The sequence below is a fragment of the Lagopus muta genome, chromosome Z (genome assembly GCF_023343835.1).
Source record: "Lagopus muta isolate bLagMut1 chromosome Z, bLagMut1 primary, whole genome shotgun sequence".
NCBI lineage: Eukaryota > Metazoa > Chordata > Aves > Galliformes > Phasianidae > Lagopus > Lagopus muta.
In genome coordinates, this window is record NC_064472.1 from 14,929,850 (window position 1) to 15,001,938 (window position 72,089).

General features: G+C 37.3%; 1 protein-coding gene across 1 annotated transcript; it reads right to left on the bottom strand.

Moving 5' to 3' along the window:
- Positions 1-3,225: 3,225 nt before the first annotated feature.
- Positions 3,226-60,052, bottom strand: FGF10 (fibroblast growth factor 10). The gene is made up of 3 exons (XM_048931182.1): positions 59,489-60,052; positions 8,235-8,338; positions 3,226-4,672 (listed from the first exon to the last, which is right to left on the bottom strand). The coding sequence occupies exons 1-3, from the start codon at positions 59,823-59,825 to the stop codon at positions 4,475-4,477; spliced, it is 639 nt and encodes a 212-aa protein (XP_048787139.1). The 5' UTR covers positions 59,826-60,052; the 3' UTR covers positions 3,226-4,474.
- Between the last annotated feature and the right edge of the window lie 12,037 nt (positions 60,053-72,089).

Below are 72,089 nucleotides of genomic sequence, written 5' to 3' on the forward strand. Positions count from 1 at the left end.
CATTGTTTCTTTATTTTTTCTTTCACAGTGGCATGTTTTCTTTACATTACTGGTTTGAGCAAAGGACACAGCATGTGTTTTTTCTGTGATTAGTGAGTGAAAAGACATCAGCCAGATATGTGAGATTCACTGTGCTTCATTGGAAAATGCCAGTATTAGATAGTTAATCCCTAAACAAAACATAGTCTGAGAAGGCTTCCATATAGTTAAAAATGAGGTTCAAATATTTTGAGTGGGTAGACATAGCTGTAAATCTTAATCTGATAGGTGCAAAACAAAATAATTTTTCATATTCCATTTCTTGCTCATACTGTGATGGGAAAATAACTTTGCATGTGTTTTTGTGTTATTTGTGGTTGCACTGAAATGGTTCAGTCAGTTAGGGCAACAAAGCTGGTGAGGGGTCTGGAGCACAAGTTTTATGAAGAACAGCTGAAGGAACTGAGATTGCTTAGTCTGGAGAAGAGGAGGCTCACCTTATACTCTCTACAATGATTTGAAAGGAGGTTGTAGTGTGATGGGGGTCAGCCTCTTCTCCCAGATAATTAGTGACAAGATGAGGGGGAATGGCCTGAAGTTGTACCAGTAGAGGCTCAGGTTGGATATCAGGAAAAATTTATTCTGTGAAAGAGTGGTGAAGCATTGGAATGGGCTACCCGGGGAGGTAGTGAAGTCACTGATGCTGGAGGTGTTCTAGAAATGCATTCATGCACCACTTAGGGACAAAGTTTAGTGGGCAATATTGGTGCTGCTGGGTTGATGGATGAGCTAGATGATTTCAGACATCTTTTCCAACTTTAATTATTCTATAACAATCATACATGGACTAACTGTAGCAGAACAGTTACACGTTTTTGTGTTAACGTATTCTCACTCCAAGTGAATAGGAAATTAGGAGTATGGATCCTGCCACACAATCTAATTTAAGAGAGTAAAAAATGACGCTTCAAAATAGTGTCTTCCTGCATTATTTTCAAGGTCAAGTCCTTGAAGCAGCTATGACTGACTGTGTGAACGCAGATACTCAGTTTCAGCAGAGGCATGGATTACAAATGTTGACTCACCAACTTGTATTAGTTAAGTTTACTAATCTCTAAAGAACTTTATAACCTGGAATGCCTTGAATGAAATCTTACATAAAGTACAACTATTTTTCCTTCTCCGAAGTTTATTTTAAAAGTGTAAGTACTCCTTCTTCTTCCTAAAATCCACCATTCTTTCATCAAAAGTCCTTGCTTTAAATTCATTATTTTTTCCACTGTATAAACTAGGTGAATTTGAATACTTATGGGAAGAATTTAAAGCATTTGGTTGTTATTAGTGTGGAGATAGCTGACTTACACATGCAAAGAATTAAAGAAACTTTATAAATGTCCTAGTGATTTTTGTTTTGTTTCAGTGCTATATAGCAGCAAACCACATCCTGCAGTACAACGTATCTTTTCCCTTTCTATATGTATTTTGCAGTATCAATTCAGGTTAATAAAACAAAGACAATAGTCTTATTCTCTATTCCCCATATTTTATTACTTTTATTTAAATATAACATGCTATACATTGTTGCTCAGTGATTTTTGTTTTTCTTTTCTTTTTTAAATCTCTCCTCCTCAAGAGTCTGTCTGACAGAGAACAGAGGATATGGTTGAGGAACTGTGAAACTCTAGAAAAAAGGCCTGCAGTTTGTTCCCCTCCCACCACCAGTGGGTATTACAGATGTTAATCATGCAGGAATCATTGTTTCCTTCAAGGACATTTTATTTTGGTTCATTCTAAGAAATTCATGTTAGAAATGTCTCCTGACTCACTTTGGAAAAGTGATATTTTTCCCGATTTTGGCCTCTGAGCAGCATAGTGTTTTGAGTACTATGATAATATTTATGCAAAACCCTCCCCTGATCATATAAACTAGGTAATTCTGTCAAGAGAACCTCATTTGTACCCTAAATGTTCTTTAAGTAGTAATCCAATACTGCATTTGCCCAGGCTAACATTGAATGTTCATTGTGGGTGGTCCACTATGTCTTGTCAGTTCTAATTATCAATTACAAATTTTTAACAGCAGAAATTCACATTTATTATGGTCATTAAATTTTGCTGATCACCTAAAATTACATTTAAAATCTTAAGTTCTTATTTCCATTTTTAGAAAACCTCATTTGTGAAGAAGCAAGCTAAAGAACCATGAAATGTAATGTTAGCTATCAGTTAGAATGTTGTGTCTCGAATTACTTTCTGGTTTTAAAAGAGTTAACTTTATTTAAAGACAGGAAATACAGTCTGACCACTTTGTATTTTCATGGGAAAGCTATTTTTTTTTTTTTAACAGCTAATACTTAAATAACAGATTAAGATTGAAGTGCTGGTTAAACATTGACTTAAATAACTTAGAGAAGATTCCAACAACACCAGCCTTTATAGAGATTAAACATTCTCAAAAAGAAACATTAAGCAAGGCTCTCCTTTGTACCAAAATACAGTTTCCAAACAATAAAAATAAAAATGACTTTTTCACAACAAGAAATATTGAAGATAAAACTGCATCATCAATATAATCTCATAGTTATCACTTAAAAGTATTTAGAACAAAATAATATTATACTACTTCTGTTTGTTACTACAGACACTGCAAAGGCTTAATTATTTATTTAGTGGAATACAATGTGAAGACAGTGGTACAAATTATTTGTTGTACTGTTTTCTATTTATCTGCTCTAACAAAATGAATCTCAATATGGTTACATTGGTGAGCTATCCAGAGCTCTATAAAATTACAGAGTAAAGCAAAACATAAAACAAACCTTATGTACCTTTAATTGAACAGACTTCATATTATGCTTAATTTTGTTATACTGCAGTTGCTCAAGTTAAGCCATGGGAATAGTAACACTTAATGAAAATGTGCTGGATATTATGCATTTGGAGCCTTCAGTGACTAAGGTGGATATGAAAGGCATGCTAAAGCTGGATACCAGCACAGCTTTTTTGTTGGCTCTCATATATAATATACATGTGAGTAATAATCTCTGATAAATGCACGAGCATGATTTTGGATTCCCTGTCCCTCAGTCCTTATTTAGGTATTATTCCCATTCTTTTTCTGTGACTCTTCAAGCTGTTAACAAGGACAAATGTGCTGAATGGCCATATTAATTGAATAGGGAGTGCAGGACTGTGTTTCTATCTCATCTTTCAGAGACTAAATTTAACTCCTACTTGGACGCCTACTTGTGTGACCTGCTGTAGGGAACCTGCTTTGGCAGGGGGTTAGACTCGATGATCTCTGGAGGTCCCTTCCAACCCCTACAATTCTGTGATTCTGTCACTCTTGGAAATTTCATATTGTTTAATTTTAACAATGGAATTATCAGCGATTTTAACAGGACTGTCCACATCTAGGTTCTAGCCCAGTGCTTGCTGCAAAATTTCTTACTGATTGCAATGCATTTGTTCTTAATTCCACACTGAAGTCAAAGTCAGATGAATATACACACAGATACATCGATACCCAAGTACAGAGGTGGCCCCTGCTCTCAGTTTAAAAATAGCAGAAAGTCCCTTTGAAGCAAGTATTTCTTGAAGTTTGTTTTTGAGTGCTAATAAGTAAGAAAACCTCTCAAACATAAAGACACACAATACCATTAATCCAAGCACTGCATGTTTGGTCTTTTGCTTAAGTGCAAGAGAGTTAGAAAAAAAAAACAAAACGGATTATACACACTAAATTCTGCCTTTAAAGCCTTGTCCATTACCTATTCTCACAGTACTTACAAGGTTCTGATATTTTAACTTATCAATCCTGTGTGAAGTACTGAGAAAAAGGGAAAACAACAAAGAAGCAAATGAGGAAAACATTTCAAATTAAAAAAAAAAAAAAAAGATATTTAACATCCTATTAAATAAATAATTTAGAGAGAAATAAAAAGGAGTGAAGTTAGAACATACAAGCAAACCATACTATTCGTTTTGTTAGAACAGTTTGATACTGCTTTGATTATATTTCTTAATCCTATCCATTCTTCCACAAGGCTTCTCCAGAAGCATCTTTATTTGTGCATATGACCCAAGTGCTTCCAGTAAATGCTTGCATGTCTAACTGTTCATAGGCTTGAATGAGCAATTAAGGTCTTTGATATGAGTTAGTATTCCATAAATAACTTTCCCCACGAAGATCATTCATTAGATTGTCTCACATTCCTTAAGTTCTGTTGCAGAGAGAAAAAAAAATGTTCACACTGGCAATGACTTATATCCCCTTTGATTCAGCTTCTATCTTGCTCTTAAGATAGAACACTGAATTAAATAAAAGTATTTCATTTGCCAGTAATTAGTACAAAAACTTCAGAGGATTCCCCTGCTCTTTTCAAACAAGCAGATGTCTGCACTATTTCTTTGCAATTATTCTTCAAGAAGATTACCAATTATTATTGACATAAGAGCCTTTGGTTCAACTGCACTGATAGAATAGTTCCTCCATCTATGACACTACTACCATTGGAAGAAAGTGAGCTGAAGTGTTTTTTCTTCTTGTTTTCTGTCCCCTCTTTGTGGCTCCCCTTCCATTCAGAGCAACAAACATTTGCCTTCCATTGTGCTTCCAATTTAAGGATGCGTATGTATTGTATCCATTTTCTTCTATTCTTTCCTTCAATTTGCAATCACTATTAAACTCCTTCTGTTGAAAGAATAAAACCAATACACCATTTCAGAACAGACGTAACATTTCACTGTGTACATACCATTGACATCAACAGCACTTAGATTGCAAAAAGTGGAAAAAAGATCAGTTTTGCATAATTAAGCAATGAAATGACATAATTCACTTAGAAATGCAACTTCTCTGTAGTGGAATATAACAGTATTAAATCAAATTCTCAGTCATAAAGTATAAGGTAGCAATCTTGGAATTGTTCATCATACCCCAGTTCTAATAAATACATCCCTTAAATATCTTGAATCAGATTATTGATACCATGTGTTAAACAAGCATGCATGGCTTAGACTTATTTCTTATTGAAAGTGAGATCCTTTACACCACACTGGCAATGAAAAAGGACTTTTTTGATGAGTATAAATCACTGTTACACTGCTGTTACAGTGGATGTGAGGCCCATATACTTTGCTGAATTGATGGGCTTAGCCTAAAAAAGATTCATCTACTAGCCTTTACAATTCATATGTAGTCCTATGTCTTATTGAGAAGATAATCAAGTAAACTTGAGAGTAATTCTGGGTAGAATATTAGGAATTAATGTTTTCCATTTTTAAAGGAGATCTACTTGCTGTTTAACTAGAAAGGATAAAAAATACAAGCACAATTTTTTTTTTTCCTAGAATATTAAATGAACTTTTATCTGCTTCTCCATAGAAAAGAGAAAAATGCTTTGTTTTCACAAATGAGCAATTACTACATATAAATAAGTTAGAACACATAATTACTGATGTTCTCTACAGAAATCTTTTGAAAATGGAATATTCACAACATAGTTAAACTGCAACCAAAAACTGGCCTTTTATTTCTTCTACATTTCAGATAACGAGATGCCATTTCACAGCTGAAGTAGAAACACATCAGAATCTCAGAGTATGATATATTAATTATATGTGATATTAGGTTACTTATGAACCAGATGAGAAATATATCTGAATAATGAAACATTTTTTATGGTACAAATACCATAGAAATACCATACAAATACCCCATTCAGGGGTTTTTTAATTATGATGAAAATCCTTAGTTATTGAGCTAAAAATATAGAAAGTATCTGCATTAATAAAAAGGACATTGCTTGACTGACTTACATTGTTTAAAGTGAAATAGGGTAGGTAATAAGAATAATTAAAAATACACATTTTCATTTCTATTAATTTAAATCAAAAAAAGTTAAACTAGCTAGTGTTCAGTGCTTTGATATAGTAGGCATTTTCTGGTCTATCATTAATGTCTTCCTTAGTTGCTGTTCAGACCACAGAGCACACATATTTTCTTAACAGAAGTGAGCACACTCAAATCCAATTGGTCTCTCAAAACGTTTTCCCGTTTTTGCATGAGTAATTATTTAAACAACCATTAATACTGATTGTATTAATACAGACAGATGTTTTACATACAGATTGTTTAACTTTTACTTGCAGTAATAATATGTCACCTCCCATGTCAAGATATTAAGAAAGCAGGTGACTATCAATCACATTTCAAATCCACAATAATTTCTCTGATCTGCCAGAATGTTATTTTGTTAAATAAATCAAATAATTCATCTTCCTTGTCTCCCTTGTTCTAACCAGTCAGTCAGATGCCAACGTATCTGAGAAACAGAGAAAACTGATAAAACAGAGAGACAGAGTCCTGATTTGTTTTCTCAGATGCAGAACCACACTGTAATCCAAACTTTTGTTTCTATTCTTAGACAATACAGAGAGAGGAGATGATGTTGAGAAGTGGCTAAGAATTATTATTGGCAGGGGTCTGAGTGTCAGCCCAGAATTGCTTTGCTCATTTCAAACGAATTTCAGTATATCCCTGCACCAGTGTCTATTGTGCACATGCTTAAGAGTGTTTTTAAAATTTTTATTAGTTCTGCTTTTCATATCCATCTGCAAGCTGCCACACTGTAGTAATATAAGTCTATCTGCAAGTCTTGGGAGGATGGGAAAAATAATAACAGAAGCATTCTTGAAATCTCTGAAGTATTATGGAATACGTTTTGATAAGTCATTATGTTGTGATTTTATTATGTGAATATTGAAAAATTATCTCAGTTGGAATTAAAAAAAAAGGCTCTCCACATTCGTATCCTCCTGTCAGCACTATTTCTAATACACTGTGAATTACTGAATCTTTTGGCAGCAGTTTCCACCTATGGTACATGAAAGCTGCTCCATTTTCTTTTTGTGCGTGTGTATGGTTGGCATGAATTCTCACACCAGCAGTGGCTAACAACTTGAGTAGGAAAACTTATTGCGGGTTTTGGGGTAGATCATCATAGATGACTGTGTTAAACGGAGACATACAAATTTATGATGGTGATTTAAGCTAGCACCTTTTTGTAGGTCCAGAAGCATACTTGTGATTAGTGTAGCACTGGAGCTTAACTGACAAAAGCTAACTTTGTCAGATGCTCAGTGTACCTTTACACCTATCAACGGTCAAGGACTGACCACTGATCATCTAGTTCTTCTGACTAGTGTAATTTTTCAAATTAAAATCTGCATTTATAGGAGCTAAAGAATAATTTCTCTGTTCAGGCCTTTCTATTCTTAACACAGTTCTTCAACGCTAGGGGTCAAAGGTAACTTTGTGAACCAGGATCGACTAGAAACAGTGTGGATGAAGAAAGACAGTTTGCATTGTTTGTATGAACTAAAGCCACATACATAAAAGAGTTGCTTCTTTACACAGTGGACAGATGTTTAGGTCTCCCTGAGCTTAGCTGATGTTCTTGCTAGTCTCAGGCTACCATTACTTTGCAATTTTCAGCAGGGACAGACTTAGCTACATTGTTCTCTTTAAAGCCTGAAAACTGGCTCATTACCTTTGTAGCTGACTTGTACAAAGAAAACAATATGTAACAACACAACAATTTGGTGTCTGTGCCATTGTGTGGATCTGTGAGTATAAACTGGAGTTTGTTAGAATTATAGGTCATACTGCTTCCTGCTAAAAATATTTGGGTAGTAATTTTTTTTTTTTTCTAATGGAAAGACCAGTTAACACAGACTTACATAAATGCAAATTTATGGACAATTTTCAAATGATAGCCAAATTCTTCTCAGTCAAAATCTGTCTCCTTGTACTGTCTACAAATTTGCATATCAATTGGTATAGTCAATCTATAGCTGGCTGCTCTAGAAATTTTCTCAGCATTCATAGTTAGACAATCTGGTTAGACATCAGCTGAAGTTTTACAAGATTTTGGGTACAAGTTATCATTTCAGAATAATACAGTCTAATAAATGTGGTAGTACTACAGAAAAACAAGGAAATCTAATCTTAATGATTACATTTTGTAGATCCTTCTCAATCAGCTATTAGTTAGTAAGAAATGTGACTGAAGCAGTGCGCACAATAAATGCCTGGAACTCGGAGCATATGGATGTGATACTGCCAGAGGATGAAATTTTGATGAAGGGCTTTATTTAGAAGTAATACATGGGCAAGTAGGGTTTTCAGTAGGTAACAGGGGGAGGAATGATGACTACTGCCATCTGTTGAGAAGGTAAAAGAAAGTACTTACGGAGCCGTAGACTTTTCCTTTTTTGTTCATAGCTAAGTAATAGTTGCTTTTGATGGACTTAACTGCCACAACTCCAATTTCTACAGATGTTATCTCCAATATGCCTAAAAATAGAAATTAAAATATTTAATTGCTTCATTAAAGGATTTTCTCACTACAGAAAAACAGCAAAAAACTTCAACAATATTCCACCTCTAGTATTCAGCACCAACTGACCAATAGACTTCAGCAATAGTCTTTTCCAAACCACTGCAAAAACATACACAAATATTGTTTCAATTAACATGTTTCCTTTGCTAACCCCGCATTTTAAATCCCATAAATACTGAAACAGCTCCATTCTTCTTAGCATAGATTTTCCTAAGATTTATCAGAAGAGACATCTGAACCACAGCATTAAATTAAATCTATAGCATATGTCAATAGAATGTTAGATTTATCCCAATCTACAAAACCAGTGGTAAACTATTTATTCCTTGTAGGACATTTAGATAAACTAAATCTCTTTGCTATGCTGAGCTGATAAATTCATTTTTTGGCAAGCGTGTTGACATCTTGGGATATAGTAAGACTAACCCTAATGGCCACATTATCTTCTTTGCCCTTCAGATATCAGAAACATTTTACTCTGTTTGTAATAAATATGATTAAGCCTTGTTTCTTTAAAACAAACTATTTCTGGGATACTGGATGGCTCAAGGGGCCAGTGATGGGAGACAGAGTTTTTCATCTCTGTATTTTCTGTCTGTATTTTATGCATACTGAGTTGGGACCGGTAGAAGATAGTAGCACTTAGATAGTGAGTGACTTCAGAAGTTTGTTTTCAGCTATTATTAAAGCAATTGGATAGCTACATTGTTTTAGCACATATACTTTCACATAGAACAAATACAGGTCCAACCAAATGACTTCTAAATGTTTGGGTTTTTTCTTCAGGTAGCATTGAGGCTCCAGAGTTTCTACTGATGTTGAAGTACTAATACTCAAAATACAAGACCATTTAACTCAGTGCTCACAAAGGGGCTACCACTGAGGAAACTGCAAGAAGTGCAAAAGTAATGAGAAATCTTAGAGGAAAATATCCTATATGGAGCCAACAAACAGTATTGGGTCACCTGAAACAACACTGATGAGTTAGCTCACTTAAAAAAATGAACCTGCAACAATTTCCTCCTAACTATATCCATTGAATTTTATCTGAAAGAACTAGGAAATTCATGTTTTTTCATTTACTTAAAAATTCCTTATGCCAACAACACATCAACAGTATAGCTGGCTATTCAGTGCTTTTATCAGGAAATGCCCTGAAAACTATGCTGCTTACGCACTGTGAAAGCATGTGGACTTTAGTACGCAGCAAAAACTCTTTCACTGTTTTTTTTTTTTTTTTATTAAATGAGAAATCATCATGAAAAATCAGCTCTGCTAAGGATAGAGTTTATACATATATACCAAAATGTCTTCACCTATGCTGTGATAGTGCTGAATATCCACTAACTTTCTTACAGTTATATGAGAATAGATCAGCACAAATCCCCTCTCAAGCTTGAAATTCAGGGGATTTGATCTAACAGTGAAGACACAGTTACACATGACACTGCAATTCTGCTACCTGTGAGGGAGCAGGAAAAACAATTTCCAAACTCAGAGATATCCAATTCAGTAGCAGCAAAAGCCTCTCTGATATCTGGAACTGCCTCAGTACTGCCAAGTGGAAAAAGATATGGTCAGTTAGATAAATGAAAAATCTAAACAGAACTTCCATATGTTATTTCTGAGTAACGTTAGGTTGGAATTAGCACAAGGTCCTTCGATGAAAATAAGATGACTTTAGTGGAATAATCTAGAAAGATCCAGAAAATGTGCAGGTAGAGTCAGTTAAGATCCATATCCTACTTTTAAGGCTGACTTTACACTTGCAAAGGAGCTCTATGAAGAGAAAATGAAGAGAGTTGCACTCTCTAATCTCAAGAAAGGTTGGGAGGTCTCCTTAAGGTCTGGATAGCTAGCTCATGACAAACAGATCTGTGAGCCCATACTGGCCAAAGGCTATTTTGATTTTTCTACTTAATAATGTTATGCATTTTCACAACAATGAAAAAACGAAGTTTCTTTCTTGATTTTCTGCTAGAGAATTAACACAGAGCAGCGGTCCTCAATACTTCTCTCCTGTTGGTTATCCCCTAAAGTAGTTGTGCTCTGAAGTCTCTAAAGCAGTGTTAAATAGAACGCTTTAGGTTATGTGGGTGACAAGCCATTAAAGAGTAAGAAAGTGTGATACAACACTGTCTTCTTTTCATCTAAGTAAAATATTTTTAGGACTTTTCCATGCCAAAAAAAGATTAGAAGAATTTAGATTCTTAGTCAGAAGAATGTTAGTGCAGAAATTAATGTCTGTGTGCCCAAACTGTCTCATCAGTAAAACTAGGCTGGTTCCATCTCTAACAACACTAGTAACAATAAAAAGAGAATCTGATAGCGGAAAAATGTGCCATTGTTATTTGTTATATGTTGAAATGGATTAAACTAAATTACAGTTCGTCACATTATCCTTTAACAATCATACCATATTGGATTAACAGACTACTACACATGTGAAACTTCTGAGAGCGGCTGGAGAAAAACAGTGTTTAAATATGAAACTCGTATTGAATTACTTAATTTTAACAATTTTGCACTTGAATAACAATGATATATTACTCTGCAATACAACACCCAAGATAAAGTAACAGAAGTATTCACAGAATATATAAAAATATATTAATATGCTTCTGGTAAAATTTGGTCACAATATCCTATGCTATTACATCTTAAATGAGGCAGCCAAAAGAAAGTCATGAGCAATCCTATGACATTAAAATTATAAAGCACAGTAACTGACTTGTTTCCACCACATTATGCTATTAACTGCAGCTAAATGTAGCTGAATTCTTCAAAACTACTATCAATTTGTTCTCATAACTACTGACCCGGGATATATTCTCACTATATTTTGTGTATTTGGAAGTTAAAAAATGTTATGTGATTTTCTACTCTTGACGTTTTGCCTCTTGGGCAGCAGGGATCTGGCTTGGTATGTATCTACCTTGCTGCTAAGTGCACATCCTGGAGAATTTATGGAATTATGCACTCATTATAAGCATTCAATTATCTATTTTCTAAATTGGAAATTATTCATCAACATTTACAGATTTTCATTGAGGAATTTCTTTCATGAGTTTCATAGAAATCTACTCAAGGCAATGGGAATCCTTTCATAGGTGTCAGTGATGTAGACACAAATTCCAGAGGTCAATATGAGAGCATCAACTCATCTGACACAGATCTCCACACAAAAGTGATAAGGAATTTCCAGAACGTTGAAACAGACTGGATTTAAATCAAGCCTCTTTGATGTAAGGGTGAAAATATGTATTTCATTATTCTTGAGTCATTATTAAATTCAACAGGAATGTGTAAAGAAAAGCAATTGAGACATACAGTATGAAGCATAAAACTGTAGTGTATTGACCATCTAATAAAACTGACTTTTCTGAGAGTGCACAATTTTCTATATTTTCCTCATAGTTTCTGTGATAGTCATGCAGCATGACTAGGCTTCTATAGCACTGAAATAAAAAATATAGATAATTTCCATTGTCTTTCAAGAATAAACACTTTAAAGTTTAATATTCTTCACCTGCTACAGTTTGGAAGTAAGAATTTATACATAGTCATAGACAATATAGCTGAAAGAATGTCGTGGCAAGTGCAATCCTAGGCCTTAAATAGGAAAACTATTGTTGATAGATGAATTGTCCTTAGACACTTCTGTAAAATTAGAGGTGATTTATCTACAGTATTCACATTGGAATGTTTTTCTGGTATCTGACATGATCTTTTGACGTGATCAATTTGAGTCCATTATTTCTCGTTTAAACAGTAAATTGGCAGGAAAAAAGATTTTTTTTTTCCTGACAGAAATCTTTTACACATTCAGAAGTTATCGCATCTACTTTTCGACCTACTATCTTCAGTATTCCAGGCTAGTCCAGTTTTTCCGTGTGTTCCTTAAAGGTTTTAGATTTTCTAGACCTTTAAACATTCTGATTCATGTCCTCACAGCACAGCTGTAGTGCTCTTACTAATGTCTTACCAGTGTTGAAACAGGAAGAAATATTTCACATTTCCTGCAATGGATATATGCGTTTTCATACATTTATGCATATTTCTTTCTTCTTCACAGGAACATGATTCATCTCAATTTGTAATTTACCACTCTTAAATATTTGAAAGGAATGCAAACTTAACATATAATTGTGAATTTGTTTACTCCTAATTAAGTTTCATACTCTGCATATGCTTCAGGTAAGTGGTCTTTTCTTTATTCTATCACTTTTCTAATACATCGTGCTTATTCAGACCTCCAAAATACTTGCAAACTATTCCATATTTAATAGAATCAACAACATTTATGATGGTATTTTCAATTCTTTCATTTAAGTTGTTCATAAATTTTAGGTTCTTCGAAGAGAATCTTGAAGAACCTGATGGCCCTGTTCAGACCAACACTGAAAAAACTGTTAGCTCCTTATACTGGTTTTCTATATAAGACTTTCACCTAGATTTTACTGGCAGATCTTGTTTAAGAGAATAGCCTTAGAAACATTAATTTCAAAAATCATTTGCAAATGTATGACGTCTAACACTTCTCTCTTAAAATGGAGATTTTAGCCCATCACTCATGAAAACTGAGTAGATTTGGTATGAGTATTAATTCATTTAGTTAATCATTTCTTAGGTACTTATAATTTAAAAACTACGTTTCCCATCCTTCTTCTCAGTAGAGGTCTTGTCTTCAGACCTTTTGTTTTTCTCATTATAAAGATAGCTGTTTTATGTTTAGTTCATCTTCAGTCATCTCAGAAGTCATCTTCCTTCTCATTTTCAGAATCAATCTTTAGAAATCTGGTCAAACCACTGAATAGAGAGTAAATTTTTTCAAGTAAAAACCAAGTAAATCACCCAAATTAACTTGAACTTGCTGTTTTTGTATTCTAGCCTATGTCATTTCATATTTGGAATTCATGTTAGTTTTCTGTAAAGACAGAATCAGAAACAGTATTTCAAATACTAATACATTTTTTGTATCTGATTTTGTTCTCAGCATCATCAGATAGTAAATTAATAAAGTAAATAATTTCTATTGAATAATTTCATTTGTAATGAGATTTGATAATGAGCAATAAAAAAAATATTATTTTCAGGGGGAAAAATCTAGTCAGTAGTTACTAATTTCTAGTTTTGTGTTCTTTAGGAGTGTGGAAAGAAAAATAGAATTACAAGTTAAAAAAAGAGGACAGAAAAACATTGTGGATTCCGTTATGGTTTTAAAACAGATAGTACACTACTATTTTACAGCCATTACTCTGTAAACTTTAACAATTGTAACTAATCCCCTTTGACCACATCCACTGTAAAAGCATGGCTTTCAATATCCAAACCATTTCCATCTCAACATAATTAGAAACATTTTAAATATCAAGAGATGTGCCCTGTAGCTATGCATGTGCTGTATTTACAGGTCCCAAGGGCTAGGAATACTCCCAGTGGAACCCAAATATATTTAACTTAAATAAACTGTATTTTTACGGTTTATAAAAGTGATCATTATATAAATGAGAAAGTAAAAGAAAGCTGTCTTGCTGCACACAGAGGGACTGTTTAAAACAAAACAACAACAACAAAAAAAAACCCAACTCTTTCATAATTCTGAACTCTAATTCAAAATTTCTTATGCTTTTATAAAAATGTCAGTGATATGAAGCAAAAAATGTACATAACATCCTACAACATCCTGAAATTATGTCAGGCAATTTCTTCATAGAATCATGGAATGGTTTGGGTTTGAAGGGACCTTTAGGACCATCTAGTTCCAGCCCCCTGCTGTAGGCAGGGACACCTCCCATTAGAGCCCCATCCAGTCTGGCCTGAAATGCTTCCAGGGAGAGAGCATTTGCAACCTCACTGGGCAACCTGTTCCGGTGTCTCAACACTCTCACAGTAAATAATTTCTTACTGATATCTAGTCTAAATCTACCCTCTTTTAGTTTAAAACCATTTTCCTTCATCCTATCACTAACTACCCTTATAAAAAGTTGCTCCCCAGCTTTTCTGTAGGCCCCCTTCAGGTAATGGAAGTCTGCAATAAGGTTTTTCCTTTGTTAGAAAACAGTAAACTTGACATGGTACAAGATACATTATCGATACTCAATCACGTCATGTAATAAGAACCACATGATTCTGGGGCCAAATTGAACCTTGCATTGCAAAGCAGTGGCCATTTTTCTTTGTCCTGTGTAAAGTAAGTTCTTAAAATGCACTATATGTTTGCCATGCTAGTTTTAAAGTAGAGGAAAAGAGATATCTTGCATCCTCCCCTGTTCAGAGTCTTGCCATCTCAGACAAGATGCCACATATATGGAAATCCACAGCCAGTCCCTCCTGTTCATTTTAGTTCTTGTGAATAAATATTGCAGATGAAGAGTGATTTCAGTTGGATGGTATGTGATGATAACTGAGAGTATCTGAAAGTTTTCCATTTCCTAAATGATGGCAAGAAACTGCTGGGCCTGTGAGGGCAGCTGCTGCTCTTGGCAGGTAACTGGGTAACTAGAGAGAAAGAGACTTGGCAACACACTTCTAACCTGAGTTGTGAGATGTTTGGCTTGGTCTACATCCATGGATAGTCTCTGGGAGGGCTCTTTTGACTGATGGTGGCTTGGATCACGCAAAGCAGGTGATAAAGCATCATGTTGAAGATTTCACTGTTCAAAAACCTGTTCTTAACAGGTGATTTGAAAACAAATTTTTTAAAGAAGTGAGAAGATTGATTGGATGAGGTCATACAGGAAAAGAGTGAAATGCTAAGGAATGAGAGGCTGCTGAGTCTGTTTCCTTCCTCTTCCACCATTTACATCTGTGGAGGGCATGTTGAAAACATGTCCAAATCAGAACACATTCCTATTTCTTATTTGTTTTGCTAAATAATTGTTGACTTCAGAAAGAAGAAGATTATGGAGCAGAAAATAAACCTACGAAAAATAAAATGGCATATACAAGGGCTGCCTTTGGAAGCACTTTCAATCAAGCAAAGTAGTTCCACTAAAATGTAATGTTCTGGATTTTGTGGCTGCATGTGAAGTATAGCTTCAGGTGTAAATCTGCAACACAAAAGTTACAGACAGAAATCTGAAATAAGCAACAACTTGAACTATAACCTAAGCTTCAACGTAAAACCAAAATTTTATTTGAAGTTAAAATCAGTTTGGTGCTTTTTATTATTATTTAATATTTGTTGAGACCTCAACCCTTCCTTCTCTAAATCAGATGTTCAAACATTGAAATACCACAAAGAAAGTTTCTGATATGTCATAGTTAGATCAAATGTAACCAAAATGTGAATGTCCCATGAGGTTTTTGACATCTGATGCATGTTGATAAGCCTGAGATAAATGTCCAAACTTCTGAAAGACTGTGGGAACAGGACTTCAGAGCCCTCCTGCATGAGAACAGTATTGGCATAAATCACGAAACATCCATTGTGCACAAGGACCATAAAAAAGACTAATTATTAGAGCTCTTTATCAGATCCACAGAGGGATTAAAGGAAAATAATCTTCTCCTCCTTTCCTATCTACTCCTTTTATGAGTTTGATTCCAGAACAGAACAAGGACCACTCAACCAAAGCTGCTCTGTACACTTAAGTAAAGGGAAAGATGGAAACACTATCGTACATACGAAGAGAAAATCTTGATACAATAGTAAGATCTGTTAGCCAGCAAAAGAGGAGCTTAAATTTAGCTACTTCATGTAGCTGAATGTCAGGAAGCAATCCTGACATGCATGTGAAATACATTCTGACATGTAATTAAAAATGAATTCTATCCACTAGTCAGTGAAGAAATAGGCAGTTCTGAATACCAGCGCTTTCTCTGCTAGATGTCAAAAGTCAGATGTGAAACTTCACCAAAGTGAATGCAAGAGAACACATCTATGCTTTCATTTGAGCTCAGATTAGTTTTTAGGGACACCTTGTCCCTCACTTTCATCACTTATGTGCAATCATGTCATCTTTTCTCCACAGTACTGCTGGAGTTATTTAAAGAGAGAGAAGATGACAAAGGCTCTTTCTTCCTTCTTTAAATTTAATTTATGCTATGGAGATGGAGTGGCTATAAAGCCAAACATATGTATCTATACCAATCATAGTTTAGATTTCTTGAGCTACATGCTTTGAGCCAAGACAAGAATAGGTACTGCTAGCTCTATGAATGTTGATGGAAAATGTAAGAATCTGAAGACTTCAGGCTGCCAAATGTCAGAGTTAATTGTCTGAACTGTTTCTGGGATAGAGGAGTTACAACTGATAACTCAAACTGACCAAGTTATTGTAGTAATTCACAGACCAAGAGAAAAAAAAAAAAAGAGGAAAACAGAACACCCCAAACTGATATATATGGTTAGATGCATTGTTGTGCTTACCTGGTTTGTTAGCTCTGTTGACAGAGGCAAGTTAAGGATTTCCAGCCCTCCCTTCCCCCTAATATTTTTCTCTGCCTCTGCGCTGAAGTTCACCAACCCTCCAAATATAACTGTGGAGAAGCACTGTAAACAAAATCATTGGAATGGTCTGGCTTGGAAATAAGCTTTCAATATGAAACAAACCAACGATAAGGAATAAACAATCCAAGTTCTTGCAGTCATTCCTGTTTTCTAGACCTCCTATTGCTTGCTTTCTGGTCTCTTTCCAACAGCTAATTTTTTTTAAAGTGAGGTGCCCAAGACTGACCAGTATTCTGACTAAGGTCTGATGGGTACTGAATAGAGCAGAAAGATTACTTCATGTCTTTATAAGGAAACTTGGATACCAATCCAAATCCTAATCGAAACTTGGCAGACTGTTTATGTTTCCATTTAGTAGACAGGACCAGGCATTCAGGAGTTCTTCCAAGACTTAAATTTTTATGTCTCCATCAAAATACATAAGATGGTGCAAATCTTCTAAGATACCAATACTGCTCAATACATTTCCTCAAAGGTGTATGGAGCTGCTCATTTGTAACCTATGCAGGATCCCATTTTATCTTTCACATTCATGAATATTATATTCACCTCCTGCATTTTACCATTTGTACTAATTTCAATTTCAATAAGAGAGCGAATTGGAAGAAACTTTCCATTTATTGCCCAGCCTAACACACAAGGAAAGGATAAGATACAGCCAATGTCATGGTGAATGAAACATTCAAAATGAATGGTGATTGACTAGAGAAATAATTATCCTTCAGTTACAGTCTCAAGAAAGGCAGGTCTTTACTTCTCAGGCAGTCAGCTAATGCTCAGCTATAAGCTCTTAGCAAACACACTATATTAAAACTTTGGGCACAAATTATATATAATGAGGCACTTAGGCACTAGCAGATAAGAGCAGATGGAAATGAGCCTGGGTGCTAATTAAGTCAGATAAATAAAAGGTATTCCAATGAGATGTTGTATCTGTGCTGTATGATGTATGAAACAGTGTGCTGCAGGTGGCCTCTGATGCTCCTCTCTCAACAGTCTTTATCCAAGAGACAGGTCTGTTGCCTCCTACTGAGACTGTTTTAGCTATTCTAGTCAAGAGGGCTGAGCAGCGCACGATGAACATGAAAGAACAACGAGAGAACATTTCTCTCATTATTTTTAATTATTATTTTTAATAGAATTATTTAGGAATCTTATAATAAAGAATTATTTTTAATTTGTTGTGATAGATCTCAACTCAACTCCTTGTTATACAGTACAGTGAGATTGGAAAATATCTCTCAATTGCTATTCTCAAATACTTATCTTCTTGTGTAAGGTGGGAGACAAAGAGAAACTTACTGCATAACCGTAGCACCAAAGCTGGGAATTTACACTGCACTGCCAGAAGGTAGGATCCTCTTCTAAAGCTGTATGAACAAAATGACCTAAATTTCGGGTAAAATGGAAAATCATGAAGTTCTAAAGGCTCCTTTTCATGGGACTTATGGCTCGGTACAGATTCTAGCGCTATCATGCTACTACTGTATTTCTACATAAAAATCTTGCCAAATGCATTAATTCGCCACATCAATTAGTTGTTGGTTCTAATGCTTTATGTGTGTTTTTGTTTCTCACAGGAAAAAAGGTACTTCATATATGGGATCTGTTTGTTTATAATGTAAGACAACCCCTGGACAGCGATAGTGATCACTATTTTTCACGTAATTATCTTAGGTGGCAGTTACTCGTAAATATTTTCAGTAGTGTTCATCTACAATGTCATAAATTATCCCAATATAGCTTGGTCACAACAGTAACATTTTTTTAAAAAGAAACATCATAATGATTGAGGGAACAGAATGAAGATTTTGGAAGAATAGATTGGGGCAGCTGTATGGAAAGGGTTATTAGAATCAGTTATCAGTAAATGACTGCAAACAACATTTCATATTAGTCCTTTACAGCTTTTTTCTTCTCCAAATTATTTTATTGATTGCTCTGGATGTGACAAAATGAAAGATAGGTCTTTGCTCCTAATACTCGTTTTCATATAATTTGGGTCTATAATTTAACATTGTCAAAGACTATGAGAAGCTCATAACTCTGGAGAATCTGTTGCCAATGAACTACTGTCTTCAGTTTTTCAGACGAGATATTTACTGAAAAAAATAATATCAGCATGGATAATCTTGGGGTAAATAAAGAGACTGTGAATGGACTGAGAAATTCATTGCAAGTTGTTAATGCAGAAGAAGATGTTAAGGCCAATATTATATTAGCTTAAAAGAACTACTTACATAGATGACCTTGGATCATGATTTCGTTGCTTTGCCTACTTATTTTTTGTTTTCTTTGACACAAATAATTCTTAATTCATCCTAAATTATATACAATGAAAAAGGTACCATTCAGTAACTGCAAGTATTATTCTTGTTACCAGCATCTTATTTTTAATGTTAGATTTTATACTTTGTCTTACATATCCATATAATTTCATTTAACCATCAATGGTATGCTGAAACACTAAAACAAGTAATAAGGTCTGTACTCTTGCACACAGATATAAACTCTTGCTTGCTAGTACAAGCACCTGATATACGTCTTTCACAGTGTTTTCATCTTTAATACTTGACTGTCTTCTAACCTAGCTGGACCTGGTATCTTCAGTCTTCTAGTACAAACAATTTTTTTAAACTCCTGATGAGCAGTGATAAGTGCTGTCTTCTTAAACATTCATTCAACACCTCATCAAAAAGCAGAATGACAAAATCGTCAGTCTTATACAGAAACTTAAAAGGCTGATCTGCAGGGCACAATCACTTCGCACTCTTCTGCTTTCATTATCTTCAAGTCTCTTTCTATTTTGTTTCCCATCTTGCCCACTGACATCTTCAGATAACAGCTAACAAGCATGTTTTGCACACAGGATTATCTGATCTAATTGCACGTGTGGCCTGGGTCGCTGGAATCTTCTTGTTTCTCTCTTTTATTGAAACACACCAGAATCCTGTGCAATTGTGAGTATACAAAGCTATGCTTGGTACAGTTAGTGGACAATGGGATACATAATGTCTGGTACATTCTTTCCACATTTTCTATTCAGCCTACAATGTTTAAATTGAGTCTTCTGCTCATTGGGTTTTAACAGCACAAAATCCCATTCAACTCACTGGCATCTATCTAACCCTCAGCTGACAGTAAGTGGGATTTTTCCTGCAATTTCAGCAGAATCCTTGCTAGGGAATATGTGAAGTTAAGGCAAGCAAACTGCTGGCGCTCTCCTCTATGCACTCGTATGCCAGATTCAGATGTAACTTTAGTTACGCTACTGCCTAACACTGCTAAGAGCGCCTGGACCCTCGATCATTTAATTAAAATTGTCTGACAGTCATACTTACACCTTCTAGAATTGACTGGCGTATCTGTGAGAGTTCCTGGGACATATTTACTCTGACTATTACCTCTAAAGACTTTAGGCAAACCTTCTGATATATTAGTAAGTTTGTTCAGTTCTGAGTGTCTGACATGTTGTGAAGACTGTGTCGCATCCCACCAGTGTGCTGCTTATGCTGCCAAGGTTGTGTACACCTCCTCTTGCAGGGCCCAGCATGAGAATGCATAAAGTCAAAGGAACCAAACCAGAGCAAAATTTTCTATGCACACCCTTATTAATGGGGCAACTATATTCCCTAGAAGGCATCATCTCTTTTATGTACATGCTGTAGAGCTGATCTATAGGTAGCAATAAAAAAAGAAGTAGTGGGTTAAAAGTAGAGAACATAAGAAATCACTTTTTTCAGAAAAGTCACACTTAAAGTTTTTTGCATTGTTTGTCCTCAACTGGGAGCAAATGCATAGATATTACAGGATTTCAGCTGACAAGGCAGTAAAATACCAGATAAAATTAAACATAGATGGGTTTTGTAAAGTGCACATAGGGAAGAGTGATGTTGATTTCATAAAAATGAAACGTTATAGCTTATGGCTCAACTACCACTCCTCAGTCATATAACAGATAGTAGAAACAAAAATTTAGGAAAGTACAGAAAAGGAATAAGGAATTTTTAGGAAATAGAAAATATGAAGTGTTTTAATCTGTCTGTGCTTCCATTTTGAACATGCAGGCTGCCTAGTCTCTCATCTCATAAAAGAGAGAATAATAGTAGCGAATCTACACAAAAGAGGGACATGCATGGTCAGAAATAAGAATAAGCCTGAGAAATGACTGAAATTTAGGCTTTTAAGGGTGTAGCAGTAATTAGTTGAGCAATGGAATTGTGGGCAACTTTGAGAAGGTGAAGAAAGGAAAACTATGATGTCTCTCAAATGAAATTATTGGCTAGATGCTGAAAACAAAATAATTTATTTTTTCACATTCTGCTTGTTAGATAAAAGCAGACATTGGTGGGATGTCAATATACATGGAGAGCAATCCAAACAATTAACTAAAGAAATATAGTTCTAGGACATGAATACCAACATTAGTGTCTGAACTGAATACTAATAGATACTGGAAAAGCATAATAGGCAGTTGTCATTGTATGTGCTCTTCTTTTTGGGCTTCTGCCACTGCTACGCCAAAAGCAGGAAATCAGACTGACCTTTAGTCTGAAACGGTGAGTTTGCCTTTTAGTTTATACATATACATCCTCTCATATAGGGAAATGGAAAGAAGTGGAGAAGCAGCCAACACAAATTTGTCAAGAGCAAATTCTGTCAAATAAATTTCATTTTATGACAGTGTAACTGCTCATATCTTGAAAAGAGCTAATTAGTTAGGCTTTTGACCCTATCACATTACATTATCTCAAATGCACTAAGTACACATAAAACTGTATTTTAAGTGCGATGAAAATCAAGCTAGAAAAGTTTATTAAAAGAATAACTGTCAATGATTCACTGCCAGGATGGAATGAGATATTGAGGAAATACAAATGCAGGGTGGAAAAAAAAAGATTTTGCAGAAAAATCTCTGTGTGGCTATTTGTCCACAGTCTGGACTTGAGTGAACAGCATGAAAAACAAGCATCTCCCTAAAACATCTGAGCATGGGTAGAGGGAGTAAAACAAAAGAAAATCTTTCTATTGCATGCAGCACTTGGAATGTATAAATTGGGCTCTGTGCTCATTTCAAGATGTGTCTAAAGATGGACAACTAGCATTGTGACATGTTGAAAAGGAAAGTGAAATAAATTAATCTTGTTTATCTTAAGAAGAAGAGATTCGAAAGAGTAAGCATATGAGTAACTTCCAAGTACCTAAAAGAGGAGAGGAATACTCCATCGAAGAGGAGAAGAAACAGTGGGCTCAACAAGACAGAAAACTAAGAGTTGGTATTAAGGAAAAATTTTAATAAGGGTGGTGAAATTTCTCTATATTCTTTGCAGATGCTTTGGAGTGTGTGATGTCTTCCAGAACAGATGTTTTTACCTACAAGTAGTCAATGAAATGTTGCACTTGTTACACAGCGTTCTGTATAGTATTTGCTTAGCATGTCCAGCACTTTCAGAAATGCACAGAATTATAACGTTCATGGTGCACATGTGACCTCCTGAAATATTCAACACTTTTGGCTACTGAGAAGCCAGTCAGAACTGGTAAATCTTATTGAACTTGGGGTTCAGAATCCAAAAGCTTGACTCCCAGCTACAAGAGTTAGATATCTATGGGACTTCTTTCAAAAATTAGGTTTACAGACAGTAAGTGTTCTAATAACTAAGGCACAAATTTCACAGAAACACTTCTGTAAATATTATTTTCAATGTCCTTTTTCCCCTGCCTACCTCCGATAAATTATTCTCATTTTATTCACCATTTCTAGGGCCTCTTTTTCTCCTTAAATCCACACTGTAATCCTCTCCTCTCTCCTTATGGAAGTCACAAAAACAACAACAACAAAAAATTTTTTATAAATCAGCTTCATACAAAAAGAGTAAGCTGAAATATTCGACTGAGAATCACAGTAGCTGCCTTTAAACTGTCAGTCTATTTATTTACTTTATTTATTATGCTGCTTGAAATCTGCATGCGCCAAGACCACGCTCTGGGAGATCCTTGCTGTGTATAAAATAACACAACAATCAAAAGTTACAAGGCACCACTAAATCTATTGTCATCCAACTGCACAATTCTAACTCACTCTAACTCACTTCCGTGCTGCTACAAAGAAATTGGGCTGCCTAATCCCACTCTGTGCCTCCAATGACATTGTCAGCTGCCTACAAAAAAGTGCAAGCCCCCAGGGAAAGCAGACAATAACAAAACTAGAAGAAAATTATTTTTTGTATCGAGATATAAACTATATTGCTATTTTGATATATTGATATGATTTGCAATTACTCTACAAATATTCGCTTCTTTATGACAGCAGAGAAACATCACTGTGATACTGACACTATTTGCAAGTGATCTGTAATTTCCATATTACGTATGTTTCGTATATACACTGAGCTGTAGCTGGTGTCCCATAAAATTTTGAATAAATCAGAGACTAAATATTCCAGTTTAGCAAAACAACTTCTTAGTTCTCTATTATCTGGTGCAAGTTCTGTCAAGTTTTTGAAAGAATCTCAAAGATATTGATGCTGCTGCTGCAGATATCAGCTGGCAAAACCCGGTACTCACTGCTGTCATCAGTCACCCAGGCCCTGTTTTTGACCACCCCCACGGTAATGAAATTTTTACTAATGACCAATCTGAACTTCACCTGGTACAGCTTTGTGCTCTTCCCATTCTCCCATCATAGACCTTTCTTCTTCAAGAAATCTGGATTAATACTTACAAATAGGTGGACTAAAACAAATGACTAATGGATTTATTATACTCAGCGATGTCTTCTTACTCAGGCCTCATAAAATAGTCCTGATCTGTGTGCATTAAAAAAGACTATTTCTATTTACTTTTGATAGACATAGTGCTGAATGACATGTTCCCATTGTGTACATAATAGTGTAAATAATACAATATTCCTGAAAACCTGTGACCCTTATTCCAGTATCATTAGGTACCAGAGAGCCGGTTTAGAAGCCAGTAACTTACGTTCAATCAGGAGATTGTTTTGCAGAATAACAGCAGATTGAAATAGAACTTGAATATCTGAGTTCCATTTCAGAATTTCATCCACTGAAGCCACAATGTTTACACAGAGTAAACTGCTCTAATTATCTTAACTGTTTTACGTATCAGGTGATTCCACTGTTGTGTGTCATAGAAAAGATTTCTAGATGTCTTTTTGATTCATATTACAATTTAAGTTGGGAAAATCTCTTGATCTCCCTGCTCAGAACAGGGCCATGTTCCAACATTCGTTAAGTTGCTCTATTTCTCCTCTGGTATTTTTATGATCTCTCATGTGTGGAAAAGAGCTATGCAAGCTTCTATCACTGAGGATCCTTAGTTTCCATCAAAAATCTCTTCCAAAATTGGGTCTGCCATATGCAAAGTGAAACCTCAGTGGATGTCAGTGGGGTAGAACTGGCATTAGATTCAAACCTGGACCTAATTCCACTGTAAATTAATTAAAAACCTTAAGCTTTGAGAAGATCACTGACTTTTGACAAGAAAGTGGCTAATGGGACACTGTAAAACACATGCAAGAAGACAGTGGCAGCTGATTCTGATTTCTCTTCCAACATGTGGATTATGTTACATTCACCCAAATACTAAGCTTTCATCTCAAAGAGTTGTGAAGGTGAATGCTTCTGAGGGTCTCATTCTCTAATTATGCCTGACTTAGAATTCACTTGACTTTGACTAACACACATAGGAAGTCAGGTTCTGTTAGCTGCTCCACCTTTCACCTTACCACACATCTGGGAAGTATTCAGATCAAGATCATAACCTTACATTCTGGCATTAGCTACCTAAAAAAAAAACATTAAAATATCACCAACAATTTGCCTTTGAATGGGAAAATTAGAAGCATACTTAAGATGTAAACAATGTAGTGGCACTAATATTGCTGGTAATGATTAAAGGCTGCTACTTTAACTATAATAGAGTAAACTAAAACTGACAGTCCTGGTGCATGCCCATTTTCAGTTAAAATAAGATAAGAAAATCCCAGTGGTATATAATATTCTGAAAGCTGGGAATATTTAGAGATGAGTATACTCAGAGAGGTATACAAATGAAAAACAGTACGTGTAAAGTACTGTAACAGATTTGTGGTTACAAACCAGAATTGGGAATAGGACCCAGATCTTCCAACTAACAAGTCTATTTCTTGAATAGAAGCAAAGACAACCTGTAGAAGGCTAATGGACCCATGGATAACTTAGAGAGTATGCAGTAGAGTACAGCATTTATTAGCCGATTCATTTCACATTAATTAGCCAATTTATTAGATTATCATTGCCATTATTATCATTTTGCTTCATGAAAACATACAGTCAAATACTGATACATATAGGACTTTCAGGGGGAGAGCAGCTGGGGCATTCCACATATGGAATGGGGAGGTCTAACTTCCCTTTCTCTTTCTGTTTCCAACACGATACTTAAAACCCAAAAGTAAAGTTGGGCTTCTGTTATGAAGGTTTTGTTGTTAGTCATACTGGCAGATCTTTTTCATTCCTAGGATTACTTCTATTTTGAGATTACTGCTTTTTTGCTTTTTTTGTTTGTTTGATTGTTTGTTTTGTTATTTTAAAGAAATGACTGCCTAGTATAAAATATCCAGAGACTGAGCAGAGATCAACCAGTGGAAGAAAAAGAAAAAAAAAATCATTTAGAAATCAAGTACAATTTAATGAGAAATTCTGGCCAACTTTTGATATAAGCTATGGAAGATAGCAGATGAATATTCTCCATATATTGATACATCTAAACCAAGACTCATCCCTTTCTTGGACAAAAGTGAGTTATGCTGAAAGTGCAAGTTACTATTCTCTCTTCAGTGGAAATGCAACAGGCTGTGACATAAGCAGTGAGAGTAGATGTTATGGATCTTTCCATAACAATAAGAACTCTAAAAAATATCGCATATTAGCAATTTGCTGTCTATTTTCCTGTTCTTTATTTTCCCCCCAAAGCTGTATTTTCAGATTAGAGTTGTAGAAAATGAAATTTCCTTCCAGAAACAAGTACTTCCTACTGTATCAAATTTTCACATTAATAAGTAGAAAAACAGTTAGGCTCTCAAATTCTGGAGCTGTATATGCTGCTAAAGATGGTGAAATGAGATACAGCACAGGTTAACAAAAGCATCTGTCTTGAATGTTTAGTTTCTTGAGCCTTTGATGTGTTTCAAATATCAGTAGAGCCTTCTCCTCATCTTCTGCACTGCAGCGCAAGTTCAAAGAAAAAAATATTATGAAAAGCTGAATTGTAAAGAAAGATTTGTAGTAGCTTTGAACTGCCACATAAAGTTTTGTATAACTTTATAAGATATGTTATAATATCTGAGCTAACATAAATAGTTTTGTTAGTTGTTGATAATTTATCTATAACAGGAAAAATAATTGCATGTGGAGGAAATAAAGTATAGGTGGGGACATCATGAGTATACAGGATGTAAGCTAGCCATTGGATTTACTGTGAAAAATTCAATTTCTATATAAAATATAACATTTTATGTTATAAATTTTAGCAGAAGATCCTAAACAAACAAAAATTTATTTCAAGGGTTTGTTTGTTTTGTTTTGTTTTGTTTTTTTAAATTATTCTACCCCTGTGTTTGAATATCCTTGCTCCTCACAGAAGAGATATGCACAAGTCTGGTGTGAAGGATCTACAAAGAGAAGGTAATGCTGAAAAAGTGAGTGCTTATGTTAGTTAATAACTAGCAGATTTGTGTAGTCTTTGCTTCATTTTTAGTATTAAAATTTAGCATGTTTGCTCATTTAAGAGAAACAGAAATTGCATAGAATCCTGCCGTCTTTACCCTTTAAGAGCTTCCTCTGTTCTCTGTGTGTTGCTTTTCCTGAAACTACAGGATGAATCAGCATTGTAAACTGACAAATCATTGCATCTACTATTACTTCTAGTTATGCAGGGCTAAAACAATGAATACTGACTTGCACTTCAGATAACTTACATTTGTTTCCTTCAAAGAAACATTGGATTAATATGCAGATTTTTGAACATCTGCGACAATAAATTTCAAAGTAATACATGAGTGTGATGTGTGGAAACAACATGTGAAGGTACATGTAAAACAGCATGTGAAGGTACTGGAAGTAGAGTCTGTATGGTGGCGAGGAAGCATGCAACACTGTATGTGCAACAAACCCTTCAATACATCCAAATCACTTGATATGACTACAGCACATTTAGAGCGGTATGTTTACTCTATGTCTGATCAAACAAAAAAACCCTAGGTAAATAATATGTTCAATGTCATCGCATTGTTCAGACAAACTATTTCTTGTTTTGTATTTCTACAGAGCTGAGAATAATTGAACTAATCACAGATTTCTAAGTGTCCAGCAGATGATGTATAGTTCAGCAGGGCGATTCTGCCCAGTGGCTTGACTGCTACTGGTCCTGAAGTCACCAGCTAACTTGAACACCTCTTAAAGCTATCTTGAACACTCTGCAGAAGAATGGTGAAGAAATACATCATATGATCTCAGAATAAGTATCACCCTTCCTATTTTTCCGATTTGGTGTTCTTAGACTTCGTGTTGTCTTTCCACTTGAATGCAACCAGAAAAACAAGTGACTTCTAGGTTCACTAACCAAATGGAACAGGCAGAGGCCATATCTCTACCTAACTTTGCACCTGAACATATCTACATTCATTTTATTCATTACATTAAAGTATGGGTATTTTTTTAAACTTGTATCTATAGTGACGTGCTAGATAAGTATACATATTACTGTAGATACAAGGTATGTAGCTAATTATGCATGAAATGAGGCACATGAATATTAGCTTCTGAAATACTATTTACAAAGGCTTCTTATATATATTAAATAATTAATGTGCACTTTATAGATGTATTCCTAAACTCAGAAATACACCTAACTGCATGGGAAATGCCTGGTATCATCAGAAGCCAAATTACTGCATAACTATCAAGTACTTTCAAATTACTGTGAACATTCATAAAGTGCACTAGCTAGTACTTAGTACTAGTTTTTATACAGACAAATTATGTAGAAAAAGAAATGTTACAGGCTTATACATATAGACAAAATTATAGTGACCTCTTGTAAATAATTCATGTAATCCAAGGGCATAAGGTGAATTTGCTTCTCTTAAAATTTCACATATTTCAGCACATGCATGAGACAACAGTCATCCTCCCTTCTCATATTTCTACCCGCAAGACAGATGTCAATGTTGTCTAATGGATAGATCTGGTCTAAGCTATTTCCCATCTGGAGGCAGGCCAAACAAAAGAAATAACAGCTACAGCCAGAGAAGGATTTCATTTGGAAATTACTTTCTAAATGAGTGAGCTTTTCACTAATAATGAATATTCTTTCAGTTTAGCTGTGTTTAGTCAATACTTAGCAAATGTCCACAAAAAATGAAATTTGTTTTTGTTGCTGTAAATGTAAATGTATCCACATCCACTTATCCCTACAGACACTATATCTACTACTAATTATTTAATTAATTTCATTAATGTGGGCCTTAGCATTACTTTCCATTCCAAATATATTTTCTGCCAGATGTCCCATAATCCTCTGGCATTTGCATAATCCTTTAAGAAGAAACATCATCAAATGACATAAAAGAGAATAAATGATGAAAAAGAAAATTGATGGACAACAGTGCAGTAGGTGCTTCAGCACAAGACCGAAGTGTATTTGTGCAGTATGCAGACTGTAGATATATCACAAATGCATCATCAAAAAATTGGTCTGTAAAGGGACTCTTAATTAATACAGAAGAGATCACAATGAAACATTTGGCTCACAACGCCGAAAATTAGCTGTGAAACATAATAACGAAACGTAGTGTCTGAAAGTGAGTGTACAAAATGGCTGGGCTATATTGTTTTTCTTCCTGCGAGCCATATTCAGGGCTGGCAAATGCAAGTGGTGGCAGCAGTTTTAGTAGAGGTGTGTCAGCTACAGTTGAGTCATATGTTTGCTTTCTGATTTCTCCACATAAAATGCTTTCACTTTACAACATGGAAGTCTTGCCAGTGCTGGAATAATTGACTGCTCAGGTCCCTGAAAACATCATGAGTAATAAAAATCAAATGAATAATAACAATTAACGAATGTTGCAGAATTATTAGATATTACACTACACAAGAGTATTTACAGTTCACTGTGAAACTTCCAAATCAGTATTATTTTCATTTGTTTGTTGCAGAAATATTTTGTTTTTCCCTGTAGAGTAGGCAAGTGACATAAGCCTAGTGTGACATTTAAGACTTGCCTAAATCTAATCAGTTTATTCTTGTACAAACATTACTTCCATTAAAACTGATGCTAAGTTTCTTTCAGCCCTACTTTCTCCTCTCCTCTTGTAATAGTTTCCTCAGTGTCTACTGATTAACATTCAGCCTTGAAGTACTTGCACGTGCTGAGTAACTTTTCAAAGGTGGTTTTCAGATATCCTACTTTGCTCTGCAAGATTTGGATTTAAGCCTGACATCAGTAACAACAAGCAAATGCTGTTTTCCACTGGTGTAAGATAGGGACTCTGAGACCCAGCTCACCTTATGACAGCATCTTTTCCCTTCAGATGCAGACTGCTGAGCTGAGATGGAAGCAGTTACTTCTTAGATATGACTTTATCAACAAGGAGATATGTGAGATTCAAAGGCCAGCAGGATGCTTGCTGCATGCACTGAGGATGTCTTTGATGAATAAACAGATATTTTGATTGCAACAGGTTACACAAAAATCTGGATATGATAGGTTTGAATTAGAAAAGTTTCTTAAGTAATAATTATAGACATTCTGGCAGCACTCCCTGTAATTTTAGTGCCAAGCATGACTTTCTACTGTATAATTGGAAAAATACGAATCTGTAGCATTAGATTTGCTTTAGTATTTTTGATTGAATGAAATCTCACATATTTGGTTTGGTTTTTATTTAATAAAGATTATTTAATGGGAATGTTCAGCTTTATAACAACATAGTAAATCTGATAGTTAAATTCATTATAATAAGTGAAGTAGTACATTTGCTAATAAAGTTAGAGGTCAGCAACTTGGATGAAATACTTTGCATCAGAGTTTTAACAGGGCAAATAACTTCTTATGACTCTCTCAGCTTACTCAGATAAGTAAGTCATCCATTACAAGTTAAAAAATGGTTGGGGTTTTGAAAGAAAGTAAATTTTTAACAGGAAAGAAACAGATGATTAAAAACAAGGTGTCAGAAGACGAGTTCTACTACTTCTGAAAAATTAAAGGAAATGGTAACGAGAAACGATCAGTTCAGTATACTAACTGCGTACACTCCTTGGCTTAATAAATCAGTTCACACCAAATGCAAAGCATGTTTTGACAAATTACTTCTTATGCTTCCAACATAATGTCATTTAATGTAATTTAACTAACAAAACAATGTTAAATTGTTTTTTGAAATTTTAGTTACATGCTAATTTCTTTCCAAATGTTGCTTGACGAAAAGCCATATGTAAATAATTATCTTGTAAATAACTAACTTATCATCCACAATTTTCTAGCAAAAGCAAAAAGAAAAAAAAAATTGAAGAATTGTTCATTAAGTCGTATAATTACACATAGAAATGTCTGCATATACTTTGTGGTTAGCAAAGGACAGTGTTAAACAATACCAAGCAGTAAGAATCAACAGAATAACTAAATGCAATAAATACAAAATGATTGTTTCAAATTGAATATTTCTGCTGGTTGCCTTCAATCATGCTAATACAAAGAGGAATAAGATAGCTGAGTTATTTATTATATGAAGCAATTTCATCATATCTGCAGCTCATAAACTGATAATTCTTGCCTAGATTTTTGTTGAAAGCACATGTCAAAAATCTCCTGTATTTCAGTTAAAAAATATGAATTCCAGCAAAATTTTATAGAGAATCAGTTTTTACTTCTCTGCCTCTTAATCATTATTCATCTTGTGTATTAATATAATTCAGGGGTTACTCTTCATCTTCCTGCTTTCATACACTGACAGAGAACTCTTATGTAGGTGAACAGTTATAGTCACATAATTTTTAGATAATCTTATTTTTGGAAAACAATAATTGATATGCTATACAAACAGGAGGACACTGTGAAGAGACACAGCCTGTCCTTGTTTGTCATCTGTGTAAGTGAAACTGCAGACTTGGTCTCTTCATAAAATTGAGCCATGCAAATGCAAAGTGTGTTTCTATTCTTAGGATAAACACTAAGAAGAAAGAAAGAAAAACAAGGGAAAACAATTCCCTTTAACTTCTAAATCTACTTAAGCTGAACTTAATATACATAGATAAAGTGTATATAATATACAAAGATGAAAATATAAAGATAATACACAAAGATGAAGGATTTCTATTTAGCTGTAGTGGTGCTTGGAGATCTCATTCAGTATCTATTGACTCATTTGCAAAGTTGTGCATCCATGCTTGTTCTTCAATTGACTCTCACCCCCAGAGTTTCCATTCTACACACATATTGTGAAAAGCAATGAATAGGACAAACAAGCACAAGTTAACATTGTGATTGTGTGATTTGATTAACTTGCAACAGCTTTTTGTGAGTGTTACTATCTACAAATGAAAAGCAGAGACTGGAAAGAATGGCATAATAACTTCAACAGATTTTTCAAAGTCTGAGAAAGGTGAGAAGAAGCAGACAAGAAATAGCAAGGGCAGCTATGAAAGATGAAGTAGTAATGATCAGTGAAGACTAACGTGGCTAGCAGAGCCCAAGCAAAGCTTTCTGAAGAAAGCAGTTTTCAGAATTCATGCTAACAGACTCTGTACAGTGAATCATAACTTCATGCTATTACCATTTCTTTGAGGAGGCAAAAATACTGCATAGATGAATTCTGGGCATAATAATGCCTGCATGAGAAAAATGAGTTGGAAATTCTATGAGGGAAGATTGGTGGAAGATGAGAGAGAGCGATCACAGTGAGATCATCTCCAGATGTCAATGAGACCTAAATCTTTGAGGGCAACCATGTGTCCACTAGGGCCCTTTGAGACAAAACTGCGTTCAGAATAAGATGCTGTCAAGGATAAGTTCAAAGTCATGCTGAAATTGCTATTTTTCAGGAGGGTGCATGCTTGTCTCAGAGGCAAAGTAAGAAACTGGATACTTTGTCATCCATCCCAAGCATACAGTAATTTTTATGGATCATTAAAGTTTGGAACATAGAATGGGAATCTTCTGGGATACTCTGAGAGAAAGGAATATAACAATCTCTGGCCTTTCCAAGCTTTTACCTAAGCTAAAACACATTTTGATTATTAACTCTACTTAAAATAAATATTCTGCCAGGACGACCACGTTAGAAGTTACCTTATCTGGAATTACATTTAAAACTGATTTGAAAACTTCCCTTTAAAATTTCAGGCAGGGAGTAGAACTTGAGAAATTAAAGTTAGCTGTATATTTGACAGATTTTCCTTCTTATAAAGGTTACAGCTGAGCAGGAAGAAGTGTCTACTTTTAGCACTACATTTTAATAATACAGGGACAAAGCTCTGTCTTATAAAATACTGGTTTTCACAAGAGAACTGAAACTCTTGCATTGAAATTAACTGCTGTTATCCTTCATCTGTGAACCAAAGTGCAGGGCAGTATATTTGAGTAACTTAAGAAATAAGGCATCTTTAATTTGACATTCAATAGTGTCTGGATTTTAAGTTCACTGTAGTTGGTGGAAACACTTTTACGAACTTCCCAACTCCCTTAATTGCACATATCACAGTGAAGTCCATTTCTCTGCAACTCAAATTCAATTCTCAATCAGGATAAATACTACTTTATCACAATCTGAAAATATACACACACAACAGAGAATACTTCTGTAAAATAAAAAACACCAAAACTACATAGGAATTTATGTTGCTGATCAACTATATCTGTGCCAGATACAGTTAACATTGTTTCTTATCAATCTACTAGGGAGGATAGATTTTTATTCAAGAAAATGAGAACGATAATCTCTCTATCAACAGCTCTCAGGAAACATAAGCAAAGAGGCATTTCCTATTTCACCATTTAAAGGGAAATATTTGAATACCAAAAACCCACAAAAATACTCTCAAGCCTTTCTCACTTACAAATGCTAGCAAGAACTTGTGTAACTGAGAAGAATAAGAGGATCAAATGCTCTTCTACTTGATGTAAAAGTGTTTCACTGAAATCAACAGAGTGATTTCTCTTGCACCTCACTGGGGCCTTAAGTTGATTTTTTTTTTTTTGAGGGGTAGAATATTATCTTTTATTAAGTTTATTGGATATTGAGTTGTTTCAATTTTGTGAGTGGTGTGATATGTAAAGGTATTGATGTTACTTAACAAAATAATTAAGTTTTCATTCTGGAGTTTTGCATTTGACTTTCAAATGCAGATACGCAGAGCTTCTGTCACTCATTGAACAATGCTAGTATTCCAAAAAGAACAAATGTCCCAAACATATTTTTCTTCATTATTTCTATCTGTTACTCAAAATTAAGAGGCTACTTAAAAATAAAGAAACGCACACACAAAAAGGAACCTCAGCAATTTCAACAAAGATAAATCAGCCTGGATATATGGCACCCAAGAATGTGGGTTAAATTGTTAGTTTCCATGCTGCTAGTGAGGTATTCTGTCAGCTAGGATTTGCTACACACCAAGAAGACCCATAGGAATGCCTCTGCCCATGAGTTTTATCCTGAGTGGTATTTTGTCAAAAGGTTATTCTGTATGACGTAAAATTAGTATGACACCAAGCACATGAAGACTGTGAAAGGTAGTTCAAGTGTTGCTTTAAAAATGCCATTCTCTTTCAGAAATCAGCAGTTTCTACTCTGGTGAAACGTAAACTATCCCTTCTGCCAATGAATTCAATAGCAAAACTGCTGCTGATTTGAGGGGGAAAAACAACTCCATCTACCACTTTCTTAATGTAGCGTAATACAAAGAACAGATGCACAAAGTCCCCTGAGGATGTGATACTGACTTTTTTTTCTGTCAGAAAACCAACATTTACCAACTTAGAAAAGAAAATGAAAGCAATATATTTTATTACTGATAAGGCATTGCACCACAGTGTCACAAGATAATTTTGACTTACATGACAGAGAAAAGGGTTGGCTTGGATTTAAATGGGCGCTCTTTGGGGTGGCAAAAAGAAGATGAATAAAAACTGTTTGAACAACAACAAAAAAAAGTAACAAGTTGTTATTTTGAGGATTTTTCTTCTGAAAAAGGTGTACTGACTCATATACAAGCATTAATGGCTGAAATTCTTGTTTACAATTAAAATGTGTTTTCTAATATACTATCATTACATTATTCAAGCAAATCCATTGTCAGGGCCCTTTTTTCATGTTTCATGAGTTCAATCTAATTCTTGGAGTTTGTACCAGGAAAGTCTTCCCATCCCTTTGATCCAACATGCATCCTTGCTCCTGAGCAGATTGCACTTACAGAATCTTCTTTTAAAGTAAACTTATAATTACACAAGTGAAACTTTTTTTTTCCTAAATTGTAGCAAATTTCTCGTTTTACAAACATGGCTTCTTCCCTCCTCTCTTTTCCTTCCAGTTTGCAAGGACATGAGTTAAAGATAACATTTGTGCTGTGACTGTGCTTTTGTAAGTGCTCATCCGTTAACCTGCAAAGCAACCATTCCATTATGATCCTGTAAACTATTTCTTCACACGAAGAAAATATTTTAAAAAAACACCAACCAAGTAGAAACAGGGAAAGAACAGCCTGGCATCCTTCAGGATGAATACTTTCAAAACCTGAGAACTACTTTCCATGAGAAAACTGAATTGGCATAATTTTACAGTAAAAGAGAACTTATATGGATGCCTCCTGGCTTGCAAATAACATCCACAAATTAGGGTAAGCTATTTTTTTTTTTTTTCAAATGCAACAGCAGAAAATTAATTTTGTTTTGCTTGCTATTTTACTAGGAAAAAGGAAGCTGAATTCACTAGGTGCTGGCTTGTACACATAATTATACTTAGTTTTAAAACCCAGCTTCAGTTTACTAGTGCTTGTGACTGTAAGGACAACTCGACTTGAGCCAAGATGTAAAGAATGGTGAATTACAACTGATTTGTTTTAGTGTACATGGTCCTACTAACTTGCTTTCTTTTTCATCTTTTTTGTCTTAACCAGTACCCACCAAAGAAAACCTGAATGGCATCATCTGAATGGTATGAAAGATAATGTTTAGGACTTTCATTTAGAGTTAAGACTTAGCTCTTTTCTCCTGTTTTGTTTCTACTTTCATTAGAATAATCATTTATGAAATAAAAAAACATAATGAGATGTCAGATTAGGTCCACCTAGTAGAAAGTACACAGTCAGTACACATGTTGCTTTAAGCTGCAAAAATAGCAAAATACTTTGAAAACAAACTTAGAAACAAAAATCCAAACTTATGCCAGATTATGCACATTGGTGTGCCATTGTTAGGTTTTCTATGAAACACTTCTAATAGATTTTACATTTCAACATCATACCAAATTATTAAAGGCAATTTTTTTTAGAAAGAATTTTCATCTGTGGGGGTGAAATCTCCAATGAATTCCATAGAACAAAGCAAAATTCTTAACACACTGATGACTACAGTTCCCTTAGGCCTCATCTGGCAGGAAGGTACTTAGTGCAAATTTCAAGAGAAGCAAAGGTGATTCTCTGCTCTCTCCAGCCACAGCATCTGAGATTGCAGTGGAAACCAGACTGCAGTGAAGGACAATGCTGTGTGTTAAATGACTCCCTAGGTCACAAGTGGGGACAGTAAGTAGGAATGATACCTTACTCTTCCCCTTTTCTCCCACGATGTAAGAACAATATCTCCTCCAAGTAAGAAAATAACAGGTATTTTTTCAGAGAGGCATCTTCTGAACTGAGGTCTGCAATACTGAATTAGGACCAAAAGGCTTTTCAGCCCCTTATAGCTTAATAATAACAAAAGACAGACACATATCTCAAATTCCACGTTTCAGTTCATATGTTAATATAGTAAGGTATATGACACTCTATTCGGTCTGGCCAATCTTTATATAATGGGAGGCATTTTCAAACCAGCATTTATCAATTTCAAATGACCATGTTGCTCTCATAATTTTGTGCAATAAATTATGTACTGAGCAGTGTAGATTACAACCTGACAAGAATGCCAGAATTTGACTTCTGCCTGCCCCTTGCTATGTGTGCAGAGCACTGCACTGCTCTCATGTGCAAGAGTCAGCCAGAGGACTCTGCTTTTGTTGGGTCTTCTCTGCTCTCTGCATGGCTGAGGTTTTCAACCCTCAGAGAGTCAACAATTTGCTTCCAGGCTGGAGTTTGCAATGAAAGTATTGGTGCCAGGATTTTGTCCATGCTATTCTGCCTCAAGTCAGGATGAGGAAACTTTCAAAATAATTATCCAATTTTAAAGACAAAAAGTAACAAATGGGTATCCAAGGAGCTGTAAGGTTCAACATAGGCTATTTCCTCATACGGTTAATATTGGCCTACAAATACCAGGCCTAAGTTTAGCAGTGATTAAGATTGAAAACTCTGCAGAGCAGAAGAGAAATAAATCTGTACTGAGGAAAACTGCTGTGGTGGGAAAGCTGCCCTCTACACATTACCACCCACAAAGCCATATGGGGATTCCATGGATAAATATGTGACTGCTAGCAAGAGAGCTGGGTGGGAAACAATTTCTCTACCCAGGAAACATTTCAAGATTTCAAAAGTGTTCCCACTCTGCACCAATGAGGCTTACCAAGCCACTGCTACCAGTGGAATCAGACCAGACAGTATTTGTGTCCCAAGTAAAATATATTATAAAATAAAACAGATAATGAAAAGATGTGTTTCTAAACCCACAGATTTAGAAAAACAACAATGAACCAACAACAAAAATCCAACATAAAACCTTATTACTGCTAGAGTCTGCAAATAAAATAAGAACATTAAAAATCTAATCAGAGTAGTGGTAGCCTGGCAAAAATATCGTAGAGGAGAGTGGACAGAGCTCTGAAGAGCTAATGCACACTTCTGATTTCTCTTTTTAAATGCAAATTTTGTAGTGTGACAGCATCATGTCATATTGGATTTCTTAGTATGGAAGTGAGGGTATCCCAGATATCATGGACCTGTTACAATCCACCATAACCAAAGTGGTGGCTTGTGATCGGTTCCTTTCTTTATTGATGGCCCTGTGACAGAGGCACAACAAAATGTAGCTGTTCCCGACCACACACTACTGACCATTTCACAGATGGAATTCCATTTCCATGTCAAAGAGATGTTGATGTGAGGTCCTTCAGTGCCTCTCTCACTCACTTGAATGAAAAGTTTTCATCGGACTGATGACAACTTCACATGAAAACTTCATTAGCAGACTGTCCATTAAGTATTTGATCCTGAGCCTGGAAATGCCCTTGACAAATTCCATTTCTTACAAGTGAAAAATAAGTGAATTTCCCTAACAAGAAAATAAAATTTGAGCTATCATGTGAAATGCAAGTTTTCCATAAGGACTTTATAAGGTGTGAAGAGACCAGCTCCCTTTACATCTGCCATAACCTTGTTATCTTCCATTGCTAGCAGTTAGCCAGAGGAAATCTGGAGTCAGTACAGAGCACAAACTAAGATGCAAAAAGCATTGATGATAACAGGTGATTTTCCACACTTTAAACAGTTACTGATGTGAAATTTCGTAGACTTCATGGAAAAAAAATGATGGGTTCACTGACTACATTACTGCTCCAGCTAATATGCACTGTTATTTATCTTGCAGATGGAAGCCGATTATTCTGCTCCATCACATGCAAATCTCTAGAGGACTTTCAATGGTTCCTATGCCTCCAGTACATTAATTGACTTATTTTGCAATAGTTTTGAAAATTGGAAATATAAATAGCAAATATAATTCAGCTTAACAATTTAATATTTAATATCTTTAATATTGCTTTTTTTTTTTTTCATGGCTTTGGCACATCAAATACTATACACATAAAATTCAGGCTGGTGAAGTGTTCTTGCCCTGAATTTCCTTGTCACGCCTTATAGAGAAAAGAAAATAATACTTTCTCCACAGATTTCTGATCTTTAAAAAGGAAGAACATATTCGACGGCCATCTTCTGTAAGGATAAAAGACACCCTAGAATACTGGGGTTTGAAGGCAATGCTGCAAAATTCCTACTGTGTGTGTAGGAAAGAAGCCATCAATGCACAGTGATGAACTTGAGTATCTGATGTATACAATGCAAATATTTTAGTAGCAGTGAAACACTGTCCAGCTGTCTTTTCTAAGCTTTCAATCCAGTCTAGCAGGAAGCCAAATGGTCCTCGGCTGTTACATAAATTTGGTGACATCTGAAAGAAGTGGTGTGCTCAGTTAGACAGACAGGTTTTGCATGGGAATATGTCGTATTAGGAAAGTTATAAAACAGCTGGAGTTTTAATACAGAATCTGTGATGGATAAAATCCAGGGCTACTGGCTCTGCTACTGCCTGCCCTTAGTCACACCATCTCCATTCAACCAACATATGCAACATATTAACAATCCAATAATTAGTATGCATTCCTGTCTGCTACTTAAAACTTCACTCCCAGATGCTGCTTTGGTCTGATCTCAATTTTATTACCTTTGATGATTCCCTGCACTTCGTAATACTAATCTCCATTGCTATTCATTAGACTGAGCAGTGGTTAGGCATACACTAGCTGAAGCCAGGTTTCTAACAGAAATGCCCTTTTATTTCATGTGGCTAACTTCTGCCAATAACTGCAAGTCCTTCCTCCAACTTCCTTGCCATGTGTTCGTGCACTATTTAGGCAAAAAAACAGCATCCATAAGAACAAAACCAGATAGCTAGGTAACAGGCTAAATGAACAACTACTAAGAACAAAAACAAATCCAAAAAATTATTTCCAGGAAACCACCCTGAGTAGGATAACATCCATTAATAAATCTTGTTTGTACACAAACAAACACACACTCTTTGACTCCCATGGCTTCACAATTACACTCATAATGCCACTAGGCACCTAATACTTTCCAACAGCTGGGCAGTCAGACCTGGCTATCTTGTTTACATAAATATGTCTGATAGAAAATACTAATGACAAGCGTGTTAGCATTTTTAAAATAATTTTAATAATCAAATCTCTCATCTTTCTTATTGTTCTGGGCCTTACCTCACCTTTTTTTATTCACTCCTAACTATATTCTTGCAATATATGAGAGATAAGTGAAATTACTTGGCATATCTTTCTGGATAGCATTTATAAATGCTTGAATCTGTAAAAAACTTTACACATTTGGACACGATCAATGTATGCCCAAAGGCTTAGCTTGCAGCATAAAGATATTAAATTTCTTTTAATTTAAAATACATGCAGAGGTAAAGATTTCATACAAACACAAGCAGTCAAGATTTGGCTTGTGTTTTAATGCAAGTACTGCCTTAAAACGCTTTTGCCTGTCTCCTTGCTTGTTGCTGCCTCAAAATAAGGATTAAAAGGGAAAGAAAATGTCACCTATCATGTAACAACTGGAATATTCATGATAAAACCAGAAACTGAGGCGTAGTAGGTCTTCACTGTAAGGACCATTTTAGGATCGACTTGTTGCAAGTGTTCATATAAACCTCACAAAAGACAACAGGGTTGGTATTTTTTTTCTATGTGGAAATCTTTCTAAAACTTGAATTTGCTTTAAACAATTTTATCCAGTAAAACCCAACAGGAAAGCTAATACTTGGAAGAATGGGTGGTGTACATTTAGACTGACATCAAAACAATTGCACGAGCGCTTTACAACTACAGTTGTTGATTTATTTGAAACTGGCTTAAATACATCATGTTTTCAAATACTGACCTCAATTTCTTTTTTCCTAGATGACAGTTTAATTTAATTTTCAAATTTTTGATATTCCAAGCTGGTTTCAATCTTTTTTTCTGATATGTAATTTAGAAATGTGTTGTCTATCATCGTACAGTCAACATGAATTTCAGAATGGTACAATGGTTTAAGTTCTGTTACCCATAACAAGCAATTTTTCATCACGGGTATTTCACATCACATTCTGTTTCAGGATACATCTTATGCTGCTCTACTTACTGATGAGATGGAATAAACAAACAAAAACAACAAGCTACTCACATTCCTCAGATCGGACAATGACTAATTAAGTGTTAACATCCATGAATGGTGTCAAACCAAACAAGGGACGAATGGAGCTTGTTTGCCACACTCTTAATCAAAATACTACTTATGAAACATCTCACTGGTCATCTTGATAATGGAAAAATAAACAAAAAACATAACTCACAATAGCTGGCGTGTGCAGATTTTGCACAAGTGAAACCGTCTTGGAAACATCCAAGGAGACCAAAGCTGATCCTGCAAACTGCTCCTTCTAAGTGATACCCTCCAGAAAATTATCAAAGTGACTACAATAGAGTTTTGATTTAAAATGGAAAAGGCTGCATAATTAGATATTCTAATACCCATGGTCTGTCTTCAACTGCTGAATATTTAATTCTTTTATTTCAACTTGCACAATGGGCTAAAAGATTGTTTTCCTACTGCATAATTCTAGGAACAGTAATATCTCACCTGTACGTAAAGGAAGCTGGCAACACAGATTATTGCTTGCATGGAATAAAAATGTCTCTTTAGACAATTCCATTCTAAAGCACAGTGTTTCCAAGCTGTCTTTTTAAAAAATCAAAATTTGATTTAGCACCACTGCAAAATTTCAATAATTTCATTAACTGAACTACCTAGCACTCTTATTACACAACACACTAGATGATATAAACATAATTTTTGGCACATGTATATTCTAATTTAAAACTGAAGTTGGACAGCACAATGCAACATTTGGCAAATCAGCCTTATCTTGGCTTTTGTAGTAATAATGTCTAAACAAAAGTAGACATTTACTGGCAACAGCAAACAGCAGAATTTGTGTCTTTTCCTTTTCACAATTCACAGTATCGTGCCGGCATTTGTTATACATTTCTAAGCACATTTTGACAGCTAAAAATGTCCCACATCGTATCTCAATGTAATGGCTGTTTTACATTATATTTTTATATCTAATCCACTTAAAAAAAAATGATGATCCAATTATTTTAGGTACAAAAGAATTCCTTAGAAATACTGGTAATTAAATCTAACAACCTGGAGAATTCCTTGAGTGTCCTATGATTTTTTTTTCAGTGATCTCATATAGGCAAATTCAAGACAGCTCCTATGCAAGCAATGTCCAAGTTGCTTCAAGCATACGGGCCATATCAAACAGATGTAAAAGATTATTGTGCTGCTGCTCTGAAGAAGCAGGAATGAGGTGAGACAGAAGTGAATTGCCACGCTTTAAGCTCACTGGCTGACCTTCCAACCCTTCCTCAACTTGTTCCTGCATTCTCCAAAGCATAAAGCTGCCTCTTCTCTTCAAAAAGATTAAGGAAATTGCTGTTAGAATGTAAGAAAACATCATAAAAAGAGACGGAGGGAAGTAGGTACTTACACATTCCTTTCTCTATTTTACATAGGAGATCATTGATTTCAACAAGTTTGGATTGAAATGAAACAGCATTAAAGGAGATATGATTGTTCTCAGGAACACTTTTTGTTTGAAAAACGTATGCTTTCTGTTTTTATCTGAAAATCTGCAAGGATTATGTTTAAAAGAGCAATGTTTACTAGAATGTTTATGCTACACTCCTGAAAACACTTTTTGTTTAATCAGTTTTTACTATTTTCCCAATGAAAGTTAGCTTCTGGGTCTATAAATTTTCATGGGTGAACAGACAAAAACTGGTTTTAAACTAGTGAAATGTGATTACAGAATGTCAGAAATTATTGGAAAGCAGAACATATGCAGGTGTTCTACCTAAATTACTTCAAGGGATTATTAAAAAAATAAAAAAGAAAAAAAGTTACTTCAAGTACAAAAGTAAAAAGTAGACGTAAAAGACTGTAGGTGCTACATATTTAGAGGATATGTAGGAATATTTGTCCCTGTATATATACACATACAGTACATGCAGCTGACCAACCTTATTTGAATGCATCCATTAATCAACCAAAATACACATCTATGTGTGAAGTCTTTAAAACTCAAGCAGACAGAGCAGGGGATGGACAACAGCAGCTAATAGCTTCTGCTTAATTTGTTTATGTATTGAGAGTGCCAATTGATATGGATAGTACTGGAAACTTTCAGACATAATTAACCTCTGAAGCATCTTAATGCAGTTTCACCTATAATCTACAGTTCCGTATCAGAGGAAAGCACAGTGCTTGTTCAGGCCCAATTGCAGCAATTCACAGAGAAGTCACTGATTAAAGCCAGACATGCAGACAGTAAAGGAAAAGAACTGAAAAACATTTTCATGTGGTGCCCATTATCTCCATATATCAGATGCAGTGGTCCAAACATATTCTGTGACATTTTGATGCATCAGGAAAGTGCTAAGAATAACTCCGGTTGATATATCTATCTTAGGATGTCAGGAACAAGTGAAATTATACCTAAAGGCTTTGGGAAATACTGTAGTGAAAGGGTCTGTCACAATATGGGAAGAAAACAAAACCCAGCACATTGCTCTCATCCTTCCTTGACACAGAAGCAGGAGACCAGTATGGATTTTATCAAAGGTAAATTTTTCTAGACACAGATCTTCTTGAAAAATGTCCTGGTTCCTCAGCCTTTACTATATTCAGAACTAATGGCTGTTGCCTTCTCGCCCGAAAAAATGTCATGAGGAGAAGACAGCATAGTTCCTAATGATTACCTTAAAATCACTGATAAACAGAATGGAATGAAGCCAGGGAAGTAAAGATCAGTCTCTTCCCTTCTATTTGTGTGACAGAGATAGTGACCTGTAGACAAGTTTCTGTGCAGAAACCAAGAGCTCTGTGCACAGCAGTAGGTCACTAGTGACATGCACCCCAGTTTTCTGGTGTTTATAATTCAGTGATTCAATAACTCTTAGGAGCCAAAGGTACCTAAGGACTAACTGGAACTCTCTGTTCCTTCAGTTATACAGACGTTGGTGCCTTGAGCCTCAAACATCATTAGCTTAAGCATTTTATGCATAATCAAACTGCCTGGCTGGATCAAGAACATCAGCACAGCCCTGCACAAAACATAACATAGATTTTTTCTGTGTTTAGCAAAGAAATTGATTACATTGGCAAATGACTTCTGAATTTTTATCTGTTTACTCCCCAATTTCTTCCTTATTTCAAAATAACCTATATGTATAATTTTTATGACTAAACATTATTTCATTCAAAAGTGTAACATCTTATTTCACTTTATTTCTCACAGAAATAATGGATTTCAGTATGATTTTCAATTTAACTTTCTTAAAACTATGATAACACTTATTTTGTGAGTGGAAAATGCTTTGGCATCTCAACATCTTTCAGAAAGCATGAAAAATTAGTTCCTTCCCAAAACCATCCATAAGCCAATACACCCCTTTTGAATTTAAATGAAACCTCATATGCTGAATCAAGAGGAATAAAATGCTGTGTGATAAATTAATGGTTCGCCTTTGCGTACATTAGCTATATTCTTACCATCACATCACTTTTAACAGTGAACTTTAGCATTTTCAACTCTGTGCCCAGTTAACATAAGCCAGATCCATGTCTATGTCCACATTTCTTTCATTTATTGGGTAGAGAGCAGTATTTGCAACACAACAAATGTAAAGCCTGTCTAAGGGATTTGCTAGTTTTGGCATTATTAGAGGTCTTAGTAGTAATTTCATGCAGAAGTGAGGAACTGTTTGTGTGAGTCCTGAGCACTGAGGACTAAACCTGGCCTGGAATATGGGTGTGCAGGTTTCAGATCAGGCTCCTAGAAGCAGTTATAGAGGGCAGAAGAATGGAAACAAAATCTTACAAGGAAAAAAAGCATGTTTATACAGAACCATTCAGAGCTAGAATTCCCTCTATATGCACCAACCCCCTCGCTTCTCTCCCCCCTAACAGCCAGCTAAGGCATACCATGAGCAGAATCTATCTGTTGTTAATGGAACTTGTTAAAATTCTGAGATTTATATGACAAATACCGGTGATAAGGGAGGCTTCGTTAGGATTCTCAGGTTTTCTCTGGTCCTGCATTCCCATGCCTTGACCCATCTTTATTTAACAGACACACACACTGACCAATGCCCATGGTGGGACTGTGCACACAGCAGAACACCCCAGTTGCAGTAACCCACATAGATGATGCAAAACAAGATGCCAGAGAAAGATATGTAGATAAATTTTTGATACTATAAATTCACTAGCAACATGTTACATGGCTTTGCAGAACTTCCCTGCTCTAGGCAAAGAACCACAAAATCACTTCTTCCAAATATACAGCTCTCAGACTGCCAAAAATGGCAGGTGGGAGAGGCCATCTGGAAGTGCCCATCAGGCGGACGGATGAGGGAGTGATCTGGAGCTGTAGTAAAGATGTTGCTGATACCGTACATAGACTGCTGCTTCATAGAAGTTGCCTGTTGAAGCTGTCCAGTAGAAATGGTTCCAATATTCGTGTTCTGGCTTTGAAGTTTATGCAGATAAAGAGAAGATAATTTCCAAGGTAGTTGTTGGACAAAACAGATGAGGAGTTTATCGTGTGAATTCAGAGTGCTCCTGCTTCCCCACCAGTTATTCTGCAGCTTGCAGTACAAAGAACTCTGTTTTAATTTCCTTTTCCTCTTTATCCCACAACTGACCTTTTCCTTTGGCTATTTTAGCCTTCTGCAAAGCTGACATCTGTAACCTCTTCCAGGATTGGCACAACCCATAAAATCGACTGATATTTTTTTCTGCACTAGGTTCTAAGGTGGTATTAGTACTTTTACAAGATGAAATTATTCTCTTGACAGAAACTGAAATCCCAGTGTGAAAAAGATTGCCTATTTTGCCTTGCCAATTTGAAAGAAATATGAGGAATGCATAACTGAGATTCTGGACTGGTGCACTCAGACACAGGGTCAAAATTCTAGTCCTCTCTGTTGAAAATATAAATGATTCTGGTGATTTTATAACAGATGACAGTGCTGTTAGCACTCTCTTTACTTTTTTCCTTCTAAAAAGTCTGGAGTCTCTGTTATGAGTCACGACTAAAGAATAAAAAAGTCTAGATGTGCTCCCTCAAAGGCAGCACCAGATATTTCAAATGACTTAAAATTTCTTCTGTAAAATTCTGTCAAATTCTTCCTGGATACAACATGGAGTCTAATTTCACTGTCTCACTTTTTGGTCTCAGCTGCTGCTAAGTCTTAGAAATTCCAGTGTGTCTGATTTAAGCAGGAATGACAATGATGGGGAAATCCTTTACAGAGAATGGTGAGGTGCTGGAACAGGCTGCCCACAGAGGTTGCAGATGCCCCATCCCTGCAGGTGTTCAAGGCCAAATTGGATGGGGCCCTGGGCAGCCTGGTCTGGTATTAAATGGGGAGGCTGGTGGCCCTGCATGAGGCAGGGGTGTTGGAGATTCATGATCCTTGAGGTCCCTTCCAACCCTGGCCATTCTGTGATTCTGTGATCTTTCCTGCACTGGCAGAAAAGCTGATCTCCAGCTGTTCACCATCATCCCCAGATGTTGTTTAGCTGCTCTCCATACACTGCAGTATACACTTGGCTTTAGACAGTATCTTGCATTTAAGCCAGGATTTAAACTGGGTGGCTTTGCATAAGGGAAATTATGGACTGCTCACACAAGCTGATGAGATTTAGTAAACTTCAGTAGAGGAGTTACCACAGATTGCTGGAGGGCTTCTCCTTTACAACTGTTAAAGGCTTCCCAGAGTTTTGGTTGTCTAACTGTCTTAGCAACTAGTTGTCTTCATTTTTTTTAAATATCAGACCTAGTTTTCCTTTCTTTCTGTAGGCAATTTTCTTTTGTTCCTGGATGCTTCTTCAGTTACATCTCTTCAGCATTAACCCCTCCACAGAAGCTTAAGAATGTGACTAGGAAGTAATTAAAATTTTGAATTTAGAATCCATATGCAAGATCTGATGGTTTTCAAACAGTGCACCCTTGGAAGGGCAGCTGATATCAGTGGTGATTAAAATTAGCAGTACTTAAAATATTCATCTTTAATCATAAAACAAGTTAAGTTTTCAGACTTGTATCTTCCTAAGAATAGCTTATGTATTATCTGTAGAGCCTAGGCTTTGCTCATTAGTGACAACTTGCTTCCAAAAAATTTTTAATTTTCTCATGTCCAGTGGTTGTTGGGTTCTTAGCAAGATAAGTTATCTTCTAAGATCTCTGTCTCTAGACAGATTTTTATCACCCATTTCCAATCACTTCTGTAAACTTTTCTACTTCCTTTATTTTTAATTAGTGTTAAAGCCAACATTTAATCTCTCATAGGTATACATCTACGTTGCAGACATAATCTACTATAAAAACAAAACAGTTAAGAATTACCATTTCTATAAAGAACATTAACATCACCCTTTGTATTGTGAACATAAAATTAGGAACAAAGTAAAATAATCAATCCAGGGTTTTTGTGTGGAATAAACCTGATTAAAATTAAAAAGAAAAAAATCCAGGTCTTTAAAATACTCGGAAAAGAAGGGAATAATATAGCTGTATTTCAAGGTTTGGTTAGCCAATCTAATGGAGATAAATTTGTCTAACACTGAACACTAAGCTCTATAACACAGTATTTATAGATTTTCTTTAAGAATTGAGTGTTTTAGTACATGTTACTTTAAGTTTTGCTGCAACTCAAGAAAATTTCTACCACAATTTTGGGTGAAAAACACACTTAGAGCTGGTGCTTCAAGTGTGGAAGTATCACTGCAGTAAAGCAGCCTGCTGGGCTTTGTAATACTGTCATTCTATAGAGAGCTATAATGCAGTTGAAAAGTTTACCTTACCTTACCACTTATTTTTGTTTAGAGGCATTTTCATTTTTGGTCCCTAATGGAAGCCAATTAGAAAAACAGGGGCAAGAGGTTAGACATACATTTGCTCTCTCTGTTTAGCATAGAGGTTTGTCTTTTGCATGTTGCTGATGGTAATTTGTAAGGAGGGGCTCCAGTGAAAAGAAAAACTTCTGCACCATGATACTGGCATATTCTTCTGCTATGAAAATGGAATCTTCCGTTTCTCATTTGACATTTGAAATAGTGCTGCCATAAAAACTCATATTTTTCAGCTTTCTGTTTAATTGGTGGAGTCAAGAAAAAGGTGAAGAAATAAGACAGATCTTACTTGAACTGACACTGTTTAAAAAGTAGGCTATGGCAGGCATGGCTCTCATTATGTTTAAGTGAATTAGCCTGTTTCCTTTAAAAAAAAACAGGAGGGGTGAGTGGGGGAAGAGAGATTAACAAGCCACCAAAGGCCTGCTGTAAGATTTTGACACTTTTAGTGGTTTGTGACATATGACTTGTGATTATAAGCTCTCCTTCAAAATCAGAAAACAAATCTACCATTTGGACGAGGAATGCAAAAAAAAAAAAAGAAAAAAAAAAAAACAAACCCAAAAAAAACAACAACAAAAACCCAAGCCAACCAAAAAGAAAATCTGCTACAAGGTCATCTTAACTAGAATTCATTAGTGAGGTATTTATTGGAACTAGAGGAAGAGATAAGTTCTTTAAAGGACTAAACTTTGAGATCATTTTAAGATAACTACAAGTCTCTAGCATTTGTCATGCTCTGTTGGGTAAGGTTCCATATGCCACAGTCCTCCTGGAGGATTAATCCCATGTATTCAAATAATGCAATAATGGAGATTTCTACTTATTTACAACATGTACATCATGAGAGGTTTTACATCATAAACCTGGTAGAGTAAGGCCTTGGAAGCTCTCATGGCATTAGCTACTCAAGGATTAGATATGAAAATATAAGTGTGCTTAGAGCCTTCACAGATTCTAAGGAAACTTAATTTTATGAAGTACATTACATGCACCATCATGAAAGCTACTTTTGCAATATCAGTATGTCAGGGAGTGTGCAACAGTAGTTTTTCATGCAGAAAAGCCATAGCTTGGGACATAATATACATCTGTGAACAAAGAGGTTATATGTATTTATGACTAAGTACTAAGCAAAAAGTGTGATGTGGCGAGTGGTCTTACAATGAACTATTTTTGAAAATGATTAGATTTCATGTACTGAGAGAAAAAAAGATTCCAAAACTACTATTAAAAGATATTTAGTTGAAAAGCCAACAATATGAATGTTAGAATATTCAAGACTGCTGTTTATTCAAACACCAACAGTATGTTCCTGTTCCCACATGGACTTAATGAGAAGTGTCTGGTAACCCCAGCTATAACTTATTATACTAACCACAAGGTAACAGATAGTAGTGAGATGTTTTCATGTATTGCTTTTCCTGCTTATCCTTACAGACACTTCCTGCGTCTGTGTTGGTGTGTGAGCACAAGTACTCATACCCTTTACATCTGTGCCTTCCTATTAAAGGATTTTACACCATGATTAAGGTTTGGAGATCCATGGCTAAGAGAGGAATCCCATCAACACAGCAACAACATTTTTTGCATCGTTACTCAATATAATAGTTCAGACAGCATTAAAGATCTTTTTCAACATAAGCATTATCATTCCATTTTTTAAATTTATTTCATTTTGCTCACAGCAGTTACTAGATTTTAGCCTGTGTTGCAAACTAGATTGGCACTGAGTGCAGTTGAAAAATAAAAAGGTTACTTTTGCTAACCTTTCTGGTCTACTGTGTACATTTTTAAACTCAGCAAAACCAAAAGAGTTCCACAGAAAAAAATATTATAGATATTTTACAATAGTGTTTTTTTCTAAATCCTCATATTTGCAAAATGTTTCCTGTTTCATAAGCAGAATCAGCTGCAAGCAGAGTCTACAAATGCATGTGTGGCAGAACTGAAGGAATAAAGCAAGCATGGTGAATTTTAAGCAAATCTGGATAATGTTTTGAGGAATTATTTGGTGTGTGGTCTGAGGCAAGAAGCCACAGAGAGGAGGAAGTTAATCTTATGTACTCCCCAGCTGCAGATATGTCTTTTTCAGAGCAGACTGCAGCAGGAGACACAGAAGAAATGACCAAGAGACCAGATTAATACCACATGAGCCAAGTGTCAGCCTCATTATATGTGTTTTCACTAAAGTTGAAAAGACTTAAACTTGGATGGCTGTCATTTCAAAGAGAACTTGTGACATGTAAAAGTAACTGTAATAAATTAAACTGAAAGAATAATGCCTATGACACCAAAGGGAAGATATCAATAATAAAAATGGTAAGAGAAGAAATAAATAAAAGAAACCCAGACACATAGATAATTCTAGTAGCTTAACTCCAGGAGATAGACAACATTTCAGAGAAACTGAGGTAGTCTCAAGAATGTGTAATAGGACCAAATATTAAAATTACTGAGCAAACTTCATGCTTAAGTTTCTTTGACTGATAGGCCAAGCTAAGGAGAAGAGAGTGGAATTGCTTACTTTAACTGTTTAATCATAGAAATGATATCGATCTTTGAGCTGAAATATCCTTATGTTCAGATCTTTAAAGTAAACTCAAATTTGACACCTTTTATGATTTTAATGATCACACAGCAAACCAAAGTCTCAGTTCAGCTCAGCAGAAGGGCAAATCCAATTTGTGCCTGCACCCACCTTGTTTGTTAGGAGCTGTTTTGCCATTAACCTTTGTTTTTTGCTATGCAACAAATGCATGGAGTAATATTGACAGTGCTCGCAAGAGAAGCTACAGAATGTTTCTTTTCCAGGGAAATACTATGTTTTTCTTGATAAAAGGACAAACACATTTGCTGGTGCTAAGAAGTCAGTTAGTTTCATCTTCTATAAGGAGAACAAAACTATCCTCCCTATTCCTTACGTCCAAAATTATTGAGTTGCTGGTGGGCTTTCCTTCAGTGGGCACTTATCACAGTGTTACTGGTGTGTTTGACAAATAATTTGTTTTCATAAGAGCCTTGCCCATGTAGGAAACAATACTATTCTGATTTTATAAGCAGCAAAGAGACAGAGAGAGCTTTGAGTCAAATATATGTATGAATTTTATGTACAATAGACAAAAATATTGTATAGAACCTTATATTTCACAATATCTGACACTCCATGGCACTTCACATACTCAACATTTACTACCCACAGGCTATTACTGTGCCAAATTATTCACTCTTCCTCCTTTTCTCCTTGAAATAAACACATTTCTTCTCTGTGTTGCTTAACCATCAGCAGGAGAAGCATGAAGAACTGAGAAGAGTTCTACAGCTTCCTTTATACCTAGTCTGTTTTCACCTCCTGTGCTGAAGGATAGAACATTTCGTTCCACACATTCCCAGGTCATTTTTCTGGCCCTCATACATTTCAGCCTTGTTTTAATCAAAAATTCCGTAACAGTCTCTAAGAGCCTTTCTGAAGTTTGTATAAATAATTACTTCTTCAAAGAATGCTGGAGTTGGATCTGATCTTACACAACTTCAGTTGCAACCTTGAAAGAGTAGCTGTTCTATAGGTATATAACCCAACTGAAGTGCATTTCCTCATTCAAACCCCACAGCAATCTATTTCACACCTGGCATTTACTAGTAATAATCTATATATGTCTTCCGTACAGTGATCCTAAAATGTTTTCAGTAATGTCAGTGGGTTCAGTCCTGTAGCTCTTTAATATACAACAATCCTCAGCTCTGAATCAATCAACTGGTTCATGATATATAAGAAAAGAAATAACTAAATGTACCTCTAAATGCCATGGAATATACAGATTTAGATTTTAATTCCACCCTTGGGCTATTTGGGCATTTGAAGATGTGAGACAAATGATCCAGTTCTCTGCAGAGGGCTTGGAGCAGAGATTTTTTTGTTGGTACTGTCTTCCTTCCCCTATCCTGCAGCATTTTCCACAGCATGTTTGCCATAGGAAACATTGCCATTGCCAGAATGGATAGATGGCCAATCTGCATGATTTCAGCATCCCACCCAATCTTCCTTGACCTAGGATTACAGCTGCCCACAAAGCAAAATCCAATAGAATCACCTAAACTGATTTAACTGATTTAAGTACTGGCTCTCAGAAAGGGTGTCTTTTGCAGCTCTGATCACTAACCTCAGTTAATTGTGTTTTGGCTCATTAAGCAGTTTAAATGTGGCTAGCTCTAGAAAAATTCTTCTGCTTCTTTTCACGTTACTGTCAGTTTTGCAGCTACATGTTCTCAGTGAGTACTCTATTAATGTCTGTATTCCAAATGCTATCAGTAGCACTTTGACAAAGGAAAGGTGCTCCGTTGTCAGGACATGGGCCATCTGCACTGCATCACTTCCTCTGAGGAAGGGGAAAAGGCTACAGTGATGTCAGCTAAGGTTAAAGTTACTGCAGATTATTGGATTCTTCCTGTGGATGAGAGGGGTACTTCCAGATCATCATGGCTAGCACTTTCAATTTTTACCCCTAGAAATCCATGGGGAAAAGTGAATGTCTGGGAAATACAAAGTGAATCAAATGTGTTCTGTTGCTGTCAAAGGCTGCTTCATTGAATGCATTTCTTACAACATAAAAATGCCTGAAAAAGAAAACAGCATTAAAACCATAGTCTTATCAACAGCTCATCATTTTAAACACTGCAATCCTCTATTCTGTTCTAGAGCGCATACTCTTATGGTCACTGTAGCAACAGTTGCTGAATATGAGCTTGTTGCTATGCAGCTACTTCAGAACTTAAGGATAAACTTACAAAATATGATATACTTGATAACATTAAACCTATCGGTCACAAAAAATACCGTATTCCACCTCCAAAAGATTAAACCTCTAAGAAATCTAGGGATATTTTGATCTCCATCAGGTGTGTGTTTCTCATAATAAAAATAGTAGATAGTACAAGGATAGTGAAAAGCTGAAGAAGACAAACAAACCAAAACAAAAAAGTTTTTTTTTTTCTTCTTTAACACAATTTGTTTGTGACTGGTTTCATTACTTCTAAGGGCAAGGATGACCACCATTCTACTTGCAAATAGTCATTGTCAGCTCTGACATTAGGAGCAAAGCAGGTTACTAAGGAAGAGAATAATCTGAGTAAGAGAATGTCAGAGCACGTATCAAATAATGCATCTTCAGAACAGAGTTGGAGAAGATAGAACGGAAGTGGGTGTGGGGAGAATTTATATCCCAAAGCCAATCACATGCTTACAAGCAAAGTCAACAGGCATGTTAATGAGTTTGTGGCTTTGTAGATTCCAGCTGTGAGCAAACTGATGATGTAGTGAGATGAGGTGGGTGATTCACGTACTGTAGGGAACCTGCCTTAGCAGGGGTTTGGACTAGATGATCTCCAGAGGTCCCTTCCAGCCCCTATGAGTCTGTGATTCAGTATTAGTGAATTGATTGCTGCCAAAATGGGAGACCATGTTCTCCTGTTCCACTTCTGACATGTGCTGCCCTTATTTCTTTCTTGTCATCCTTTCTGAGTTGCTCTGGCACTCTAATGTAGGCGTGGTATCGTTGATTTATACCCAGTCTCCACTTAGCACCATCCCTTAACTGCAGTTAAAAAGCAACCTCAATGCTTCTAAAATACTTCAGCATCCCCTCCCCAATTCCCACATACTGCGGTCAGTCTGTAGTTTCCAGAGATGTGCATTAGAAATCTGAACGAAAACAAACATTCCCTTGATTTCTATGCTATGTGTTGAATCAGTGAAGGAAAGAGGAAATGCAGCCAGACCCCTTAAATCCTGTTTTCACCCCTGTTCCCTCTGTAGGGTAGATCACTAACCCTGAAAAACAACCAACTTTGTCCATCACACATTCAACCACTGAAGGAATGAGCGTTACGCTGATTTACTACATCAAATTTCATGAAAGATCTGATCTGTGTTTTTGTATAAAATTCATACTTACGTTATCTATAGCCTTTTCCTCTCTTGCACAACATCAGTAGTCAGAGGGAGAGGGAGAAAGGATTAAACTTTTTTGTTGTAATTTCAACATTTCCTTTTTCTGGAAAGTCAGAGTCAATGCGTGTGAAAATTCCTCTTTAAGTGTAGAAGATATACACTACTGACAGATTATTTAGAGGTAAATGTGAAAGGGGACAGGCTAATAATTCCTTAGGCTGACTATAAAATAGGGGAATGCTTTACAGCTGACACTGTGAGTATATCAACCCAGTAATTGGATGCACGTGTTGGTAGCAGTAAAAAGGCACTGTCCAGTTGTCCACCTTACATGGGAATCTACTTTGAGTGTATTCTTTGATTTACTGTTGCAATTAGAACTGAATGTTCAAAGAAAGAACATAAGTGACCTAATTTAAAAGCAGAGTGACCTGGCTCACTCACAAACCTTTCTTTCCCTTGCAACTTCCATTTGTTGCACTGTACTCAGAAAGTAGCACAATCAGTTCTAATAATCCATTCAGCTAATGAATTCAGTTTTAATATCAATCCAATTATTAAAAAGAAAGCCACTTACTCCTCACTCCTCTCCCTAAAGCTTTTCATTTTCTTCATAAAAACAGAGAGCTTTCCCAGGCTGGCTTTTCAAAACTTCGTGTAACAGTCTTTCCTGTCTCCCTTTTACTGTGTTGTAACTAACAGAGATGTTTTACAACAAACTGGCTCTAGCAACAAATGAAATTAATACTGCTAGGAAATAATCTTTTCAGTTCAGGAGACCAGTGGTTCCAAGTATCATTAAAGTGCTTCTTTGCATTCAAAGTACGTGAACAATGAAGAGTGTGAGATATAAGTACTGCACGAAAAAAGTTGTTGAAGCAGAAGAAGGAAAATCTGTTTGAAAGTACATGCATTTAGAGTACCAGTACTACTATGCCTGCCAACAAAGATATACAAATGTGCCCACATTATTAAAAGCATCCTCCATTTCTGATCTGATAGTTTATTTTTCAGAGTCCAAAGCAAGCAATGCTTTGTTCTCCATACAGTGTAATCTAACTGATGTTGGCTGTCAATGCTGAAGAATGTTCAAACTACTTTTGCTTCTGAAAGCATCAGAAGTTCCTAGATGAAAAAGCCCAGAATACAAGGATAAGGTTTAGTATCTTACAGCAACTGCAAGCAAATTCAGCTGTTCAAGATGTGCAAACTGAAATTTTTTGGTGAGAAACAGACCCTAAGAGGTTGATTCAGAGAACTCTTCTGAAAACTGAGAAGAATGAAAACAAGCCATGAAAACAGCACTGTAATAAACCCAAAGTTGACTGAATTATTTCTGTTTCGCTTACACTATTGCTGCGATCCCAATTTTCAGATTTATGAATAAATGTACAATATTTATTACAAAACCTTTTTTCTCCTACTAAGAACTTTCTGTATGTGGTTACTCACTCAGAGGAAATATGAGGCAACATCCATGAGAGAAGATACTGTTCTGTGTACTCCCAAGTACCTGCCACTCTTAACTTCAGATACAGGCAAACAAGACTTGCTAATAAGAGGGTTGTTTTTTGTTTTTTGTTTTTTTGTTTTTTTGTTTTTTTTCCCAAAATGAAAGGTTCTGTGGATGAAATTAAAACTTCCCTACTGCAGAATCTGATTGAACTGCCATGTGAAGAAAAAAGACCTCTATTGAAACGCACAGATCAAACACATCTGAAAGTCATCTTAAAATGCTTTATTTCAAAACAGAGTATCTTATCCTATGAATGAATGCATCCAAGATGTTTTGAAGGAATGAGCATATTCTAGAGAGCTCACTGAGCTATGGTTGCCTTCAAGGGAAGTTCTGACTGTGCTATACCTCAGAATCCCCCCAGTAGAACAGCAGCACTCCCTTTCTCAGCCATGCCTCTTGCTCGCACTCTTCTGAGGTTTTATGGAGAACAAACTTTCCACTGCCCCTAACTCCTTTGTTTTTGTCACATGGCTACAGGTTAGATTTACGAGGACAAAAAGCCTTCTTGCACCTGTGTATTCTGATTTATGATAGGGCTACAGTATCAGTATCAGCATGGAGGGTCCACAAGGCAGGAATGCAGCAAGGGTAACAGGAGAGTGTCATGTAGACATTAAATAGTACAATTCTTTCCACATTCATAAATCGTAAGTGCTTAAGGTTGTACACTGCCAGATATAAATTTTGTAACTGAGTTCTGAGGTGGGGGGGAGGGAGGGGGGAAAGGGGGAGAAAATGACTTAAATTGGGAAATCATCTCCATAATCATCATGAATTTCACATTTAAAGACGAAACAAACAAACAAACAAGAAAATTCAAATTACTTCAGTGAGGCAGTACTATTTTGTATTTAAAATATTTTTAATTCATAGCAAAATAAAGTGTCTCTAAAAAAAATAAAGCAATAATACACATGGCTACTAGCCTTCTTCAGAAAAAAATGGAGAAAAGTTCTCACATTAATTTGGAAGCAGCAGTTTGTAAGGAGTCGATAACCCCAAACAGCTAGCTTGAACAACTGTGGTAGGAAAATAGCATATTTTACTGACTAATCTAATCCACTTCGAGCTGCATATCCAAGATTATTGTACCTACAAAGGTTTGAGGTATACAAAAACAAAACAAAACAAAGATAACAACTATCGAGTATGCTTAATCAGAACTTTTTAAATGCTGTCTTTGTGTATGTAACCCATTATTTGGCATTATGTGTTTTTATATGTCATACACCCTTAAAACCTCCAACACTGATGATCAGTGTATTTAGCAATTAGATCTTATGGGCTGCAGAATGAGGCTCTGCTATTTCTAGCCGTTATTCACTACTTTGCTGACCCAAACCCCCAATAACTAAAGCAAAACAAAAGACCATCAGGAACATCGGGAGATCCTAAAGCCCTACATAAAAGATAATTGCATACTCAGGGAAAAAGCCTGGAACAGATTAGCCTGTGAGCAGTAGCTAATTATTTCATGCTAGCTCTCCCTGGGAACGCTCTTATTCTGCACTCGCAGCGTCTTTGCACTGTTTAGTTTAATCCATTTTGGAAGCTCTGAGAGAGCCAAATAATAACCTGTCAGGTGATGTAAGCCCTTCTAGCTTTGCTTGAGCTAAATCAGCGCACGGAGCTGAGGATTCAATCCCTTCTCCCCTGCCACGTCCGGCAGAGGTGGCACCAGGCAGTGGCTGTGCCGCCACCTACCGTAGGCTTTGCATAGCACCGCTCGGTCCGCAGGAGCCGTTCCGGTAATTCTTCCTACTGAAATGCAGCCTCGGCTACACAGCCTTCGCTCCCAAATTACACATCTACCTAACGACCTCGTCCTGCAGTCCTCACTCGGGCACAATTCACGCCGCAGACTGCAGGTTAGCTGCTGCTAATTAAGCATCACATACTGCATCACCATTCTTCAACTAAGGTCTGTGCTGTAAATGGAAAGGTCACGAGCTTCATACACTTTTAATTGCCTTAAAAGTCAATTAAAAATAGCATACTACTCAAAAATATACTGAAGTTTTCCTGTGCTGGTTTACATCATGCGGCTCCAACGCCTGCTGCCCTTCAAACCCAAAGACTTCCTCCCTCTTTCTAGATGGAGGACAGGTCTGAATCTGGACATGTGCAGCTCTCTCCATTTTTACGTAAGGCTAAAGATCCTGTTGGTCATCCCAGATGTCAGGTTGCAGCAAAAGCATTTCGTCTACTCATTGGAGAGTTTTGGGATTTGTTCTCCCCCCAGAAAATACTTCAATCTCCAGAAGGCAGTACAGCTGCCTACCAGCTGCCCTGGTTCATGCATGCAAAGGTCCCCAACAAAAACGGGCAAGGGACTTGACAGCTGTGGTGCTACGGGATGAGTTAGTACTTTAGTACTGAGCTGTTGTCTTTCAGAGACCAAGGTTTGGCTATAAGGATCAATAGAACAAAATCTGCAAAGACTCCTGCTTGTATCTACTGACAAACAGACTCCAGCTCTGCTGTATGCTGCTTCCTCCAGCCTCCTGACAGCGTTGTCAGCAGACACCTCCGTTCCTGCTGCCCTATAGGTAGAGAAAGGCTGATGGAAGAGTTCCAGGCAATCAAGTTGGAAAGCATCTGCCAAAGTAAACTTTTATTTAGTGCACTCTATGCAATACTTACACAGCAGAGCTACTAATGCTTCTTGAACAATTTTAAAGGCTCAGAACTATATTCTGTGTTTATTCTGACTTTCTCCAACTGTTCTTCTTACTTGACAGTGCTTAACTGGCAGACAGCCATGAAAGCTGTTGCCTAATTACACTACATATCATGATCTTAGAGCACTGCAGATAAGGCTTCATGTCAGCATAAATGGATTCTAAACATTAGTGTAAGGGAAAATCAGCCCCCAAATTAAATTTCAAGCACAGTCTTGTGTTCCAATAGTCATTATTATGAATTTAGGGAAGCAGGGTATTGAAGGAGGAGGTCCTATTAGGGATTAAATAGCCTCTGACGCTAAGTAGGCTCCAGTTCAGGGAGCTGGCTGGCCAACCCTTTATGCGTTGCAGAAATTTATTCACGTGTAATCACACATTTTTAGATTACCTTAAAGATACTGCATATTTGCATGGAATCAAAGCCTGGCTGGGAATTGTGGCGGCATTATGGCATTCTGATTACACAGCTACAGGAAGTGTTGATAGGTAGAGATTTTAAGTTGCTTGCAACACTTTACTGTGCAGACATCCTTGAAATTAAGATCCAGCAGATAAAGGGTCTCAGCCTGTGTGCTTTTACAGAAAACACAATTTCACATTGGAAATTATTGTAAGTATTAAAAGAGTAAGATGATACAACTGTTCAACCTGTCTTCTGCTAGCAGAAGCCTAACTGTTCTTTGCTGAAGTATGTTACACATAACATACTGCAAGTGGGTTAGCTAGCTGCATGCTGTAGGACAACAGGAATCCCTTCTTCAAGTTTACTGCATGTAAACTTGAGAAACAGGATACAGCTACGTATAACACAGCGATTGGTTTGCACTTATATGGAATACATTCTTCTCTCTTTCAGTAGATGCTCTGCAGATGTGAAAAAAATAACCACGACATCTCCAAGAATGTCAGTTTTCTTTCTGATGCATTGATTGGAAACTAGGAAAACCAATCATATCCCACAGTTACACAGAGTTGTTTTCTGCATGCAGACTGAAAGTAGAAAGATGTATATATGCATTTTGGTTTATTCTTCCCCTTACTGGTGAGATCTCACAGGGACTCATGAATGTTTGCAGCTTTACTCATTGAACAGCTCTGCTGGCTCACTGTGGCTGCTGAGAAGAGCATTTACCTCTGAATGCACTGTTGTCAGGTTGGGCTCCTCACAGACTGTGCTGCAGTGGTGTTTTATGCAGCATGGCTCTGTGTTTGCAGAGATGCGCACAAAGATTTCAGAATCCCATATTTGGGGAATCATGGTGTCCTCTACAAAAAACAATTATCTGAGAGATAGAGTGCTAAGACCTGGTTCTAAACAAACTTGTCAAAGTGTTCAGTGCAGCTCTGTTTTTCAAGAACTTGGCTTTCTAGGAAATACAAAAAGGAAGTGGTAAGACACAGCTGCCTTGACATCTAAAGCCTTTATGAGCATGACGCGCATGAAAAAGTACAAAGTTGCAAGGTGGAGCAAACGAAGCAGTGACATATGATACATCAGCCTTCTCCCTACTTCTATGCCTACATTATGGGTATTTAATAGAAATACAGCAGTATTAACTGTGATGGCTGTCATACAGAAGGGCAACCTGCTGAAGTACTCTGTATTTGACACATTAGCTACCCAGAGAGCTACTTAAGCCTCCTCAAGTTGTTTTAATTTAACAGATTTATCCCCGGGTTTCTCTGGATTTATGAAGAGCAACCCCATGACCAAGGAGTGGTGCTCCACCACTGGAGCCCAACACTCGCAAAACAGAGCTGACTTCTTCAGCATGCTCCTGAAGTGGGATGCAGTCACTGAAAGAATTACTATGCAATATACTGTGATTTACTACAGTTGCTTCAGTTTGAGACTGCACAGGCAAGAAAACCGAATGAAGGTTACATTTCCAGCACTGACAGCCAGAAATACATTACCAGAAGCACGCTATTACTAAAAACCTAATTCGTCCTGCAGAAAATCTCGAAAGAACAGCCATGGGAACAGCCGCACGACTTTTACTTTGAAACCGTTTCTCTCCGGGCAGAGACTGACAATGAGATGCGTGTGAGGTCCGCGCGGTCCCGCCGCAGCCGCTCGCCATGCAGCGCTCCGGCTCCGGCGCTGCCGCCTGAGGAGCTCCTGCCCGGGGGGAGCGCGGGGCGGACGGCCCCGGTGCGGCGCGGGGAGGAGTGCGTGCGTGGGGGAAATCGATGCATTGTTTTAATAGAGCGTTCTCGTCAAGGCGCGTTAATGACAGGGGATAATGGTTTTCATATTCGGGAGACAATGCTCCCCCCCAACACACACTCCGCGCCACATCCTCACAAATCTTTCTAATTTGCTCTTCTGCCAGGCAGAGAAACAAACTGTGCTCGGCGAAGCCATTTGCAAAACAAACGCGTCCGGGGAGATCTGCGCGCCCGTGCCGGCGGCAGCTCCCGGAGGAGCCCACCCCGAGCAGCCCTCCGCGCCCCCAGCCCCTCTCCCTCCCGGGCCGGGGCTGCCGCGGTGCGGGCGCGGCGCTGAGCCGCGGCGTGGCGGAACCGTACTTACTGAAGGGGCAGTTCTCCTTCTTGGTGCCGCTGACCTTGCCGTTCTTCTCGATCTTGAGAAAGTATTTGTTGTAAGAGTAGAGCTTCCTCTTGCGCACGTCTCCTTGGAGGTGATTGTAGCTCCGCACGTGTCTCCCCGCACTGGAAGGAGAGGAGAAGGACGAGGGGAAGGAGGAGGATGATGAAGAAGAAGAGTTGGTGGCCTCCGGGGACAGCATGTCCTGGCCGAGGTCATGGCAGGTGACAGGCACAGAAGACACCAAGAAGAGCAGCAGCAAGCAGCAACAAGGCAGGTGGGAAAAGGCTGAGGCACCATTTGTCAGTATCCATTTGCACATTGTACTGAAACTCTGGGCGCTGGAAAATGTCTTATCAAAAGAAACATACTGGATGGGTAAAACCTGGTAAAAGGCAAGTGGAGAGCCGGTGGTTGCTGCTTCTGGTTAGATCCCTCTGAGCTCTGATCTGGCCTGAAGTAAGTGCACCAACATCCATAACTCAGGGGACAGATCGCCTCAGAAGTTGCTGCCTTTTAATCCTTCGAGTCCTCCCTCAGAAAAAAGAGCTGTTGGTGTTTTGGGGGGGGTTGCTGTGGTTAATCCTCTTTCCTTTTTCTCTTCCCCTCCCTACCCTCCCCCCACCCTCTCCCCCCCCACATACACACACACTCCCCAACCTGATTTGAGACTTCCCAGTAGTTATTTTGCTCTCTTCCTCACTCCTTTCTTCACCATCTTAGATGCAGAAAGGTCTGAAAAATAGATGACAGCAGAATGAACAACAACAACAATAAATAAAAACCAGTGGAAAGGGGTGCTGGAAGGGATTTTTCACACACACCCCTTTACACGCACACTCGCACTCACACTTTGTGGCTTTGCACCTTTTTCTGATCCCCACCCCCTCGCCCTCTTGGAAATCCCAAACCAGTTGCACAACTCGTCCTTTCTCACTGACAACCCCAGAGGAGGCAGTTTCTTTGTTTTGCTTTGAGTTCTTCAGCACAGTATTAAAAAAAAAAAAAAAAAAAAATCCAAACAGAAAAACCTCACCAAAACAGAAAGAAAACCCAGAGAGAGAGAGAAAGAGAGGAAAAAATCCCAACTTGTCTCTTCTCTTCCCTTCCCTCCCCTCCTTCCCTTCCCTTCCCTTTCCTTCCCTTCCTTTCCTTTCCCTCCCCTTTGGTTGTAAACAGGTTGGAAGCTGTAGCCTAAATGTCAGCGATTACAAATCAGAGGTGGGATGTGCCTCTGGTGGTCAACCCTTATTTGCAGGAGGTCAAGCAGCGGTGGGACATCTGAAACTGTTTGCAGTTGGAGCGAGCAGTGCCTGCTGCGGAGGGAGCCCCAGGAGCTGCCCTCGCTTCCTCCCGGGCTGCAGCGGCAGCAGCCGCCGCCGCCTTCGGCTCGCTGCTAATTGGTCCTAAAGCGCTCCGCTCCTCGGAGTGCTGGCCACCAGCATGGCTTGGAGACTCATGCCTTACTAATTTCCCTGTCTTGCAGGCTGAACCAATCCCCTCCAGGGAGGCTCCCCCCGGATCAGCCAAAAGAAAAAAAAAAAAAAGAAAAAAAAAAGAAAAAAAAAAGAAAAAAAAAAAGAAAAAAAAAGAAAAAAAAAGAAACTTGTTTTCTAGCGGAGGATTTTATTTTATTTTTTTGGCAGCGGAGCGGTTGAGAAAGCCACCTGGAGCTTGTTGCCTGCTAGACCTCCCCCTCCCCCCTGCTGGAGGAGGGGTTGGGTGGAAAGGTTGGGAAGAAGTACATGCTGCAAGCAGACCCTGCGAGAGGAGATTATATGCTGGTCGGAGAGAGTAAAAAGGGGAAGAGACATAATTAGCTCCTTTCCCTTCTTCTTTGCCAGCTTCCATGGAGGTCTTTCTCCCTCCTTTAATGAATCACTGATTTCTCACTTCCGTTGCTGAAATAAAAAGTTCGCACTTTAGCCTGCTCTTCCTTTTAAGCCTCTCAAGATTTATTGTGTCTCTTTCCCCACCCTCACCCTCCTTGTCTCAAAAGAAATCGGGGCCCTAAATGACCATTTTCTAATTGCTAACATGAGTCATTTACTGAATCACGCGTATGACTTCAAAGCAAAAGGCGATTTATTGGGATGGCAAAGGTTTCCCCTATAAAATCTGTCTGAATGCTTTTCTCTCTCTCTTTTAATATTATTATATTATTAAAGCAGTTTCCTTTGCCAGAAAGGAACAAATATTCCATCTCCAAGGCTATTTTAAAGTGATTTTTCAAGCTATTATTTTCCTGGACAGGCATATGTTGTTGTTTTTCTCCTTTGATTCTGTCTCTCCTAATGGATTTGTCACTTCACAAACTGAATGTTATGACAGATTCATATTTCTATCCCGTCACCAAACTGTCAGCCTTCCAAGTAATTAACAGGCATCTTCCATATGATGTACTATCTTTTAACACATAATGCATGATAGGGGTCTGACAGGATATGGGCAAGCATTGCTAGACGTTGAGTGTTGGTTCAATATTTAGTATTGTAAAATAATGGTTCTGGAATGCAAGTAGGTGGAACTGGGGGCACAGAGCAGTGGAGAAGTGAGCTGCTAGAGAAACACAGCAAGTTCCTTGATATGTAAAACCAGAACTTTTGTGAAATGGAGGGAGTTTAATAACGCAGATCAGTGGGATGCAGTGGAAAACCGCCTGTGCAATTCATGTGGCATTTGGAGTCAATCTTCATTTAAGGAACAGAAAATGTAGAAAAGAACAAATAGTTCTAAAATTAGGCTGGTTCATTAGATTAGGATGTTAAATATATTGTTAGCTTCACAACAGAAATTAGAAATGATTTTCTCCAATTATGGTGTTTATTCTGGAGAGAGTTAGCTCTTAAATTTATGTTCTCGGCTTCTGGGGGTGACATTTAAACAGCCTTAAAAATGAAACCATTTAATGTTAAAATCAATATGTTTTATGATGTTGTTTATGGTTCTTTGGAATATTTATTCTGCACGTATTTGCACTAAGTGCAGAACACGTCAGAAAATTTCTAGTGATTCTGTCTTAGGCTTTTCTTTTGTAGCATTTAATGAAAAAAAAATAAAACCAAAATGAAAAGGAAAAGCCTTCTCCTTGGAGAGTGTCTGGGGAATTACCGTCAGTGTTCACTTAGTGTCCTGCGTACAGCTTACCGTCTCTGAAACCGATGTTCTTTTGATTCCAACAGTTTAAATAGTAATTTATCATCACAATGTCTTAAATTATACATTAGATGAAGCCTTCCATTTTTACTCTTTTTCTTGTCAAATGTTGAAAAATGTGAGGAAGATGCATTTCAGGATCTCTTTTGGCTAGAGAAAATAGCAGTGTGAGGGTCAAACAAATATATTTAACACCCTTCCTTTCTAAAATGGGCACTCTCTTGAATTTTATTCAAGAATAGTTCTTATACCTATTCCTACCTTAGTTGTTGATTTTAAGATCTTGTGGTTAAGTACAAAACTGCATACCTGCTTCTGGCAGGTGCAGTATTCAGCACAGTGTTCTGCACATACAGTGCATAGAGTCCTTTTTTATCCCGCGTGATGACAGGGAGGGCATTTACAAAACAGAGTCCCAATGAAAAGCTGACATAGCTTTTTAGATTATATCTCATTCTTTTTTCTCCTTTCTGTATAGTCTTTCTTTTGCAGCACAGTTGAATCTCTAAATACCCACTACTTTGTATTGTTGGGTCACCTCTTGGGTTAGCCTGAGAAAGCCTGAGAACAGTTCCACAGGAAAGATGCACTATTTAACGGAATTCAATCTGTCCCAATAGATTTGAATCACTAACATAAATGTATGAATGTAGATTATATCTCTGTAATGAGGCCTGAATCATTCTCAGTTACTTCAAAGGACTGAAATTCAACCTCCCTTTTTAGCAGCAACAATCAGACCTTAATGGGTTCCTTTATTAATTGTTCCATTGGTAAGTTTGAAAAGCAGCTACCTTCAGTCCGAGTCCTGGGCTAGAAATGGTACTTGCTGCTTCTGAACAGAGCTTCTCTTTTCCCTCCCATGCTCTAAGATTTTATGAAAAGTTTTCCTTGCTGCAGTTTTAGACATGTTCAATACCCATCACGCTGAGAATGGAAATAAAAACCTTTCTAAAACATGTGCAAAAATTGACAGCGTGTTTTAATGATTTTCCTTTTGGGCTGTCCTCTTGCCAAGAGATGTACAGGGAAATGAATGGCACTGGTAAGTTTTAGGGGAAATAGTCTCAACACAATATGTTCTTATGATACTTGTAGCAATTCTTTATGTCCTGTTTTTGTGCTTGGTCAGCAAGTGGGGAATGTTTCATTTTTGGTTATTTTTCTTTCCTGTGCAATTAATTGACCTGAATCCAAGAAGAAGTACTTTAAGATAGGTGAAATAGATTTTCTGCCATGTATTATTTCCCTTCGGCAAGACATTATCTTTTTTGATGTTGTAAATATGCCTTTGAGTGTTAATGTAATCAACTCACTCTGAGATGTCACCAGCCCCTCAGGTTGAATTGCCAGATAGCAATCGTGACCACTTGCTGCTGCAGTACGCTCAGAGAGGCACATGCATCTTCGGTCTGATTCTGTTCTTACTTAAAGTGGTGGGAAATCTGCCAGTGATTTCATTGAGAGAGATCTGGGCCAGGAACATCGCTAGAGGAGAGCTACTCCTGCCAGAAACAAGGAGTGCCAAACAACAACGGTGGCTCAGATGCCTCCATATATATGGAAGTTAAAAACTGCCGAACTTGGCAGTGCTGTAAAACACTGATCTCACTTGTAAGGAAAAAGCAGTGGCACGTAGAATCCACAGTCACCAGCCAGCACTGAGACAAGACGTTTGGCTCAAGATGCAATGTACTTGTGGAAACCTTTTCACTGAGTAAAGAGTTTGTGCCCAGCAACAGCAGGGATTAAAGGCCATTGCATTTTGTCTGATTTAAATGTGAAATAAAGCATGAAAGAAACAATCATTGCAGTTGTCTCCTTCTGGGAAATATATAACATTGGCATTATTATATTTGTCCTTGTTTTTCACCTTGTGATACATCTCTGTGCCATTCAAAAAGTGTTCAATTACTAATATTATTCTATTTTTATGTACAGAATGAGATATAAAATAAACCCTTAAAACATCAAAGAGGAAGGTTGAATGAGATGAGACTCACCCATATGCCACATGAAGCTGGAATAAGAGATATAATGGCAGAATACTATATTAGCTGTCCATAGTGGGATTTTGTAGAATCGGACATAGTGCTAGGCTGCTCTTTGCATATTCCTTCCACATGGAGCATCCAAAACCTGGAAAGAGCTCTAGCAGAGCCTATGTAGAGACTAATAAAATGGCTGTTCTAACATTTAACTTCAAAACCATTTGTGTTTCTAGGTTAGATGTAACAACTGACAAGTGCATAAAGAGCCTGGGGAAAACAATTTAGCTCAGGCAAACTTGGTTCCCCTCAACTCAGGCAATCACCATAAGGCCAGGTGCCTTGCCTGTGCTGCTGCGAGTTCTCATAAAAAGTGAGATCTCTCTGAGATCTGCTGGCAAAATGAAGGATTTGCTGGGCTGGCATGCCTGCTGGCAACAAGTAACCGTCTGTGGCACATACTGAGTCTTACAACACAGAACCAAAGCAGGGCTGTTCCTAGAACTATGCAGGTCAACTCCATCTGAGTAGACATATGAATTACGGGACCACAGGATTTAGACTTTGGGCTCTACTCCGTTACTTAAAATGTGTTTGTCACTCTTGGTTGTATTGACAAAGCTGTCTGAATGCTGTATTTCAAGCAAATTAAGAAAACTGTTTTTTTCTTTTTAAAATGCTAATTATGGCACTTCTCTTAGAGGATGTTATACGTGACAAAAAAAAATTTAGTAAGAGGTCTGAAAACAATGTGTGTGTGATATTTAAAATATCCATGTGATTTTTGCTTGATAAATACAGCTTACAAAAAAATAAAAATAATAAAAATAAACGCATTCTACTGAGGTCAGCTAAAGGAGAGTATAGGCTCCAGAGACTGAGCTGCAGTCCCATAAATAGCTATGCGCATGGCTTAGACACTGACCGTGTTTAGTAATGGTCTGCTGGCAGCCAGTTTTATGTACTCTGCAGCACAAAAATGATTAAAAAGGCAATATTTTCAAAAAATCACTTTAATCTTAGAGGATTTGTTTTTCTTTCTGATTTCATACAGAACTACCATGACTACAAGGCATATAAATGCCTTCTGTAAATATGCGTAATTGGGAATAAAGCTGTCAGAAATGGCCAGGAAGGGGCAAATGTCAGGTAGGTTTTGTGGAATTCTTTTTTTATTTTTTATTCTTTTCCACCCAAACTCATTCTCATCTAAGCTTACATTCTCCATGGGAAAACCAATATGGCTGAGGAAACAGGACATGATGGGATGAGAGGTTATGTCTTTAAGTTGCAGCAGGGGAGGCTCAGGTTGGATACTAGGAAAAAATTCTTCTCAGGACGACTAGTGTGCTATTGGAACAGGCTGCCCAGGGTCACTGTCTCTGCAGGTGTTCAAGAAACTTGTAGGTGTAGGGATGGGGTTAATGGGCGTGGTGGGGATAGGTTGGTGGTTGGACTAGATTATTTTAGTGGTTTTTTCCAGCCTTCACAATTCTTTTTCATTTATGCACTCCCTCTGCATAAACGATGCACCCATAGGTTTTGCTTGTAGTGGGTAATGCTGCTACACTTGGTCACTGTATGTCTGTGAGAGTTTGTTATCCTTTTGATGACAGCAGTCTCTCACTCAGCCTTCCAATGTCAGCTGATTTGGTGCCCCTAAGACATCAAAAAATGATCTGAACTGATCTCGTGCATAGTAATTCTTCACAAAGACAAGCTGACCCTTTCTGTGGATAAAGAGTAAGATGGTATTGAATTCCTTTTTTTTCCCACAGCAGTTACTCTATTTGTTCATATCGCTGTATGAGCATTTCTGCTTCTCACATGCAAGAACAGAACTGAAACAAAGCATTGTCTTATTTATGAAATCAGAACTCCTGTTCCCAGGATGAAGCTATCCAGAAAAAGAGATAATTTTGTACTTAAATGAGTAAAATCATGGAATCACAGAATCAAAAAATGGATTGGATTGCAAGGGACCTTTAAGGTCATCTAGTTTCAACTCCCTGCTATAGGTAGGGACACCTCCCTCTAGACCAGGCTGCTTCAAAGCCCCATCCAGCCTGGCCTGGAACGCTTCTAAGGAGGGGACATCTTTGTATCTCCAAATTTATCTATTAACTCATTAACTTACTAGGAAAGGTGTGCATATGGAATGTAACTGAGACAGAACTGAAAAAAGTTATACAAGCTTTTTTTTTTTTTTTTTAAATAAGCAGTAGTATGCACTCGGACAGGTGCTCACTATCCAGTGCTTTTCCTGGATCCAACCAAACTCAGCAAAGCCAAACCAAAAATCTGCAGCTCTGCTAGTCACCATCCTTCCTCAGTGCTACTGGCAGAGAGTGAAGAAGTCACTTCTAGGCACTGCTTGCAGAGCTATTTGAAATAGAGCTGACAGCTAGGAACATCAGTCCAACAGCTGAACATGCTTGCCTCACCACAGGCAACCCGGGTAGCCAGCTGGGCTCCCTCTGAGCTGGCTAATGGCTCACACATTGCAGGGGGGAGCTCACACATTGCCTCTCCTTTGTCAGTTAATTTGTAGCAGTCAGTGGAACTACTTCTGTGAGCAAACACCTCTCAGCGTGAGGAGGGGACAGAAGAGCTGGGCGGGCTGGAGAGCTACGCAGAGCTCCCGGGTCCTGTGCCTCTGGGCGGGCAGCGCGGAGGCGTGTGGACGGCTGACACCTGCCCGCAACTGGAACACACGGTACGAATGCATCTCACCGAAGACAGCATGAAGAAAGAAAATAAATGTGAATGGAGTCTGTGAAGTACGTGGGATTCTTTTCCTAAGGATGTCAGCTTATGGTGTCCTGCTACCTTTGATGTCTTTGCTGAGAACACCATGGCTCAGATAGGATTGCTCTGCTAGATTCAGCCTCCTTGTTATTTAGTCCAGGATTTCAGAAAGGACACCAGCCTTTGCTCTTCAACAATGGGACGGTCACGAGTTATGTTCCCCAGGAGTCAGTGCTGGGGCCTGTGCTCTTCAATATCTTGATTGATGACCTGGATGAAGGCATTGAGTGCACCCTCAGTAAGTTTGCAGATGACACCACATTGGCTGGAAGTGTTGATCTGCCTGGGGGTAGCAAGGCCCTACAGAGGGATCTGGACAGGCTGGATAGCTGGGCTGAAGCCAATGGGATGAGGTTCAATAGGGCCAAATGCCGGGTCCTGCACTTTGGCCACAACAACCCCAGGCAACTCTATAGGCTTGGGACAGAGTAGCTGGAAGACTGTGTAGAGGAAATGGACCTGCGGGTATTGACTGATGCTCGGTTGAACAGGAGCCAGCAGTGTGCCTGGGTAGCCAAGAAGGCCAGTGGCATCCTGGCTTGCATCAGGAACGGTGTTGCCAGCAGGAGCAGGGCAGTGATTGTCGCCCTGTACTCAGCTCTGGTCAGGCTGCACCTTGAGTACTGTGTCCAGTTTTGGGCCCCTGACTGCAAGAAAGACATTGAGGCCCTGGAGCGGGTTCAAAGAAGGGCAACACAGCTGGTGAGGGGTCTGGAGCACAGGGCTTATGAGGAGCGGCTGAAGGAGCTGAGATTGTTCAGTGTGGAGAAGAGGAGGCTCAGGGGAGACCTTACTGCTCTCCATAACTACCTGAAGGAGGCTGTAGTGAGCTGGTGGTCGGCCTCTTCTTTCGTGTAACTGGTGATAGGACTGGAGGGAATGGCTTCAATCTGTGCTTGGGGAGATTCAGGCTGGACATTAGGAAGTATTACTTTTCAGAAAGGGTGGTCAGGCACTGGAATGGACTGCCAAGGGAGGTGGTGGAATCACCGACCCTGGATGTGCTCAAGGAATGTTTGGATGTTGTGTTGAGAGATATGGTTTAGTGAGAACTATTGGTGATGTGTGGATGGTTGGACTGGATGATCTTGTAGGTCTTTTCCAACCTTGGTCTTTCTGTGATTCTGTCATTCTGGGACAAGGGGAAATGACTTTAAACTGGAAGAGGATAGATTTTGACTATATAATAGGAAGAAATCCTTTACTGTGAGGGTGGTGAGACACTGGAACAGGTTGCCCAGTGAGGCTGTGGATGCCCCTGCCTTGGGAGCATTCAAGCCAGACTGGACTAGAGGGAGGTGTCCCTGCCTATAGCAGGGAGGTTGGAATGAGGTGATCTTAAAGGCCCCTTCCAACCCAAACCATTCTATGATTTTATCATTCTCTTTTTCTACTCTTGTGCCCCATCCAAAAAATGAGGCCCTCAAAGCCAGAGAATTTCCAAGTTGTGTTCTCTTTAGAAATGATTTTCATAGAATCATGGAATTGCTTAGGTGGGGTGAGACATAAAGATCACTGAGCTCTAATACCCTGCTGTGGGCAGGGCTGCCATCCACCAGCTCAGGCCGCCCAGGGTCCCATTCAACCCAGCCTTGGTCGCCTTCAGTTCTCTGGGCAGCCTGTACCAATGCTTCACTGCCCTCCAGGTGAAAAACGTCCTCCTGAAATCAAACCTAAATCTCCCCTCTTTTAATTTAAAGCCATTTCCCTGTGTCCTGTCACTATCAGTCGATCTCTTTCTTCTTGCAAGCTCCCTTCATGTCCTGAAAGGCCAAAATGAGGTCTCCCTGGAGTTTTCTTCTGGTAGAAAGTACACTTCATCATTGTTTTGGAAATGCAGCTTAATTAGATCTATATTTATTAGCAGCTTGTTTAGCTTTTACGAAGATCAAAACACAGAGACAAAGGATAACAATATGGTATCTTCTTTCCAGCATTATTTAAAATGTTTACAGCATGTTAAAGTTTTAAGTAACTCTCTGAAGAGCAGTCATCCATTCTGCTGAGCTTAAAGAAATTATTTTTCTTTATGACATGTGGGTAACAACAGGCCACACAGATCCAAATTATTGCAGATTTTAGCCAAGTTGGCAGTCACTGATGTTAATAATTAGCTCCTAAATGTCAGATTCTCAAAAAATGACATCATGTTTCATGTACCCTACATGCAGCTAAAAGCAAGGAACTTTGAGAATGATACACATTGTTTTTCACATGCCAATAACTGGCAAACTACCTTCCTTGGATGTTTCTAAATATTTAAAAATATGCTGAAGTTTTTTTCAGTGCAGTTCAGGATTATATAGACCCTAAAACAGACTGGAATCTGCCAAACCAAGAGATATTGCAGACCATAACAAGCTGCAGAAGCTTGTGTATATGGTATAAGCTCATTCTGAGCAGCTTTAAAAAGCATAGAAGGGCATCTTGCACCCAACAAATGGAAGGATGAGGCCAAAAAAGGAAAGGAACATTCCTTTCTTTCACTTCTACAGTGCTTATGATGCTGTCTTTTCTCTGGTATTCCTTCCAGCCCTGAATAACAGAGTTATCCTATTCATGTGATTACTGGGAAAAGAATATAATCTTGGAGTCTTTTTTGTGTATTTAGATGACAGAAATATAAACAGCAAAGAGCAAGTTACTTAGTTCTCACAAATGTCGACCATTTTTTGTGGGAAAGCTCTATTTAATATATAATACTGAGCAGAGGAAAAGGGCTGAGGAGATAAGTAAACATAATTATCATAAATGATGCAGGTAGAAAAATACATCTTTAATTTCTGCAGTATAAAACACTAGATTTTTCATGTCTTCTGAAGTTCCACAATCCTGCTCCACAAGTGATTTAACAAAAAAAGTGGTAATCTTTGCTACAGCCTGTCTCATGTAACTTGTGATCTGCTGGTATACATGTCAGAAATACAGCCAAACTTTTCAATTAATTGACACTTTTATTAGTTAGTTAACTAATTATTATAGAGTCAAGTCCCATACAAAAAGCTCTAGGAATGATATTCAGCAGGTTAGATTAATGGTTACTGACTGGTGATGAGTCAGAAAATAATAATAATAATAATAATAAAAACATTTACAAATAAAGTGTTAGTCAGACCAGTCTTTCTTAGTTTTGGTTTCCTATGGATATACATTCCAATCTGTCAGCAATCCACATTTTTAGAAAAGCCACCACAACTTATCTCTATTTTCTCTCACCACTCAAAGGAAAAGAATTATGCTGTGTGCTGGAAATGTAAGGATGAGAGAAATAATTTTTTTTCCTTCTTCTCAGCAGTTTGCAATAAAAGATCCTCTTCCAGAAGTCTAAAACAGAGATTTTATGCTGTTTCATTGGACAGTTGTTCCCTGTTGGCATCAGAAGCATCCTTCCATTCTCTTACTATTGCTTAGTGTCTCCGATGGGAGCAAGGGAGAAGACATTCCTCCTCCAATACGGAAACTGGTCCTTGGAGATCTGTTCAGATATGCACAGTGCTGTGGTCCCTGAAAACAGCCTACTTTGTGCACAACATGGGACATCTGCAGAGAAGTGGGCGAATGATGGCTGGGATGTCCTTTCTCCATTTTTTAGTACAGAAAAAAATTTTAAGTTGTAACTATGATGAGTTAATTATTGAGGCTAGGAATGTTGAGAATAATGCAAGTTCTCTCACCAAATCATAGTGTGCTCTGCCAAGTAAAGTGGCCTAGAAAACACTTTTCATAAATAAGACCTTCTAATCAGTCAGGTCTTCAGAGATCACTGAGTCTTTTTCCAGCAAGTCAATTTCTTGTGCGTGTATTTAAGCATCAATATTTTCCAAGAAATTTCAATATGATTTTATGCATGCTTAAAGTGAAGTACTCTTAGGAGAGGGTTATTCAACTTTTCCTATTAAGACTTTCAGCTCACTTACAGAAAGTTACTCAGATACAAAATTTTTCTTCTATAAATTCAAATTTCAGCAGTGAGATAATTGACATTTTCAAGGGATGGGAAACAACCCAAATTGTGAGAAGAAAAAACTAATTTTGGTAGGCAGTTTTTGAATTCTGATATGAACATATTCATAACTTGAAGGAATGGTAGCTGATCTATATTCTCCAAGGAGAAAATCATTATTACAGGCACCAAGTCTGGTGCTTTTGGTGAGCATCAGAAGAACCGGTAGGCTGTATGATCTTTTTCATCTGAAAACTTAAAAGCAAGTTAGAGAGATATCAGGCTGTTCTAGATGCAGAGAACATTTTAGATGACCACTGAATTAATTTTCTGTACTTTTCATGACTTTGAAGAAGCCAAATAGATCTTGATTAAAAGCTGAACAGAATGCTTGCATTAGTTACTGACATCTGTGAAACTAAAGAATAGGCCAGAACAGGGCAAACTCTCTCGTCCTTTCACAATAATTTATTTTCTGTTTCTTTTTATGAGGATCCTTTCTCCCTAAAACTCTAATTCTGCAGAACTTAGAGAATAAACAGGACTCAAATTTCAGTTGATTCTGGACAGCTGACTTCAACAGATTCTATGTGGTTTTCCTGTGCTGACAAAATCGCAGAAAATACACAAGGGCGTGGCAATTCTAGAAATTCCCTGGAAATTCCCAATGCAGGCTAAGGAAGACAGTAAT

Bases quoted from the DNA above. Each gene is read 5' to 3' on its own strand.
- FGF10 (XM_048931182.1), bottom strand. From the start codon at position 59,825: ATGTGCAAATGGATACTGACAAATGGTGCCTCAGCCTTTTCCCACCTG. The intron at 8,339-59,488 runs GTAAGTACGGTT...TTCTATTTTTAG, and splicing joins GAAGGAGAACTGCCCCTTCA to GCATATTGGAGATAACATCT. The intron at 4,673-8,234 runs GTAAGTACTTTC...TTCTTTCAACAG, and splicing joins AAGGAAAAGTCTACGGCTCC to AAGGAGTTTAATAGTGATTG.